This window comes from Dasypus novemcinctus, chromosome 9 (assembly GCF_030445035.2).
Source record: "Dasypus novemcinctus isolate mDasNov1 chromosome 9, mDasNov1.1.hap2, whole genome shotgun sequence".
In the NCBI taxonomy this organism is placed as follows: Eukaryota; Metazoa; Chordata; class Mammalia; order Cingulata; family Dasypodidae; genus Dasypus; species Dasypus novemcinctus.
Genome location: NC_080681.1, coordinates 60,502,630 through 60,574,718, shown reverse-complemented (window position 1 = coordinate 60,574,718; position 72,089 = coordinate 60,502,630).

Below are 72,089 nucleotides of genomic sequence, written 5' to 3'. Positions count from 1 at the left end.
TACATGGAGTTTTCCCCATATTTTAGTTTCCTAGGCTTCCAAAAGCAGATGCCATGAAATGATTCGCTTAACAGTGGAAATTTATAGTTTTGAGGTTCACAACAATGTCCAAATCAAGGCATTATCAAGGCAATACTTTCTTCCTGAAGACTGGCTTTTGGTGATTCTTGACTTCTCTGCGACGTGTCAAGGCACATGGCTGTGCCTGCTGGTCTCTTCCTTCTCTTCTGGGTTCCATCCATATCCATAGCTTTAATCTCCTTGCTTCAGTGGCTTTCTCCCTCCCTCTTTCTCTGTATTCATCCTATTTAAAATGTACCCTAGTAAGAAGATTAAGACCCATACTGGGCCACTCCTTAACTGAAGTAACCTCATCAAAAGATCCTACTTACAATAGGTTTAAACACACAGGAATGGGTTACAGAATGCCTGCCAATTGTTATCTTTTTTCAGAGGAACAAATCAATATATTATTTTTCTGTTTGATGATTTCTCAGCAGATCTTGAAGACCTTGGTTCACCAAGGTGAATAAGTATAATTTTAACAGGCTGTGAGAAGAGAGGTCCTTGGGTATCATTGAGAAAGAGTGTCTCAGAGGTGGCTAGAAGTGACCTTTCCTGGAGAGTATGGAGGTGTCCTGGAGCTGCCTGAAATGTATAGAAGAACTAATAGGAAAACAAACTGAAATCTCCTCCTCTGAATACAATGATAATATTCTGCAGCTGGAATTGTAAGCAGAGGATGAGAAAGGTATGTGAGGATTGCAAGCTGGTGGATTCATGGAATAAAAGAGGTTCATACCTTCATGGAATTAGGGACAGGGAGAGATGGGGAGGACTAGAACAGAGTTATTGCTAAGGGTTAAGGTAAGGTTGAGGATCACAAAGAGGTAAAGGTTGGGGAAAGGATTGAAGATGATGCAATGCTCAGAGCTGGTGTGGAAGAATGGGATAATAATCAGGGATGTCTGCTGCATCATGCCTTAGAAATAATGTGGTGGCTGTGTGGTTGTGATGAGTCCATATCAAAATTGCTGCCTCCAAGTGCTCTTTTTCAGGCAGTAGTTGAGTCAGGGGAAGGTGTGGATATCAGAGAGGTTTTTTTTGCCCCGGGTCAATGTTCCTCCCCCCTGAGGAAGGTAGTATACCAATTACTTCAGCAAAGTATTCCCATGTTGAAATCTGGGAAGGGGAAGCTTTTATCATTCTTTGGAGTCCTGATAAACTAAAGAAAGTTGTGGTGGAGTGAATTGTACATGTTTGGACATGTTCTTGGTCTTGGTTTGCATTCTGGTGGGTGTGGTGTGGACCCATTGTAAAGAAGATCTCTTCAAGATGTCACTTTAGTTGAGATGTGGAATCAGGTTGGTCTTTATTTCAGAGTAGTGAAGTTATTTATAATAGTGAAGATCAGGGAAAGAACAGTAACGGGGATGAGTCAGAAGCTGGAAATCAATGGACCCTGGAGGAGAAAGAAGACATCTCCGTTATGCACGTGCATTGCCATGTGATGGAAAAGCCAAGATGGCCAGCTAAAAGATACTGACCCTGGGAAGAAGCAAGCTTCCAAAACTATGAGCCAATAAAGTCCTATTGTTAAACCAATCCATTATATGGTATTTGTTTTAGCAACTAGGAAACTAAAAGAGAAGCAGAATCCAAGCTATCTAGCCAGAAAACAAAAAGTATTTATGGGCTGAATGATTAGTTTTATAGGAATTCTCAACATCTGATGCAGTCTACATACTTTGTATTAATAAATATCCTCTGTAACATTTCTATTAATTATTTTATTAATATAAGTTTATTATGCTAATAGTGCTTACCTACTACTTCAGATATTCCCAGGAATTCTTGGAAATGCTGGGGTGGATTTCCATCTTCATTTTTTTCATGAAAATATTTGCATAGAGAATTTATGAAGAGTTTCATTGTTAAAATCGCTATATAATTTTAAATCAGTTGTGAGCAAATGTGCCATATTGATATAGTTGTGAGCAAACAAGCATTGTGCTTATGCAGGAAATCATGCACAAGGAAATTTATGTTGTAATTTTAAGAGATTTGGCAGGCAAAGTTTCAAGGTATCAGTGCATTAGTAATGGGAATTCTGAAGAGGAATTAACATGATGGGTTATAAAAGGGTGGCATGGAAACCAGAGTCCTGGGCAGGACAATTCATAACCCAGAAGTGCAAGAGAATGTATGGAATTAGGGGAAGAAGCGCTGACCAGAAATCTGAACCATGCTTGTGAGCAGATTTAATACCCAACGATAAAAAACATTGAAGCCATGAACTAATAACCATTATACAGAAAGGCAGGAGGAAGAATAAGCTCAGATGCATTCTTTTAAGGGTACTGCTATGACTCTGCCATGATTTTAATGCTGAATGTGCTAGGGATGTAGCACAGACCTTTGTACCCCAAATTATTTACTCTTTTATGCAAACTTCTTGAACAGTCCATTCAACTGTATTTTCACCAAAGAAAGTAAGCCTCAGGTAGGACAGATAACATGAAGGCAAGGCAACAGACCTCTTCATCATGAAGTTATATATTGGATTACCAGGGCAAGGTAGTCTGTGGCATGGAATAGGGCTAGGGAGAATAATCACCTCCTTTGATTTTTGCTGGAACCTGTCAATGACAGATGAGCATGGATGAACCAGGAACTTCCACTTAAAATTTCATGGAGAACATAATGTGCAGCAATTCACACTTTATCTATTTTTGAAATGTTATTCCATCACATATTTATGAGGAGGAAAAATATTTTAAATGTAGTAAACAGTAAAAGTGTGACAGTCTCTTGAAGACATTTACCAGACTCATACAGCAATAGCTCTTAAAAGTTAAACACTGAAAATGCCTGGCCAGAAAGTACTTCATCACTTGGAGGAGGATTTTAAACTCTACCTCTCCACTGGCACTTTGCTTTGATTAGGGCTCCTGCCAATAGATTTGATCAATGTTCTGCTTGCCTAGTGGAATCTCCTAAATTCTCATTTGCAGCTGTCAGTTTTCAGCGACTTGCAAACTCTGAGATCATTAAAGTGGGATGCCATGTGACTCATATTTGACAGACAATCGCTTGCTAAAAATATCAGTCCTGATCAGTGCTGCTGTTCCAAAGGGATATTTTCAGCTTCTTGTTCTCTCTCCTTTTCTGTGATGACATTGTACCCGATGAGTTAAAAGCAGCAGAAGGAATAGCATTATGAAAGGCAGCAGGTTATCATGGTACACTGCCTGGCAATGGGTATTTGGGTCAGAAGCAGGAACCCATGTAGCCTTGTGAGGGTCTATACTCTGATGATTCCTATGGACCTGTCACAGCATACTCCCATGATTTTCAGACATCTGTAACTCTTCTTTCCAAATGGCCTTTAATTAGAACTGCTGTCGCTGTTGCTTGGTTTGGTAGATTTGATCTGACTTTGTACGAGGCCATTTTAATCTCTCCTGGTTCATGCTCCATTGGGATGTCAGAGATTAGGGCCTTACATAAATTCTCAAACTGACAAGTAGTGATAGTTATGGGCTGGGAAAGCTAGATATATTGTGAGAAATGGGTCTCAAAAGACATCATCGCAAGGTTAATCTATGGTCTCCTCAACTCTGTGGTATATGTCCTGGGTTTGGCAAGGTAGAAACTGGTCCTTTAAGCTGTACTCTTTTGTGAGTTTTGATTATATAGTCTACCCATTCTGGGCTTTAGAATTCTAACTGTAACTGTCATTGGGATTTACCCTTTCCAGGATCTACTGAAGAGGTTGCTTCATAGACATTCTTGATATTTTGGTTAAAAAATATCTACTTCCAAGCTGAGTACCACCAGAGTAAATAATCCCCACCTGAATAGAAATATATTGTTATTCTTTCCTATCTCATATTGTCAAAGATTCTCCTTTTATTTAAAATATAGAAGCCCAAGGTTGTGCTGTTTAAATATTTCACCCTAGTTAGAAACATGCTATATTTGCTGACTGCTGATTGAAATTGAATAGAGTGAATATGTAAATTTTAATTTTCTTCCTTCTGCATGTGAGTTCTCCAGTACTCTAGAATGAAACTGAATGATGGGCACTATTGGAAGGCTGGGGCCCAAGGGCTATACAGATTTCCAAGCTAATTGAGGCAGGGACAGAGAAGATATATAATCAGTAGTATTAGTCTCACGATATGGTTGGCTTGGAATGGAAGACTTGTTTTAAACTGACCCACTACCTAATAGGCCACAGGCAAGGCACATGGTATGTACAGCCTCTGGAGTTAAAGAATTCTATTTGTGCTTCCTCTACTCTGACCCATGTCATAGGACTGTGTTTTTAATTTGGGTTCTTTGCCCAGCACTCCCCAAGAACTGGAACATTTATTGAAATCTCATGTCATTGGATGGGAATTCTAACCTCTGTGTAGCTAATGTCTACTCTCCCCACTAAGGATCCATATTCTACTCTCAGTGACTCATTAAATAGCTGGAATGTTTCTATAAGTGAATAAGTGAATCTGGAATTCATGCCCACATTATCCTCCCACGTAATTAAGTTCCCTTGGCCTTCTTCTGTCATTTAGCTTAGTGAAGCTAAAAAGGTAAAAAGGCATATAATAGAAACATGGTTTTCTTGCTCTGGCTTTCCTATTACCTGTATCTCACTCCAGAGGGACCATCCCTTTAAATACATGTATTTAGCTGTTTCTTCTTGGACACCAAATTCTAAAACAATAAGTGTACTGTTATTTCTTGATTTTTTTCAGTTTCAGATATGATTTTAAAAATTTGAACCTATAGAAATGGGACTTCAATTCTTACTCCCACACTACCATATACCCATGCAATTTTCTTCTACCTGTCCCCTAATTTTATTTATATCACATTTAGATTGGATAAAAATTTAATATTTATATTATTTTCACTATTGACTCTGTTTGTAGATCAACCATGGGGTATACTATGATTATATTCTTTCTCTTCAGCTTGCAAATTTTTTCTTGGATTTATTGACCCATTTTTTTTTCTTTGGCTAAGTTTTCTGATTATATATCACTAATTCATCTCCAGACTCTCCAACACAGTCATGAAACTCTTCTCAATACTGTCAAAATGGTTGAATAATCTATTTTCTTATTTTTTCCTTAGAGATATCTTCCACAGAGTGCTCTCATCTTCTGTTCCAATCTTGACCATTTACCATCTGGGTTTGCACACTCTGATATTTCCTTTCACCTTCCTTCTGGGAACCCTTTTATTTATCTCCTATTTCCTGGATACTATATTTTCTTCTTTCTTGGCTTATTCCATTCATTTTTGGAGAATATATATGGGTAAGGAAGATTCTAAAATTATTACTCTGGCCCCCACACCTTAGCATTCTTGCCCCATGTCTGGGGAAACTAGTGACTTATTCCTAGCCAACAGGATATAGCAAGTGTGATGGGTTGTCACTTCCCTTATTACATTCCATATGATTATATCACTGGTCATGTTAGAAAGCTTTTTCCCTTCTGGCTTTTAAGGGAACAAGCTGTGACTTCGAGAGCTGCCTTATGGAGAGGACCATTTAGTAAAAGAATGCTACCAAGAAACTTCTGTGCTTAGAAGCAAATTCTTCCCCAACCAAGCCTTCAGATGAGAATCCAGATCTGACCATCACCTTGATTTTAGCTTTGAATATGTTATAGCTAAATCTTGCCCAGACTACTGGCCCACAGAAACTATGAAATTCTTAATATGTGTAGTTTTAGGTTACTAAATTTGTGGTAATATTGTTGCATAGCACTAGAAAACAAATACAGGTATTGGTACCTAGAAATGGGGTGCTGTTATAATAAATGTTTAAAATTGTGGGGACAACTTTGGAACTAGACCATGGATGGAGTCTGGAAGAATCTTCAAGATAATGAAGAGAAATACTAAATTTTCTTTACAGAATGTTAATAGATTTCAAGGATGCTGCCAGTGAAGCTCAGAAGTAGGGAAAGATACGTCACTGGAAACTGGATGAAGGGAGATTCCTCTTAAGTAGTGACAGAAAGCTTGGCAAAATTGTCCCCTGCAGTTATGTGGGAAGAACATGTAAGTAATAAACTTGGTTATTTAGCTAAGGAGATTTCCAAGCAATGCAATGAAGATGTGGCCTAGTTTCTTCTTGCTGTCTACAGTATAATGAGGGAGGGAGATAAAATGAGGAAAGAACTATTAAACAAAAAAAAAACATAACTCAATTTTGAAAGATTTCTGTCTATCTAGAATACAAAAGACACTAATGAGAGGACTTCTGAGTACTGTCAGAAAAGTGTGGTCTGGAGAAAAGGGTGTGACAGTACAATGTTTTGTTAAAACACCATAAAGATCAAAGGACCAGAGTAGGAATCAGTCACATGAGGAACCCATGAAAGAAATTATGAGTACATCTGATGGAATACTTGAATGAAATCATAAGGCCTTTAGTAAGATTAAGGTGTGCTAGCCCAAGATAGAGAAAGGCTAATCTCGCAAAAACTTGCAGGTGTGGCTTTTGTCTAATGGACTGAACAATGGAAGATCCACAAGGTTTTTGTGAAAGTTATTTCAGCAAACACATTGCCATTTTATATTGAAAGTTACAGAGTGCAAGGAAATCTGCCAGTTCCTCAAAATTCTACTGGTACTGTGCAGGCTTATATAACTACTCAGTGCAAACACATATTATTTTTTGTGATTCAAAGGGTGGAATCAAACTCTCAGACGATGCATGGAGCCCAGAGCCCGGGAGAAATACTATTCCCAGATCTTGGAGACTAATGGAGGACCTACTAACATTTGCCCAGCTGAATTTTAGAATTACAAAGGACCAGTTATTTCTCTGTACCTTCCATTTCTCCCTTTTTTGGATAGGAATGTCTATAACTGTTATCCTTTGCTTCTCCTACTATTGTATGCTAGTATTTAGGGACAGACAACTTGTCTTGTTAGTTTATAGATCAACAGATTAAGAGGAACTATACCCAAGGACCCTTACCCATACTTGAATTTAATTTAGATGATGAGATTTTGGAATTTGAAGTTGCTTTAATAGGATGAGAATTTCCTTGGGAGGAAATGGATGTATTTTGCATGTAGAAGGGATATGAATTACTGAAAGCCAGAAGATAGACAGAAGTAGACAGACTCTAAAGTGGAAGCATGATCACCACCTCATGGTATTCATACTTTCTCTAATCTCCTCTCTTTATCCAATAAGAAAAAAAAAAAAAAGATGGGAAGTCACTTCTGTGATTACATTAAATTAGATTGTAACACCCATCTTTCTGAGATGATCTCTCCCTAGTTGGCTTAAAAGAAAACAGCTGCATGTTATGAGCTTCCCTATATAGAAGGCCGAATGGCAATGAACCGAGAATAACCTCTGTCTGACAGCCAGGCTTAAAACTGAGGCTCTCAGTCTTTCAGCCTTCAAGGAACTGAATGTCATAACAAATATATGAGCTTCAAAGAGGGTCCTTCCCCAGTTAAGTCTCCAGATGATAACTTAGCCTTGGCTGACCTTGATTTTTAGCCTTCCAGGAAAACCAGCTAAGTTGTGGCTCCACTCCTAACCCAAAAAAACTAAGACATAGTCCAATCAAAGAATCTAAAGTGATATTATCCAAAGTGATCTAAACAAGATCTCTTAACTGAAACTAATGCACTCAAAGGATTGCATACTCAAGGGAATGGATTAGTTCTAAGAACATATTCTTTTCTGGGATTCACAAAACTTCAAACTGTAGCACTGAGAAAGGGAGCCCTAGAGGTATATATTTTACCTATGTGTAAGTGCTCTTTTTCTACCTTCAACTTTGCTTGATAATCTCACTCTGAATAAAATTGAAGATTAGAAATACATTTTTCCTCATCATTTTAAAGACTGCATTGTCTTTTAACTCAATATGCTACTATTTAGGAATCTGATGTGTTAAACATTTTAAACCCTTTTCTCTGATGTCTGGTTTTGATTTTCCTCTGAAAGCTTTTAGAATCTTTGTGTATTCCAGGTGTTCTAAAAGATCCTACTGACGGGCATTGATGTGGGTCTTTTGGGTGAGAATAATCAATTTGAAGACATGTGTCCATGAGTTCTGTTAAATTGCTTGATATTTTCACATGTTAATTTCTTCCACTTTTTTCAGTTTTCTTTTTCTAGAATTCCTCACAATTGCTCTACTGAATTGATCTTAAAATTTTCTTGTATTTTTCTCTACTATATTTCAAGGTTTATATAATTTTATTTTCTTAGACTTTTTTTTTAACTTGCCAATACATCTCAGATATTTTTTTAAAAATTCTGTTATCATACTATTAATTCCCAAGTGTTCTTTCAAGTTGTGTAGATTTTTATGGCATTGTTTCATGTCTTAAGATATGTACTTTTGTTGGTGGTGTTTTCTTTTGTTCTCTGCCTTGTCCTTATTACCTCCAAGTTTGCTTATTTTAATTATTTTTCTTGGCTTGTTTATTTGAATCTCTGTCTTTCATGTTAGAGGTTCTCTTAAAATGTCTGGCCATATTTGTCTGTCCACTCATATTTCAGTCAGAAGCACTAAAAGAAAGACAAAAACTGTACATGGCAGGGTGTAGATTCTTGTATTCTGGTGTGTTTCATTGTGGGATAAAATATTTCTCCAAAATCATTATCTTGGCTCTTTTCATATTTTCTCTTGGGCTATGTCCCAAGACAGAAACTTTTCACCTTCTATTGGAGTCATAAGCCCATCTGTTAACATTGGGAGGCCTGACTGGGGAAGAATTTCACCATTCATGTCAGTATGATTCCTCACGCTTGGCCTCAGCTATGCCTGCTGTTCCCAAGTCACAACCTCTCTGGGCCAATTTCTTCAGAAGGATATGTCTGTCTTCTGCCAAGACAGAGAAGGAACTGTTGCCTAGCTGCCCACAGTATAATTTCTACCCACATTTTGAGGCAATTTTTCATAATATGTATGGGAAATAAGAAAATAAGATGTGATAAGCAAAAGGATTGCTATAGGATAATGTATAATCATTTGAATTGTATTCATGTTCCTCTGCTTCCCAACAGGTGTGCAGTCACATGTGTGCATGCCGCGCCTGGGTGACAGGTGTGCTGAGCTACTCAACCCACTCAGCCCTTGAGGAGCTGCCAGGTCTCCAGCTATGGAGCATAGTCCATTTGCCCATGAGTAGAATATGTATATGATCATTTCCTATGCATGTTATGACATGAAAAATGTTGGGAAGCACTATATTCTACAATATTATTCAATCTACATTTCTAGTCTTGTCTGTCACAACTTCCCAGAATAAACTGTCTTTTCTAGCTGATACCTAGAATCTCCCATTACTATACTTATTGTCCTTCTCTCTTTTTGTCTTTTTCTGGTCTGCCTTCCTGTATTTCCCACTTACTTAACCTTTAAGTCAAATCTCAAATTTCAACCACTCTATGAAATTTCCTTAGATCATTTTAGCTGTATGTGATTGCTCTTCTTACAGCATTCATTTTCCATAATACTCATTTTCCCTTATCTTGGCCTGCTTTGTATTTCACTTATTCACATATGTATATTTTTCCAGCCTAACTAGATTGTAAATTTACTAGAGGAACAAATCCTGTCTTATTCATTATTTGACCCTTTTGCTGTACCATTTCACGCCCTCAATAACTTTTGAAAGAAGTAAATGAATGAATGTATTAATTAATGCAGCCAGTACACTGTCAGGGCTCTCTGATAAACCTCTGTTGCTAAATTTTATACCTCCTCACAAATCCAAGTAACTTTTCTGTGAGAACTGCTCAGTAGTGATTTTTTTTTTTTTTTTTTTTTTTTTTACTTTTATGGAATAGTATGTGCTGTCTGTCTGAAGAGTGTAGTTTTGCTCTTTAGTGAAACTTCTATCATCAGCTCTGAGTTTGGTTTCTTTTCTCACTCCTCAGAGTGTAAAAATCAACATGATTCTGTCAGTTTTATAATTTCTTTAGAAACTCTTTCTTTCCTTTAAAATAATATGAGAAAAAGAAAAATCAAGAAGGGGGCAGAACATACATCCGTGTCATACAGAATTTATTTTTTCTTCTCCTTGTTCAGTTAGATTTGCATATATAAAGCATATTGAAAATACTGACCTATTTCTATTTTCCTTTGAAGTCAGTCAAAAGAGTTGTTGTTTTCCACAGGAAGTACTTGCATTAGGTCTTTTCTCTAAACCTTGTCCATCTTAACCTATTTGTTCTCTTCATATCTTAGTTCTCAGAATGTTACATTTCTATGGCTTTGATTCTAGGGTTCTTTGCATAACTCTCTTTGTCTTCTCCTTCCCAACATTGGACCTCATCTGACTCTAGCCTTTGAACTGATCACTGGTAAGGCAGAGATGTAAGTTCTATATTCCTTCTCTTGCTACAAGTCATTTTTAAAAGGAATGCAATGTCCTTGGAAAAATAGAGCTCAGATTTAAGAGCTGAGTCTGGATTTTAATCCTTTTAATAATTACTCAGTAATCTTTGGGAAATAATGTCTCTCTCCAAGCATTTTCCTTCATCTATAAAGCAAATGGGTTAGACCAAACCCATGATTTTCAAGATATAATCTTTGAGGACCCAAGATAGCAAGGAGATAGATACCAGGCCAGTGGAACAGAAAACACCAAGCTACACATGTAGACACACACTCTCTCACACACACTAACGCACACATACACACAAAATAGTTGTTCTAGCACAGCAATGATGGGGGGATTGGCCTGCAAAAAGGTTGAAATCACATCATCACATCCCACACCTGCATCCCTACTATACACCATGCTCTCCAAAGAGTGAGTGAAGTCACCACCGACTGGAAAAGGCACTTAAGTTTGTGGCAAGATATTGGTTTAGGGTTTGGCAATAGAAGTCAGCAAAGAGCATGATACAATACTATAAACATTCATTTTTATTTGTTTTATATATTGGAAACCTTTGTAAAAGTTTATTTAAAACTAAGATTACATTGCTAAAATTTTAAAAAATAATAATAGTTTTAAACTACTGGGCTAAGCAAGGCTAAGATTCATTATAACCCTAGATGCTGTGCCTGACTCAGCAAACATGCAAGATGACTATCACAACAAGGTCTGATGTCTTTTTGTTGAAAGTGTCAAAAAAGGGCATAATGAGTACAAATTAAGGGGCCAAAATAGTAGCACTGATCCTCTGCCTTATATTTTATAAAATTCTGTGATAGGTTCTCACATATTTTTTCATCTTTGATCTTATTTGATCATGACAAGTGTTCTTCCAGGTCATTGTGGATACAACCCCTGGAAACTACAGGTATGCAATTTACAGTCAGTGGATCTGGACTTGAATCTTGGCTTTGCTACTTACCAACTGTGATATCTTGGGAAAGTTCTTTAGCCTCTCTACTGCTCCACTTTCATCTCTAAAATAGGACATATAACATCTTCTTCTGTTGGTTAGCATTAGGCTGAAATTCTTAATATAATGCCTGGTAAATGATCCATAATGTAGCTATTGCCATTGTTGCCTTTCTTCAAAGTCAGCTGGGGGAATACTCCTACAAAGCCCTTTCCCCCTCCCCCTCCCTCTCTCCTCCTCCTCCCTCCCCCCTCCTCACCCAGCCTTGCTGTTTTTACTGTCTGTGTCCATTCATTTTGTGATCTTCTGTATCTATTTCTCTTTTTTTGTCCTCTCTTCTTGTCTTTCTCCTCTAGGATTCACTGGGATTTGATCCTGGGGAACTCTAATGTGGAGAGAGGTTGCCTGTCAATTTTGCCACCTCAGTTTCTGGTCTCTGCTGCACTTCACATTGATTCTCCTCTTTGTCTCTCTTTTGTTGTGTCATCATCTTGCTGTACTACTCACTTGTGCAAGTACTGGCTAACCGCGTGAGCACTCAGCTTGCTGCGTGGGCATTGGCTTGCCACGTTGTCACTGGCTCACCACATGGGCTCTCACGTGGGCACTCAGCTCGCCTCATGGGCACCCACACAGGCACTCGATTCACTGCATGGGAACCCACATGGGCACTCGGCTCACCACTTGGGTACTTGGGCAGCGCACGGGCACTCAGCTCACCACATGGGCACTAGCTTGCCACACAGGCATACTGTCTCTTCTTTTTCACCAGGAGGTCCCAGGGATTGAACCTGGGTCCTCTCATACAGTAGGTGGAGGCCTTATCACTTGAGCCACATCTACTTCCCTACAAAGCCCTTCTTGACGGTCATCAGCACTTGGGTTTTTATTTCTCTGTGTTTCTACTTCATGACTACATGCCCTCTTAAGTAGTTTTCCTTTGTATTCTAGTTTCAAATTCAAAGCTCCTTGAGAGAAAGCCTTATGTATTTTAGTCATGTATTTCAGTGCCTAATACAGTATCTGTATCCCCCTAATGCTCAGTAAATATTTTGAATGAATGAATGAATGAGTGGAATCCTCAAATCACATTTACATTTTGTGAACTGAAACTTGATCATAGTCAATTTTTGCTCTATGTCTGCATCCACACTTGTTTCTGAGACTATTGAGGCATCATAGATATAAATAGCTTTTAGCAGCTTAATATGCTATAAACCACAGGAAGATAACTCTCTCTCTCAGGCAGAATCACATTCAAGCACCAATTTCATGGGAAAATATATTTAACTCAAGGACATAAGTTTCTTTCTATTCTTTGGATATACAAAGATATAGATGAAGTGCCAAAATATAATGGCTCTTTATATGAATGAATAATCATTCTTTCAGACCTAATTAAAGTCCTTCTCTCACCAAAGGGCTTTTTTGGCAAAGCTGACCCAAATAGATTCCTTCTTCCTTCTCTCCTTCTGTACTTACCTTCTTTACATCCTTTCTTTCACATGTATCTATTGTACACAAACCTACAGCATACCAGGCATTACTGCACATGCTATATATTCAATTATAAATTCGATTAGTCATGATCTCTGTGCTTGTGGAACTCACCTTCTAGTGACATCACCCAATCACTTTCTAGGAATAGACCAGTGTCTGCAGGTTGGTCAGATGGGACAGATAGGCAAGCAGGTAGAGTTAGATCCTAGGACCCACTAGGGGGCAGAAGTTTGCTCTAGGAAGCCAGTCTCCTATTTGTCTGAGAACGTGTGGACACACACAAAAAATGCCCACCCTTTGGTTTACATGGGACACAGAGAGCTAAGAGTCAGAACATGAATCTGGCCATAAATGGAGCCCAGGCATAACCACGTCAGGGAGAGAGATAATGAAGAAGGTAAATTATCACGAGGAAAAAGAACTGTGTTAAACAGGGCTTCCTCTGTCCCTTCCACAGCCTTTTTCCGCTAGCATTCCTGAGCAGCAAGGCCTTGAGGAAGCTTTGTGAGATTGACTGTTTTGTTAAAGCTCCTCTCCAGAGTATACAGATGCTCTGAGAAGGAGTGGCCTGTGGTCAAGACAAGTACCATATCACTCCGCTCTTAAGACCTCACCCAAAGGAGCGGGTCTCCAGAAGGAGAGAAGTTATCCTGCTTGCCAGCGAGGGACAAGATGGGTAGGAACAGCAGCAGTCACTTGTCAGCAGTAAGCGGAGAAATCATGGGAGCAGCAACCACCAGAGCAACAGGGCCACAGACCTGCAAGCAGGTATCCAGTTACTTTGTGGAGAGCTGCAACCCTTCCCTGACCCACGGATTCTAAGTAAGGATATTTAGGGAGTGAGATTCTGGAAAAGACAAGACATTCTTTAATCAAGAGAGCAAGGTCACAGACCACTGCAATTTGGGGCCATTGCTGTAGTTTCACATATTTAACCTTACTTTCAGGTGAGATTAGATGACATACTACTTTAGTTTAGGTATATACTAAACACAATTACAATAAAATATAAGTGTAATACCACCTAACACTCATCAAGGGTTTACCATGAATAATCTCATTTAATATTTATAATAAGTATATGAAGTAGATACTTTTATCTCCAATTTACAAAAAAGGAAACTGAGACCCAGGAAAATGAAATAACCTGCCATGGTTACACAGTTAGGTTGTGGCAGAACTAGATTGGGAACTCAAGTGTTCTGATGCCAGAGGCTATGCTCCCATTTGTCCCACACATTTTACCATGTCTCTGAATATTATATATATGAAACCTTGTCTCTTAATTAGATGCAAGGTCTTTAAGGGTAGGGACTGCCTTGTACATTTTATAATACTCCTTCCCCAGCCCCCCTCCTACTGATAGCACTTAATAAGGTCCTGGTGTGGCCCTCTAGTCAAGACTTCAGATTAGGTAATGGGTAATTTATACTCAGTTTTCCCAATATGTTACCTGCTGTGCTCCTCTCTCACTCTCAAGACACTTAGCTTCCTGCATCTTTTACAACCATGAGCATTATGCTGTGTATTATCTCTCCAAACTACCTATCCTGGGTAGTTTTCTACCCATTCCAATCACTCAGAATTGTTTCATGTTCTAACATTTTCCTTCTTCCCCCAGGCCAGGTTCTACTTCTTTAATGCAATGGATCTTGGTCAGGTATTGGGAGGAAAGCAATCCCATTAAGATAACTTAAATAAGCCTAAAATCATTCATTTTGTGCCAACCACTATGATGGAGAATGTGAAAGACAGTTTCTACCTCAATAACCTTGCAATCTAGGTTACATTTGTAGTAAGAACAACAAAATTAAGCAGAAGGGATTAAATGTCCAATCTGTGGTAAAACAGGGGAATTCAGAAAAGGGAAAAATCATTTGGAACTTAGGATACTGAGGCTTCAAAGAAAATGGTATTTGAAATGGTCCTTGTCAGGCGTTGAAATAGGTAAAGAAAACAGTTTATGTAGGGCAAGGCCATTCCAATAAGGGAGTTCTTTTATCCCTCCCAGGATTATTTGAATTTTTAAATTGATGTATTTTAGTTGAAAAAAAAAAAAACCCAACAACCTCTAATAGGTGAAATTGCTCTCAGTGGAAAAAGGGAACAGGAAAAGAATTATCAATTATGGGGTTCCTAGTATGTATCTGGTGCTATGATAGGCATTTTGCATATGTTAACCCATCAAAGTTTCTTGCTTTTATGTGCTTATCATTATTACTTGCATTTATAAATGATGATATTAAGGCTTAGAAGTTAACCTGCCCGATGTTCAAAATTAGTAGATGACTGAGCTGTGAGGCAGATTCAGTTCTGGCTGAGTGCAGAATTGTACTTTCCTCTGGCCAACTATTTTGAAGGGCTTACTATGGAGTGTTACTTAAAAATAAGGGGAGGGGTATCCAAATGTCCATCAACAGTAGAATGGATAAATAAAATGTGGTATATACATACAGTGGAATAAAATTCAATGTAAAATGAAATGAAGTTCTGAGAAATGTTACACATGAAACTAAGATACTTTGAGTGAATAAGCTAGAAACAAAAGGACAAATATTGTATGATCTCACATGAAAAAATTAAAGTATGAAAATTCATAGAGATGGCATTTACTATACAGGTTCCCAGGGACAGGAGTGAGGGGAATGAGGAGTTAATGTACAATTAGTACAGACTTTCTGTTTGTGTTGATGGAAAAGTTTTGGCAAAGGATGATGGTGATGGTAGCATAACATTGTGAATGTATTCAACACCACTGAATTGTATACTTGAAAATGATTAAAATGATTAATATTAGGTTGTATATATGTTACCAAAATAGAAATATACTACACACTAATGTAAATTATGGATTGTACTTAGTAATATAAGTATAATAATAATGTTTCATCAGTTATAGCAGAGGTACCACATTAATGCAAAATGTTAATAACAGGGAAAACTTTGTGGTGGGAAGTGGCATATGGGAACTCTGCACTCTCTGCATGATCTTTCTGTAAAACTACAACTACCCTAATGAAAAATATAAGTACAAGGAAGGCTACCATGAAAAAAAAATAAGGGAGGGAAGTTCTATGGTCAACTGAGATTGGAAAAATACATTAAGTCAAATTAAGCAGATCCCATTACTGCAGGTATTCTTGGAATCTTTACTAAGCTAATAAACGTTAAGAATTTCCAAGAGAGGGCATAGACTATATTATTTCCTCCAACTGGAGCACAGAACTGGATCCTGTGGCATATCTCTGGGATGAGCAGTCATCAGATTTATCTTGGAGAGTATTCTCTTTAAGCCTGTAAAACAGAGCACGGTTTCATGTGTGTTTTGTGGGGAGAGGAGAGTAGGGAGGTGGCTATTTAAAACCGAGGAAATTTCCTTGCTCTCCTTGAAACATAGCCAATCTTCTCTAGTTTTGAGTTAGGTCAACATTTGGAGCTTAATCAATACTTAGAGAATTGAATTAAAGAATGCAAGACATCTCATTTCACCATAGGTGCTACCAAGAGCAGAATAATTTGGAGAGAGAATAGCTTTGCAAGAAGCTGCTCTGGCAACGGCCTTGAGCTGCCTGCTTTGGAGGAAACAGAAGGTCATTTCGTGGGTGTACTCCTTCTCTGCACAATCCAATAGTAAATTTCAGAGTTTCTGTTTCTCTTCCTACTTAGGATCTTATCCCTGCCCCCCTAACCTTAGCCTTAAATTATGACTTAAAGCCTTAGGGTTTGTTTCTTAGTGTTTCAAAGGAAGACTAGTTTCCAGCTATTTTTCATCAAACATTTTTATGGTGGTTCAATCTAAAGGGAAAATATTGTATTTCATGCTTACACAGAAATAATTGCAACATTACGGTCTTTATTTGAGCTGCTAAACCTATAGCATATTTGTGGAAAATAAAGCTAGCAGAGTTTTGAATCTACATATTTTCTTAAATTATTATCAGGTAGAGAGAAAATAGGATTTCAAGGACAAAGAGGAAAGAAGTTTGACCTGCATGATTTCAGATTTTATCTGGTTGCCCTTTTAATTTTAAGGGAATGGTGGATTTTATATATTTTTTCACTATGACAATGAAGAATAATGATATTAATATTCACATGGCACTTACAGTTTAGCTGGAGTTATTTAATTTACATTACCTCACAAACCTTGATTGTTACTACAATACAGTAAAGAGATCAATTTTTGATTGACTTCTGTAACACAGAAGAGGAACCTGAGACTTGAAATAATAGAGGATCATTGATGGCCACGTAACTATTTAATTTATTTAAACATCTCTATTGAATAAAAAAAATATATGACAAGCACTGAACCAGGCCTTGTGAATATAAGGATGAAGGTGAATAAGATACTTCCCTGATCCTCAGAGATCTAGCAATCCAGGGAGAAAGACAAACATATAAATGGCAAACTCTAATCTGTTGTGATGGGTATAGTGACGAAGTCCACTCTCACAGTGCTTAGGGAGACTTTGCTTTTCAGTGAGATATGAACATGTGGTGAAACTGATTTAGGGAAGTGGTTCTTAAACTGCAGAATGCTCCAGAATCACCAGAGTGATACACTATACCCCCAGAGTCTCTGATTCAGTAAGTCTGGGGTGCGACCTGATAATTTGTTTTTTAACAGATAATATTGATATTGCTGGTCTGAAGACTATATTTTGAAAGCTGAAGATTTTGGGAATGGCTAATGCAGGGCCTTGGAATTGTGGGCAAAAGTTGAATTTATTACTGAAGAGGTGAAGGAAGGATGAGAATTAAGGCTCAGACAGAAGATTGCCATATTGTATTAAGAGACTAGTGTAATGGGAAATACACATGTTTTAATGGGATCAATAACATCTCTACAGTGTTGCTGCCAATGCTTAAGAGGATGAGAAGGAATATTGGAGAAATAGGAAGATTGGATGGAACCTTGCTGAAGACTGACTCAGGAGTGGAAAAATTATCAATGCTAGTCACAGTGTTGGTGGACATGTGGTCTCATTTTGGTGGGAAGGAAATGAAGACAGATTGAGATTAATAGACCCACCACAGTTACCTTCATACTGTGAACCAAAGTGAATAATTCTTAAAGCTGCATAGCTATGGAGGTGACTTAAAGGGAAGAGTCAGACTTTCAGCCTGCCACCCATTGCTTCAAACAGAGCAGCTGTGATTTTACTTCATGTTATATTTATTGAGATTCCTTGTGAGCATTCATTTTCAGAAAAAGGTCCTGTAGCTAAATGAATTTGACTACAATTGACCTAAATTAAAACAAAGATAGAAAGGATTGGGGGGATTTTTCTGAAATAGGAATTCTCTTTAGTTCTGATCATAGTTCATACACTTTACAAGAAAGAGGCTCTTGTTGGCAAGATGAAGTATCCTTGCGTAGCAGTAATTCTGGAATAGTGCTTTCATGGAGGAAATCTAAATGAGAAAGAAAGACAGTTGTTTGCTAGTGAGAAGGATGCATACAATTCCTCCCAAGAGCTTTGGGAGCATTTATATAATACATACATACATATATATATATATATATATATATATATATATATATATATATAATCTCCATTCCTTTTGGAATACTGTGTCCATGGGCCTTTGATTATTGGTAACATTAATAATTAGTAAACTCACTGGCTCACTGGGCATTTGTCTTATTGAGCATCTCATATTTTGTAAATGTTTTTTTGATGTTATGCTATTTGGTCTTCTTACATCACTCCAATTGGTGTGTTTCTGGAGAAAGTGTTTGAAGGAAAGATGAAGCAATTACATACAGAGATATTTATATATTAATACACCCTTTAAAACAATGTTATGATTTTAGTTAGTATAGTAGTTTGATATTGTTTATGAATTCCAAAATTAGGTATTAGATTATGTTTATAAACTGGTCTGCTCCTCTAGGCATATTAGATTGTATTAATTTCAGAGGTTTCAATTTCACTTGATTGAATTATGATTAGGATTTTGATTGGGTCACGTCAGCAGGACATTGAGTCCCCACCCCCTTGGTGTGGGGTTGTGATTCACAGAGAAAACTACATGGCAGAGGAGAGTTTAGAGTTTTGGATGCTGAAGCACCAGGAAGTAAACATACAGAAGAAGAACACAGAGGAATAGAGACAGCTCCACAGACAGAAGCCCCAGAAAAAGAGAGAGCCTAATAGTCTATAGTTGACCTTGTGGAGAGAACAGAGCAACTGAGTCTGGAGAGGAATGAGCCCTGGGAGAGAGATAAGGCTTGTCTCAGCCTACAACTCATATTGGAAGAATCTAGGACCATGGGGACTTAAGAGGAAGAGGCTGAACCCTTGTGGCCATATTGCTCCAACACATGGCAACTGACTTCAGTGAGGGAAATAATTTATGCTTTATGGCCTGGTAACTGTAAGCTTTTACCCAAAATCAATACCCTCTATAAAAACCAACAGATTTCTGGTATTTTGGTTTACTAATACAGAATTTGGTACTGGAGAGTAGTGAAGTGCTTTTGCAATTACCAAAATTCTGGAATGATCTTATAAGTGGGCAAGGGGTATTTTTTTGAGGAATTGTGAGATGCTTGATGGAAAAGGCCTAGATTGCTTTGAAGAGACTGTTGGTAGTAATATGGAACCTGAGGTTATTTTTGATAAGGCCTTAGAAGGAAGTAATTATGAGATGCTTGATAGAAAAGGCCTAGATTGCTAAGAAGAAATTGTTGATAGGAATATGGATGCTAAAGAGACTTTTTATGAGTTCTTAGAAGTAAACGATGAAACTATTATTGGAAAATGGAGGAAAGGTGATCTGTATTTTAAAGTTGCAGAGAACTTAAGAAGATTAACTCCTGGTGTTTTATGGAAGGCAGAATTCATAAATGGTGAGCCTGGGCATTTAGTGGAAAAGCTTTTCAAAGTAAACTCAAAATTCAGCTTGGCTTCTCCTTGCAGCTTATAGTAAAATACTAGACAAGAGAGATAAGCTGAGGACTGAACTGCTGGGCACAAAGAAACCAGAACATGATTCCAGAAATTCCAAGCCTCTGGAAATCAAGTCCCCAGATGGCAGTGCACCGTTTGAAGACTTAACATGGAACTTATAAATCAGGACTGAAGATGCAGTTTTCCATGAAAGATTGTAGAAAGTCTTACTGTCTCATGGCTTGGATGCATGCTAAACCAACAAGCTTTTTGAGAGAACTGTATGAACAATATCTCTGCCAGCTTGGACTAAAAGGGACATGGAAGGGAGAGATTGAAGGAGAAACAGCTTTAAGAGGAAAACCATGGAAGCTGAGACCTGGAAGTAAGACATCTCCTTGTGCCAAGAGAGGAACACCTACCCATGTGTACAGAGAGGATGAGTTTGCTCTGGTAGTTCAAGAAGGTGGATGCTCCTGCCCTGTTTTCAGGGAGAGTTTTTCTCCCCCAGGGTACAGAAAAGGTGAAACACATTTCCCAAGGATTAGGGAGGTTAAGGTTACCATGCCATAGGTCTGAGAGGGGTGGACCTGTACCCCATGGAAGGTATCCCATGGGAAGGTCAGGACACCAACTTGTTGCTCTGAGAGGGTTGGACATATATGCCAAAAGTTAGAGGATGTTGTCTTCACATCACTGTACTAGGAGGGTTACGACTTTATCCCAGAGATCAGGGAAGGTGTTGGTCATCACCTAAAAGTATTTGGAGGGTGAAGTCTGGAACTTGGTCACTACCCAGATGCCTGATGAGGGTGGAACCAAGAAAATGGTCATTGGGAAACCTGTGGAAAGGGTGGATTCTCATGAGGCACCATGGAGAAGAAACCATCATCTTAAGAATAATTAACAGACTTTGACATCTAAAGAAACATGCCCTGCAGGTTTACAGAACTGTAAGAGACCCATGACTCAGGTGTCCCTTCCAGTTTCTCTTTATGGTAATGCAAATATTTACCCTTTGTTAATTTGTCCATTGAAAGCAGATAAATGGTTTTGTAAGATTCAGAGGTCTAAAGCCAAACAGAACTTTGCCCCAAGACAAACTGTATTTCCTTAAACTGATTGTGATGTGATTTTGTACTTAGCATTGCTACTGAAATAAGATTTTTTGAATATTGTAATGTCTTTTTGGAATTCAGAGGAGGGAATGTAGCAATTTGATGTTTTTTTATGAATTCCAAAGATAGATATTGGATTATGTTTATAAACTGGTGTGCCTCTCTGGGCATATTAGATTGTATTAACTTCAGAGGTTTCACTTTTACTTGATTAATTATGATTAGGGCTTTGATTGGGCCATGTCAGTAGGACATTGAGGAAACTACATGACAGCAGAGAGAATTTAGGCTTTTGGATGCTGGAGTCCTGGGAAGTAAACACACAGAAGAAGAACACAGAGAAATTGAGATGGCTCCACAAACAGAGGCCGCAGGAAGACAGAGAGCCTGGTAGCCTACATCTGACCTTGTGGAGAAAAACAGAGCAGCTGAGTCTGGAAAGGAATGAGCCCCAGGAGAGAGACAAGACTTATCCAAGCCTACAGCTGATAATGGAAGAAGCTGGGACCATGGAGACTTAAAAGGAAGAGGAAGGCTGAACACTTGCCGATATTGGCAGCCATCTTCTCCAACACTTGGCAATAGACTTAGTTACTATAACCTAACTTATGCTTTGTGGTATGGTATTGTATGGTAGCTATAAGCTTCTACCCCAAATAAAGACCCTTTATAAAAGCCAACAGGTTTCTGTTATTTTGCATCAGCAATCCTTTGGCTGACTAATACAGGTGGTATTTCCAAAATAAGTTTGGACAATGACTTGTATAAAATTCTGATTAAACCATCTAGAATTGGACCTATTGAGTCAAAATTTCCAATGGGGCACCAGGACTTACATTTTCAACTAGTTCCCAGGTGATTGGTATGTAGTCGATCCATTTGTGGTTATTTTAAAACCACGGATTTAGGTGGCCAAGGCACTTACTGTGGTGCCATTTGAGGTATCCAACCAGGGCCAGTCTATATTATAAATGGTGCTCCTTGAAGCTATACACAACCTTGTGGGACATCCTTAACCTTAGTGCCCACCACTCATCAGCCACTGTCATTTATTATTCACCTTTATGAATCATGTCTCCCCAAACACATGTTCAAAATAAATGTTCACTAATGATCCTCTAGGGAACAGGCAGCAAAACTGGAAAAGAATATAGTTTACAAAACTACCCTCAGGGAAAAATGTAAATGAATCCTAGGCTGCCTGATTCTTAAGTATTTCTGGTGGATTTCAGCATTTTAATGCCTCTAAGGAAATGTAGTTGCTGCAGTACATGTAGTGGGAAGAGAGAATTTATTATATTCTCTTTTTAGATCTTCATAACAACTCTGCATTGTAGACTTTTTAGCTTTCATAGGTGGGAGCTGAGACTCAGCATAAACAACTAATCCGGTGTTATACAGCTAATGAGTTATAGACAGAATTCAAACCCAGAAGTTTCTGTTTCCAAAGCCTATATTTTCTCACCATGTGGCATAATGTCCATGCAGCTTATTATGATTCCTGCTACGCTAACATTGATGAATGTTGTGATGCATTCTGATGAAATACCAGTGTAGCCTGGATTACTTGACTAGGCTTCTGATAACAGGCAATTGTGAGCATGAACACAGTGAATATGAACATGTACTCTGGATACAAGCTGCCTTAGTTTTCCAGGCTGCTGTGACAAATACCACACAGTGAATTGGCATAAACAACAGGAATTTATTGGCTTACTGTTTTGAGGTTAAAAGTCTAAAATCTAGATAATGGCAAGGTTTGTCTTCTCCCTGAGGACTGTGGTGTTTTTGTGCTGGTTGCCAGCAATCCTTGAGGTCCTTTGCTTTTCCTGTCATATGGTGATATCCTTCTCTTTATTAGACCTCCAGGAATCTGGATTGTGGCCTACCCTGTTTCATTTGGCCATACCTTAACTAAAAATAACATCTTAGGAGCTGCTGGTCTGTGAGAGGGAGTAGGTGGTGAGGTTAGGTTGGACTATCCATGAAACTAGAGGAGTGTTAGGGGAAGGAGCAGGTGAACTCTGGGGATTTGTAGGTCTGTGGTTAAAACTACATTTTTGGGAATGTTCTTTTGGCAAATATGGCAGGAGAGAGTTATAGGTATAGGGTGTTGGATGTGGAGGTATACATGGGACAGGGTGTACCTGGGGCAGTTTTCTGTAGAATATGTAAATTGTTCATTTTGTTATAGTGTGTTATATCAGTGGATGGAGACCCACACAATAATCAAAATAATCAAGAAAATATCAAGCTCCCATCCTGATGAGTTCTTCTATGTTCTCAGTTAGAGGGACAAGAATCCCTTAAGAACATAGGCAGTGCCCAATAAAAGAAAACAGGCAAAATGTCAAGTCCTCAATATTATTTCGATTAACTATGAATCTTATTTTTCAAAAATTGAAACTTAGTGGTTACCATAGGTTCTGAGCATGAGGAGGGAAGAATAGAATAGATGGAATGTAGGGCATTTTAGAACATAAGATCATGTTCAGCATGATCTTGTAATAACAGATATAGAACACTTAAAATTTCATCAAAAGCTAAAAAAGTATGCAATCTAAAATGTAAACTATAATGTAAATGAAAATGGATTAAGATTGAGAATATGGGAAGCAGATATGACTCAAGCAATTGGGCTCCCATCTACCATATAAGAGGTCCAGGGTTCAATGCCCAGGGCTACTTGTGAAGGCAAGCTTGCCTATGTGGCTAGCTGGCCCACACAGTGTGCTGGCCTGTGCAGAGTGCTGGCCTGCACAGAGTATTGCCCCGCGCTGGAGTGCAGTGCTGGCCCATGCAGAGAGCTGGTGCAGCAATATGATGCAACAAGAAGAGACTCAGAGGAGGGACAATAAGAGATGCAGCAGATCAGGGAGCCGAGGTGATGCAAGAGAATGATCACCTCTCCCCCACTCTAGAAGGTCCAAGGATTGGTTCCCGGAGCTGCCTAATGAGAATACAAGCAGACACAAGAACACACAGCAAATGGACACAGAAAGCAGACAATGGGGGGGGGGGGGCGGGGATAAATAAATAAATTTTAAAAAAAGAGATTGAGAATATGTCTACATTGGAGTACCTAATTCAATTTACTATACAAACCTACATTTAAATATTCCCAATTAACATTTGTGTGACTTTGGGCAAGTTATTTTAGGATCATTAGATCTCAGCTTTTCATCAGTAAAATGATAGGTAATTATAATACTTATTCAATGGAGTTTTATAAAAATGATATGTAACAGAATATGTAAAGTACTCAGCACAGGTCCTGAACAGTAACAATTGCTGAATGCATCAAGGACTTGGAGCTATCATCATTCCCAGGCGGTCACACAGGCCCACCTCCTCCAAGTGAAGTGCGTTGCACGAGGTTTCTGCATTCCTCATATACTGGGTTATTCTTACTAAATAATTTTTTTGTTTCTGTGAAGCAAGAGCTTTTCCTCAAGGTATTAATGAAATCATATATTTTTCAGTGTAATTCTAGTTTCATGTAATTTAATGACTCTTGGTAAATGTGATTTGTTAACTACATAATAAAAGTTAATCTAATTTTGGTATTGTCTTCAAGAAGAGTCTTGTTATAGGAAAGGCTGAGATATTAAATAAATAGAGGACTGGGTACAAATGTTTACACTATCATTCTCTAGTGGACTTGAACAACTTTATTGACTTCCTTTGAGGCTCAAGGCTCATCTGTAAAAAGAAGATGATAATATCAATGTCAAATGGTTATTGTGAGAATTAAATGTTGAAAGGACTTAATAACATAAAATATCTGATAGTAGGAATGTAGGAGCATCATTTAGGAATATTTTCAGCTGCAAGTAACAGAAACCCAGCATGCAAGTGGCTTAAATAAATAGGATTCTATTTTTCCTAACAAAATTCCCTAGGTAGAATTGGGTTCAACTGCTCAGTAATGATTACGGAGACTCAGACTCTCTTTTTTCCCTGCCAGTCCTGGCACATTATCTTTCATTCTAATTCTGTTACTTCATGATCACAAGATATTTGCTGTAACTTCAGATTTCAAGTTCCAAGAAAGAGGAGGATAAAAAAGAATTAAAAAGCCTTCTCTACATGAGACTTGGTCTTTGTGTTCAGGAATAGAAACCTCCCCAGCAGAGTACCCTTTTACAGATCATTGGCTAGAACTGGGTCACATGCCCATATTTAGATCAGTCAATGGTCAAGGGTAATGTAATTATCATGATTCATTACCTTGTTGGAGTGGAGATCTAGCTTATATGGGATATGGACTCTTATCAGATCACTGGAAAAATTAAGGTTACGTCAGTCCGGGAGAAGGAGGTTGAGTAGAAGGAGATGCTGGGTAAGCCACGGATAGTATCTGTCACAGATATTTATACTGCCATTTAAGCAAAATATCTGCCACAGGTACTTATATTGCCGTCTAAACAATGGCTACTTTATCCCTCCCATTATTTGTTATGAATAATGTATTTATAAATTTTTAAAAATCTGGTTAGTTTATGGATCCTAATATTTTGTTCAGGAAAATAAGATCTTTGTATTGAAAATATACTACTGTAGGATCTAAGAAAGTTGCCCTTAGAAAGAGCCAGACTTTCAAGAACTATCCTTATTAATTTGGATCAGATTGTTTTTTAGCATGGATGCCAATGAAGGAATTTTAATTTAATATTAGAGGAGATTAATAGAAACCAATGCCACTTTCAAAGAATGCTGATCTTGGCTAAAATCTTAGGTAATAGAACTATCTTGTAGGGTAAAATTTCCATTGGCTCTTTTCCCAGAGTTGCATTAGTCAAGCACTGTAAATGGAGGAGGGAAGAACTGGAGATATGGCTCCATGACTATGCCTCTTATATGGCAAGACTTGACTTAGAAGGTATGGACAGTTTCATTGTAGGCCTATCCCAAACTAAGATGTGACTCCTAGTTGCATTTCCAGACTCAAATCTTGTCTCTCAATTCTACCACCTCTCACTCTGAATCACAGCTCTTTGCTTCCATTGACACTTCTAGCTAGGCTATATCTCCCTGTTACAAACTGCCCAAGTACCTGGCACTTTCTTTGTAACACATATAACACTTGCAATTAATTGATCTGTTACTTTTGGAATTTGCTTTACTGTCTCTCATAAACAGAATATAACCTCTTTGAGGTGCTGTATCTTTAGCACCTACAAATGCTTGGTAGTTGGCAAGAAATCTGTAAGTATTTATTTTTAATATGTATATATAGGATGCTCAAATAAAGAAATTTATCTGAAAATCCAGATATACTGACAGATTGGAAAGGAGGAAGTGAATTTTCACTTTATAAATTAGTTTCCCACAGGAGACCTTTAAATGTGGAGATTGTTTCAGACATTTAAAATAGGATTTGATTTACCAGAGTTTGATTCACATTACTTTTCAGGAACACATATACACCTAGTGCAAAGCCATATGCTACAAACATACCCTCTAAATTCCTCATTCCCAGGCATGATTCAAAGCCAATTATTTAAAAAAAGGAAAAAGGCAGGAGGAAGGAAAAACAAGCCAGTTCTAGAATACCATCCCAATGATCAACAGAATGAATTAATGATGAGAAAGATCAGGTATTGTCTATGGAAATTAATTCTTAATGAGGGTGGATGGTAGTATGTAGCCCTGAAACAATCATCTCTCACCTGTTGTCCTAAGAACAGGATTGGTTTGAGTCAGTTCTGGAGTATGAGTTTGGTTGATGGAGGACTGGATTGGTCATTCCCCTCTGAAACAAGCCAATTGGGCTGCCGGCTGAGTGCATTAGCATCAGTGCAGGGTTGGAAGGGGACCAGGGAGGTTATGGAATACCAAGACCTGGGTAATAGTAATAATGACAGCTAACAATCTTTGAGTGCTTACTGTGTGCCTTACATGGTGCCATGCAATTGACTTTCTATCATCTCTTTTAAACTTCAAACTCTTAGTTGCCACATTCTCACATTCCCTCCAAAGACAGGTCATTTCCTAACCTTTGGTCCTGTGGCTATGAATTCTTTTGTAAATGGGATCTTCAAAGAAGGCCAGACTGAAGCAGAATGGACCTTAATCCAGTCTGACTGGAGCTCTTATATAAGCAAAGGAAATTTGGACATGGTAATAGGAGTGAGGAGTAGACAGTAGGAGGCAGACCACCAAGTGATGGAGGACTTCCAGCAAGCCATCTCCAGAACACTATTGACTTTGGAGAAAGCATACTTGATTTGATTTGATTACTGATACTTTGATTTTGAAATCCCAACCTTCAAAACTGCAAGACAATAAATTCCTGTTGATTAAACCAACTGCCTGTGGTATTTTGTCATAGAAAACTAAGACACTTTATAATGTTTGGAAAGTCATTTGATCTTTTCACTCTGGAAGTTAAGGAAAGGCCCCTACTCTACCTATACAAAAGAATAATCATCAGGTTCAAAGGAGATGATGTGAAAGTACTATAGGAATATAAGACATTAAACCATGCCTTATATTTGTATTTGCATAAATATTATATATTTATTTATTTTTTAATGTTACATTAAAAAAAATGAGGTCCCCACATACCCCCCACCCCCCTCACCCCACTCCTTCCCCCATAACAACAACCTCCCCTATCATCATGAGACATTCATTGCATTTGTGAATACATCTCTGAGCACTGCTGCACCTCATGGTCAGTGGTCCACATCATAGCCCACACTCTCCCATATTATATGTACATTTATACTTCTATTTGTTTTATTTCAATAAGTATTAGGTTATATATATATGCTCAGGATTTAATAGTAGTTAAGAAACAGTCTATCTCACCAAGTCTTCAGGTTAAGAAAAGTCTTCTTGGATAAAGATACTCCAAATTTACCTCTTAAAGGATAAAGAGTAGTTTCCCAAAGTGGGGCAACTGAGGCCCAGAAATGCCAGATAGAGGCAATAGAATGAGCAAAACTATAAAGGAATCCAACACATGGCTTGTATTGGGAAATGAAAGCAGTTTAATATTATTTGACATAGGATATGAGTCAAGGGGTGTCAAAAACTGAGGCTTGGGAATTAGACAAGGGCCAGGTTATATAAAGCATTCCATGCCCTACTAATGTGTTAGAGCCATGTTTGTAAATGACAAAGAACAAATGAACTGTTTTAGGCAGAAGAATGACATAGTCATAATGATATTAGAAAGATCTACCTGGAGGCTGTATGTAGGTTAGATTTGCAGGGGGTCAGATCAGAGAAGTGAAGCTTAGTTGAGAGGCTAATGCAGTAATTCTAGCCTGATTACAAAGTTTCAACTAGGGTAAAAGCAGTCAGGATGGAGCAAAGGGAATGGATTTCCTAAATATATATGTATAGGGAGACACATTGTCAAGATCTGATTAGTGTTTGAATATGGCAATAAAAAAAGAAAAACAAAAAATACAAAGTTCATGATGAATCCAAGACCAGCAAATGTATTTTGGATGGATGGATGGGTGGACGGACGGATGGATGGATGGATGGATGGATGGATAATTTGGTTAAGTAAACGCTGAAAGAGTTTGGTTTGGTTCTCGGTCTCTTGAAGCACTAGAGGTTTAATTTGAATTTTACTCCTTTTAGCCTAATTACTCAGCCACACACACACACACACACAACAGTCCTGTGAATCCTGCCATGTGCCAAACACTTTGCTATATGTCCTGAGGGAAGAGGACTACAAAAATGACTAATTCTGCCCAATTCCTTTATGAGGTTTGCATTTGGAGGGGTAAAAGTCTTGTTGCTAATAATCTAAGGCAGCCTGGGGGCAAATTATGGGTGCAGAAGATCTGTGTTTCAAATCTTCAACTGTGAAAGAGAGGAGATAGGGTGGCTTGGGTGGTCTCATGGTGCATGTACAACTTCAGCTGGCCTTAAGGTAGAAAGTCAGTGTAGTCTGGTGGAAGAAGCAGGGAAGCAAATGCTAGGAGAGAGGTGGAAGGAGATAAGGTACTGAGGGATAGGCAGAACCAGGTTTGAGGATTGTGACTAGAATAGGATATTTGGAGATGCCTTCCCTCCTGTTTAGCCCTATGTGGGATGAGCTGGCTGATTTAGCTTTTGAATGACATTTTTAATCTCTCATAGCAGATCTCTGCAAAGGATCTTTGGCGACCTTCTAAATATTTTGGCAGTCTAGGCAGTCCCTCACCCAATGATTCCTTGAACATCAATATATAAAATAATGTGTAAAATAGATGAAAGGAGAACTCAACTTCTTGAAATGGAGGTGAGAGACTGGCTCCTCTTCATTCGACCATTGCAGAGATGATTACTAAGACAGCTTTGAGGAAACTCAGAACTAATATTCCTTGGGTTTCACAGTGTGAAACCAGTGTTTAGTCCAGCCCCTTCATTTTACAAATGAATAAACTAGGACCTAGAGAGGGAATATGACTTGCTCAAAGCCAGACGTACTAATATCTTAGTGGAATTAAGCTGTAAATAAAACTCATATCTCCCAGGAAAAGGCTGAGCTGGAACAATTTCTCCTTCTTTGTTGGAGAGAGGAAACTTGCTAAATCATACATTGTCCAGGTTTGGGTCTTTTGTTGGGCATTTGCTCATTGCTGTTGGGCAAAGGAAATTCAAAGAACCTGTGAAAGTCCTGTCTTGAAACAGACAATGAGCAAAACACAACTAGCAGACAATGAGTAGAGAACATGCAAAAAACAACAAGCAAAAACAATAAGCAGACAAATGAGGGAGCCATCTCAGGGTGGGGGGAAGCCCTGCCTCATTTCTGATGGGCATGGTCAGAAGCCACCTAGTAGGCTTGATGTTTGGCAGTGGGCACAGACATGACGTGCCTTGTACTGCTTAGAGAAGCACTCATTTCTTCTGCCCTGTGTTCTCAGGAAAATATCCTCACTTTTGACAGATGTTCTAATTCAACAATTAGCAGTGACTGTGACATGCAAAAATTACCAGTTGCTAAAACTCCACTTAGCCAAATAGGAGACATAGTATTTTTATACTCGGCAGCTTTGGGCTGTGTAGCTTGAAGCACAGAGTTTCCCTACAGTTCTCAGGCTTCTGTGTTTCACCACTAACTGCAATTTATTTTTAAATGTTCTAAAAATGTGCCCATAGCAGCAGCTTTTGGGTGGTGGGAGGAGAAAGGAGAAGCATGCGATGCTGATGAAATGGCACACACTAAAAGAGCTTCCTTCCCTGCCCTTGGTACCATTATATCACGGGAAAGACTGGTAGCCCTTCATTTGAAGGGCGCTTTGTTAAGAGAAACTCCAAATGGGACATTTCTCTACCACAAATGAGAACTCACTTCCTGGCCACTCTGATTTCCTGGATAAAAATCAAGACAGGAGACTTAGTGGGCTTCACTGCTCCCAACTCTCCTTTATGCATTTTTTGCTGACTTCATTACTAACAATGCACTTCCTCCTTTGGTCCACAGCATACCAGGTCTTTCCCATACCTCTTCCGTTTCTCCTCAAAATACCTTCCCTCCAAAATATTCATTTCCAATATTTCAGAATAATCACAAGTACTCAGGGTTGTAGAATCATTAATAGCTGTGATTGTCAAACATCTTCAACTGCACTTGTTTTAATATTATACCTGTATGCATGTATTTACATACATACATGTATATATAAAAATGAACAGGCACTCACAATATAAATGCACTTGTAAAATGAATGCCCTGAATACAATTAGAGAAATATTTGTAATGAACTCTAGTGGATTCAAATAGTTTTTGATTTTGATAATTTTGATCAACTTTTCAAATCTGATTTGGATGTCAATTTTTGCATTTAATGTGGTTAATAAAGAGCTCATACTCAGAGTAGAAGTCTTAGTTCTACCATTTCCTTGTAGTTAGATACTATAAATCATTTATATCATATTTAATATGCAGTTCCTCAGAAGAGATCTTTATAATTCACAAGTGCATTCTGCGAGGGTTATTTTGCTTACTATGAGATAACATAATCTGTACACATACTTTGTATAAATGATAATATATGGCAATATCACTATAGCAACCCCCATTAGCAATCACCACCTCCACCTTGTGAAAGTCCCACTCTTCCAACTGTTACTTTCTTTATTACAAACTCCGTTGAAAGTTAATTTCAATCTGGATAATAAATATTAGTAAATTTTTCTTTTTAGTTATTTTTATAATAAAAAAGTAGAGGTTTTCCTCTTCATTTCCCATTCTCCAGGGGCTTTTCTTGAACATTCCACTTTGGAGGCTGTAGTTGGTCCTTGGTGGGTGTTCCTCTTAGTCCTCTCTAGAAGATGCCACCTGTGCATCAGGATCCTTTGGATGGTCTGTGTTGATTGTGAGGCCTTGGTGAGAGTCTGCATAACAGGGACAGGGACTCAGAAGTCAGAGTCTAGGAATGGAGGGCTGCACACAATCCAATTCCAGTTCTTCAAATCCACATCTGTAGGTGACGTGCAGCCCAGGAACGTATGGTCAGCTTGGCTATGAACAATCCAGACAAGATGTTGTCTGACCTGACTTCCTAAGAGCTAAATTCTAAACATCAGTGGGGCTCTCTTTCTGCCTTGGTCCCCAATCCCCTCATAACAGTTTTCTCTCCCTCTCTAATTATGTGAGTCATCACTTTGTGAAAATTAGGTTCCATGCTGTTTTCTTCTGCTTACCATTCAGATCATCCATAGTACTTCCAAGCAGGGCATATCTTGCTCCCCACATCCACCTCCTTACAATTCCTATGTGTTCTATGCTGTAATATCTCTCACATTTGTCTTCTCTGTCCTGACTTTTTGCACCCTAATTCAGGCCTCATAATCTCCTGCCCGAACTAGTATAACAGCCTTCCATCTCTTTACCTCCTGTCTCTTCTCACTCAACTCTCTTCTCCACAATGCCACTTCAAATATGCCTCTTCTTTGTTCAGAAGTTTCCATTGCTTGTAATATTAATTCAGCAATAATCAGTTCACCTAATCTGTCTTTTCTAACCTTTCATATTTCTCAAATTCTTTATGTTCTGGACAAATGAATATTTCTGCTATTCCTTTAACAAATCTCACATTTTCACAATTTTTTGCTTTGTTACCAGTTTCTTCTGCCTGAAGTATAATTCCTCCACTTTCATGCTTTCATCCATTCATTCAATCACTACTTTTTGAACACCTATTAATATTTTCAAAATCTCTAGCCTATAAAATATCTATCTGTATTTCCAGGCTTACATCAAATCTAACCTCCTCCATAAAGTCTTTCATATCTTCCCAAAGAAATGTCTTTCTATATCTTTTAAATTTCCTTAGTATTTCATTTGTACTTTTTGTACAATGTTTATTTGTTTGTTTTGTTCTATCCTTTGGCTTAACTATTTAGTAAATACCTACTCTGGACCAGGCACTCTGATAGGGCTGTTATAGGTCATATATGATCGTATTTAATATTTCTAATAGCCTTGTTAGGTCAATAATCTTATCCCCATTTTACAAATGAGGAAATTGAAGCTCAGAGAATATGTGATTTGCCCAAGGCCAAAGAGCTAATAGATTTTAGAGTCAGTTATCAAACCTGCTCTTTTTCCTGATTATCCCTGATTATAACCATCTTTGTGCTTGTTTTATACACTAGTTCATCACAAACTTCTTGAGGACATAGGCTATGTCTTATTTATCTCAATGTTGGCTACTCTCTAATAAATATATGTGGAACTGAACCAATAGAGCTCAATTAAATTGAACTGTAGCTGGGGAAACTTGGGAAAGGGAAGTTGAAGGAATTGGTGGTCTCGACGTACCTTAATATTGGCCAACCCCTAGTATGAGCCTTTTCACACACGTCGTAAAAGGACCTGGACAACACAGTCAGCCTCAGTCCACATAGGTCTTAATTTTCTAGCTTTCTAGAAGTTACTACTGCCTAACTCCTGCCTGCCACACAATCTGTTGTAGCTTTAAATATTCACCATGTTAATGCTGATTACTGAATAAAGTGGCAATTAAGTTTTCATGGCATAATTTCTATGTTTTGCTGGAACAGTGCTAATAGTACATTGTGTCTGTCCCTCCTAAGAACCCAACTGTGTTTGTTTTTCTTTTTTTTTTCTTGGGGGAGGGGAAGCTGCAACAGACCAGTGCCGTGAGACTGTGGGGTGGCTGGAGAAGTTCTGGTGACAGTCAAAGAAACTGATCATTGCTTCAAGGGCCACAGAAGACCTGGTCTATAGGAGAGGTGAAAGATGTGCACCTTCCTTTAGCTCTGTCTCCCCATGAACTAAATTTCCCTTAGACTCAGAGGAAACCTTCTTCTATGGCCTTTGCCACTTTATTATTCTTGGTATTTTGAAGGGCAAAAGGAGCCACAATTTATAGGCTGGCTCTCTCTTCACCAATGGGTGAGACCATATGCCTCCTATAAAATTGTTCCTGTGCCTTGGGAATTTCTCTTACATCTTGTCTACCTCATTTCTCTTACTGTCCTATCTGCCATGCTCCCATAGCAGTTCCTTGGCCTCTAAAACTCATTTTTTCATCTCTGCTTCACCCCTTTCGATTGAAAATGTTCTTCAGTCTGAATCTTTATTTTCTCAGCATATTATTTTTCAGGATGCTGATTTCAGCTCCTCTTTGCTCTGGCTTTAGTCTCTGCAGCCAAGGGCCAGCCCCAGCTCCTGGTTCCCAGTTTAGGTCAGGGTCCTGAATACACCTTTGTAGTGAGCTTTGCTGTGAGATGTGCTGGGAGCCTAGCGACAGGTAGCCTGAAACAGGGCTAGTCAGAGGGAGAGACAGAGAGACACCTGTCACCACCTCCAGTGGAGGAGTCTCACCACATGGAGGGAAGCAAAGAACATAACAGTGTCTACCACCAGGAACAGCAGTCCTAGGGTCCCACCATGGTTTGCAGGTGTCAGCATCGTAAATAAAAGCACAGCTCATGCAGGCACTGGATGGAGCAATGGTTACTCACATAGAGGACAAAGCAAGGTCAGCTTCACTAGTGAGCAGTGGTTCCTCAGGGCCAGCAAGTCTGCATCCACTGGCCTGTGCAGGGAGCTGGTATGCATGCTTTTTTCTTATGCTACAAAATGAAGGATGCTGCTCTCTCTCTGTGGGGAATAGAAATAGCAGCTGGGGTGGTCCACGTGTCATCAAAGGTAAATACTTTACCCAAAGAGTCTCCTGTGAATGTTTACATATGCTCAGGCCAAAAGGGGTAGGAATGTGCTGGCAGGCAGGCCATTATCTGCTAGGGGATGTGTTTTACCTCAAGATACTTCTGAGGAGGGAGTCAGGCCATGTTTATAGTCCTGTCCTAGCAGCCAGGCTTCTTTGTGGGTCCCAGGGAAAGGCAGCAGCCTGCTCTCAGACCATTGCCTACCACAAGGCTAAAAATGGAAATGGGAAGGGCTTAGAATGGAGGCACTGGCCCAGCTGCAAAGCTGATGACTGACTGAGAAGGCCATCAAAGCCAAACTATACTTCCACAGGAGCCTGGGGGAGGAGGCCAGCATCAAGGCCCAAGATGGTTTTATCTGGCAGGCAATGTGTGGCTATTGGAGTCCTAGTTAGTGGCAACATTGAAAGTCAGACAGGTGGCAGCTCTGTTGGTATAAGTGGTTTGTATAGTTTAGAGAAATCTATCCTAGCCAAAAGCTGCTGGCACTCATGAGTTAGGCATAATGAAAAAGGAACCTGGACTTTGGAGGTAAAATGACATGGGACCTAAACTCTATCCCATCCCTAACTAACTCTGAAACTTTGGGCAACTTAATCTCTGTGAGCTGTAGTTTCCTCATCTAGAAGCAGAGTAAATAATAATTATCTCCTAAGTTTAAACATGGTAATATGTGTAGCAATCACCTCACACAGGGCCTGATACTCAATAAAGACAGTTATTCCTATAGATGGTAGAGTTTAAACCATAAGAAAGGTGAGAGGATGCTGCCAAGTGATAAAGAGCAGCTAGTGTTCAGGGTTTTAGCAGTAGAAATGAAGAGCAGCTCTGGAAGCAAAGTCAGGAGACCAGGACTATATATGGGACACAGAGAGCTGGAGTCAGGGGAAGACAGAGTAGGCTCCCTGCACACTTGACACTCAAACAATACACATTTCAGACCTCACTAGCTGGTAATTCAGTAGTTACTAGTGTTTCTGCTGATTGCCAAGTTTGGTCCAGGAATTGGACATGACCTTGAAACCTATGGTTGAATAGGCAAGAGAGTTACAAAGCAGACCAGCCTCTCTGGCGGATGATGAGAGCAGCTTCCTGAGATGTAATGGGAAAGGCACTGTCAGCAATCTCACTTGCCTCCAACCTCTGCCAGGAGCACTGGAGCCACCTGGAGCCCAGGAGCCAGGAACACAGGTTGCAACAGGACTCTATGTGCCTCCTGTGCTAGAAGAACTGAGTAGGGCAGGAGATCTCTCGTGTTCAGAAAACAGCTTGGAACAGAGAAGCATTACCAGAAGCCCATCCTAGCTGAGGTGGAGAGCAGAGTAAAAGTCAGGACCCAAGATGTCTTCTTTCAAAGCATGGGTGGTCCCTTCTTTGTTGCTTTTGATGTTTCTTGGCTATTTTCTCAATGCCTGGCCCTCCATGCTACTGGCACAGCTATATAGTAAGTGTGCACATGTGTGTGTGTACATGTGCATGTGAGTGCCCATGCACACATATGAAAATAAAAGTGAGTATTAGAAAATAAATGGAATAGTAATTAATTAGCCTAAATATTTTAAGGACTCTCTGATGTCAATCTCTATTCTCGTATTAATCATAATTTTGATAAGCATCCTTACCACAGACTATAAACTTCACAAGCTTAGGGAGATTAAGTGCTCAGAAAATATTAATTGAATGAATATTGTGTACTTCCAGCCCCTTGTGAGGGTATTTTATGTGTATTATTTCTAATCTTTTGTAATCTATTTGTAATCTAATCACAACCCTATGAACTGCTGTCATGTATAATGCTATACAAGACAAAACTGAAATCCAGAGAAAGGCCATACAAAATTTGAAAGCAGCAGAGTTGGGGGATAAACTGTTCTCCAGCTCATGTATCCTATGATGAGTCTAGATTCTAAATTTAAAAACATGGTTATTCACTGCTGTAGCTCTAAATTAGGAGAGAGAACACTCAGGAATTTTTGTGAGCAAATTGGGAGAATGAAGTGTGATGGAGGGAGAGAATAAGAACCTAACATGTCCAGAATGCTATAATAATATTAACATTCTCTTCACTAGTTTAATGTTGTCAGGTGTTTTCGTTTGCTAAATGCTGCCAGAGCAATATACCAGAAATGGGTTGGCTTTTACAATGGGAATTTACTAGGTTAAATGCTTACAGTTCTGAGGCTGTGCAAATGTCCAATCGAGGCTTCATCAAGTGATGCTTTTCTCCCTGAGGATCAGCTGCTAGTGGTCCCGGATTCCTCTCGTATGGTAGGTCACACTAGCAGCAGCTGTCTCTCTGTGTCTCCCTTCTCTTCTGGGCCTTGTTGCTTTCAACTTTGGGCTGGTCTGTCTGTGGCTTTTCTCTCCTCGGTTCATCAATTTCTGGAAGCTTTTCTCTGTCTCTGTGGTCTTCTTTCTGTGTCTGTGGTTTCTATTCTTCCATTTATAAAAGACTCTAATAAGAAGATTAAGGCCTACCCTGGGTCACACAATCTAATCAAGGACCCTTAACTGAGGTAACTTAATCAAAAGTTCCTACCTGCAATAGGCTTCCATACAGGAATTGATTAATTTTAAGGACCTGCTCTTCTGGAATCCACCTAGCTTCAAACTGCCACAACCGGTATAGCAAATAAAAATAGTGGACATGCAAGTAAATATGAATTTCAGATTAACAAATTCTTTTCTTGGTACATCTCATATATTGAATGAGAACTATTTTCCAAAAATATATGCATTTGTTATTTATCTGAAATTCATATTGATGTAGGTGTCCTGTATTTTATCTGGCAACTGTGAGTAAGTTTGATCTATAGGATAGTACCCAGAGACATTGGTTAAGATGGTCAGGAATTGAGTTCTGGCTGAAAAAAGTCATACATAAGTGAAACAAGTTTGTGTGACTTTGAATCCTTACAGTGGTTCAACAAACATATTTTTTGGCAATTGTACCTGTGAAAGAGAAAGAAATGCCTGGGTCTCTGTTACTCCTATTTCAGTTCTTGGTATATAGTAGAAGATTGGAAGGATGTGCATGAATTCACTGTGTTATTAGGCTATGGGAGGCAAGCGACCCAAGAAGAATCTGGTCTGGGTATAGGTGAGGCTTCTTGGGAAAGCATTTCCTCCAGCTGGGCATGACCCAGTCTCATTTCCTTGCTCTTCCTCCACAATCAATCTAAGCTCTACACTGCTACTGGAAAATCCCTCAAAATGCAAGTCTACATATCCCTGCCCCACCAATCCTTTAATGGTCCCTCATAACCTTTTAAATTAAATCTCAAATGCTTCTACATGAGATAAAAGTCCCTGTCTGATCATGACTCTGTGTACTGCTTCAGTCTCATCTCTGTATTATGACTACGAAGACTCACCTGGCAAGCCTCAGTGTTGCTCTCCTTGATGTCATGCCTTCCCTCAATCTGGTGCCCCACCTTGATATGGCTTCACCTTTTCCTCACTTGCCTAACTCCTACTCTCTTATATACAGCTACAAGATATGAAGTACCTCCTCCATGTACAATTCTCTGCTAGATATTTTATCTTCCAATAATCAATTCAAGAGTCATGTCTTCTAGAAGCATATCTCTCCATATCCTCAAGCTAGTGTACTCTTCGTATTAGCGTTCCTTTATCAGGACACATGTATACTAGGTGTGATCATTGCCAGTTTGCTTTTCTGTTTCTACAACAAAGTGAGCTTTTTGAACTGAGAGGTAGCATATTATTTTTCTCTGCATTTTAAGGATCTAACCCTGGGCCAGGCAGGAAGGATGCACTCAGATATTTGTTGCATAAATGAATGAACAATTTAAGGAAATTAGAAATTCCCTATAATCATAACATTACTACAAATAATGATAGCTATCATTTTCTGAGTCGATCACTGTGTTAAGTGTTCTTTATATATGGCTTTATTTAATACTCTCCATGACCACATGAAATAGAAATTTTTATGATTTCCATTTCACAGATGAGGAAATAGAGGTTATAGATGTTAGGTAACTTGTCCAAGCTGGTGGTAGAGCTGGCATTCATATCCAGGAGTGTCTGACTGCAGAGCCCCTGATCTTAACCACCAGGCTGGCCTGTCTCTCAAAAGTCCCTAAGACTGTCATCATCTTCCCTAAACTAGGTCTCTTACTCACTCCCTAGTGGGTTAAAAGCACTTATCATGTCTGACTGCTTCAGGAAAACCCAGCTGGGCCAAAGAAAGCATCTATATTGGGAGCTTCGGGGCTTGGGCTTATGCAAATATCCAGACTGCGAGGAAGGCCTGTGGTTTTCCTTTGTGCCCTATTTGTAATAAATAAGCCACAGCAGCATGCTTAGGCTGTTAACAGAGATAGATGGAGCCAACCAAGCCATCGCTCCACACTTGGCAAAATGGAATTGCTGCTCTGCTCACTGTGCTTCTCTTTAGGAAAAGGATGGTTACACATGGGAGGAGAAATAGGCTGTAGGAAATGCCTCTACAGGGGATTTAGCAGGAAAGTCATTACCACAGGGGCTGGCTAGGGCTATTCCTGATCTACCTGAATATCCCTGCACTGTCTGGATCTCAGTGTCCTCCTCTGTAAAATGGGTAGGTTGTCACCCCAGATCAGGCCCTTCCACAATGTATCCTGATATGCCCTGTTTCGGCAGTATGTTAGAAGGCATTATATAGTGAAAAGTACTTCTTATTTAAAATAATAGGAAAAGTCTGTTTAGATGAGGTTTTCATTTGTTTGTTTTTTTACTGCAGAATTTATCAGGGTCTTTATTTGCTAATGTAAAATACTAACCTGCCATAGGGGATATTCCAAACTTGATTGATCACCAAGCCACGTTTTCAAAGAGCCTGGGGAGGTCCGAGAGTTTCCCAGGACAGACCTCAGGGGAATGCTGCACTAGATGGTATCGGGGGTCATTCGTCCGAAGGAGAACTGGGCTGCCACTACAGTTTGTTAAGGAGCACCTGGGATGGGGTGGCAGAGCTGTTTATCTTCTGCTGAGAGGAAGGACACACACAAATGTACTTTCTTGGTTAAAAGCTCTTTGCACATCTGTGTCCCCCAAATTTCCCCATTTACTTGATAGTGCCTAAAATCTTCTTAAAGACAAATCGAGCTCTACATTGTACTTTGAATAACAGAACTTATGCCTATACTTAACATTTATACTGTGCCACACATTGTCACACATTTTACATAAAATTTATATAAACAATTTTATTAATTTTCAAAGGACACCCACAATAATGGACATGGCTATTGTGTAGCAGATGGCAGTCACAGTCCTGCCTGAGATATATGTGTTATTACTCCCAATTAACAGATATTAAAGCTAAGTTCCAGAGAGCATAAGTATCACACAAACTTGTGATCATTGGAGCCAGGATACAAAACTTAGTCTCTTTCTATTAAAGTGCCAAGAATAATTTCATTTCTTTCCCTGTTTTCTGTCAGGCCGACCCAGATAAGTACTCAGTGTATGAATGTATTCAATTTATGATTTAGAATTTCAGCTTTTAGTACTATTTTGGCCAGGGAAGGAACAAGGAGAGTTAATGACATTTATGAATGTTTCTATCAATTATTCATTTATGTACAATAAACATCCCAAAATTTAATGGCTTAAAATATAAGCCATTTTATGCGCACATGGTACTTCTGTTGATCTCACCTAGATCACTCATGTGGCAGCAGTCACACCTAGCAGCTCACCTAAGGCTGGAAGGTTTAACATGACCTTGTGGCTGCTGCCAGCTCACATCAGGCCCCTTTGTATCCAACAGGCAGGCGTAGGATTCTTCACGGTGCTGGCAGAATGCTCAGGGCTCTGGAGGCTTAGGCTCAAGAAAGCCCCCATCATCACATGCCCCACAATCTATTACTCAAAGTCAGTCACAAAGCCAGTTCAGTTTCAGGGTGCAGGGAAATAGACTTCCCTTCTCCATGACAAGAGTAGTAACGTCACACTGCCGAGGCACAAGTGGATGTGGTTTTTCATGGTCATCTGTGCAAACCCTCTACCACTATTTTAGCAGACAACTCAGAACCCCTGCTTAGGTAATGCCCCCTTTTCTGAGAGTCTATCTTGCTGATAATGGCCATGGGGCTTCGCAACCTTGCTCCTCTGGCAAGAGCTTGTTAGGCAAAACATAGTTCCTTACCCCAGAAAGCCTCAATCCATTGCTACCTTGAGTCATTCAGATACTTTTTCTAAGTATTTTAAATTGTGAAACCAAGATGTAAGTTCACTAGCCAGTAGTGCTGGAATCAAAAGCCATTTTGTTTTTTTGTTTTTGTTTTGTTTTGTTTCAATTTTTCTTTTCTTTTTTTTCTCCAAATTCTACTAAATTTATTCATTTTTTTAAAAAGATATTACATTCAAAAAATATGAGGTCCCCATTCACCCCCACTGCCCCCACCCCACCACTCCCCCTCAGTAACACTCTCCCCCATCATCATGTCACAGCCATTGCGTCTGGTGAGTACATCTCTGGGCATCGCTGCACCCCATGTCCCGTGTTCCACACCATAGCCCACACTTTCCCACGCTCCATCCAGTGGGCCTTGGGAGGACATACAACATCCGGCAATTGTCCCTGGAGCACCACCCAGGACAACTCCAAGTCCCGAGAATGCCTCCACATCTCTTCTCTTCCTCCCATTCCCCGCACCCAGCAGCCACCATGGCCACTTTTTCCACACCAATGCCACATTTTCTCGATTATTAACCACAATAGTTCATGAATAGGATATCATTAAGTCCACTCTGATCCTTACTGTATTCCTCCTTACTGTGGACCTTGGCTTGGTTGTGTCCATTCCACATCTATGTCAAGGGGTTTAGATTCCACATGGATATTGGATGCAATCCTCCTGCTTTCAGTTGTATGCACTCTAAGCTCCATGGTGTGATGTTTGACATTCTTCAACTCCATGTTAGCTGAGTGGGGTAAGTCCAATAAATCAGAGTGTAGGAGCTGAAGTCTGTTGAGGCTCAGGGCCTGGCTATCGTATTGTCAGTCCAGAGATTCAAATCCCCTAGATATATCTTAGGCCCCAGCTCCAACTACAATTCCAGTAAAGTAGCATGAAAGGCTTGTGAAAAGAGATCCCATCTGAGTCTAGCTCCATCACGCAGAAACACCAGCTCCAAAGAAGGGCCAACTGGCATGGCAGTGAACCCCATCTGCCATGACCATAGAACCCATGGGTCTCTTTAGCCCCCAAAGGACCAATATCTGGGGTTGTATCTACTTTACCTGTCTCTGAGACTCTGCTCAGGTGTGCATAAGGGCAATCCTTCCGACAACCTCCAGACTCTTTTTTAGAAACTCATAGCCATATGAACTCATTTGTCTTTTCCATTTCCCCCTTACTTTAGGTCAAACAGCATTTTTAACTCCTATTATTATATGTAGACAGGGATATTCTGCTGGTCCGCATTGAACCTTAATTTAAGGTCATTTTCTAGTTATGTCATCAGCTGGTACTTAGTAGTGATCTCTCGGTGCCAGGGAGGCTCATCCCCAGGTGTCATGTCCCATGCTGGGGGGAAGGCATTGCATTTACATGCTGAGTTTGGCTTCGAGACTGGCCACATTTGAGTAACACAGAGGCGGTCAGGAGGGAACTCTCAGGCACAGTGCTGCTCTAGGCCTTGTTCTTATTTCAGGCATATAGGTTCACAAGCATAGTCATTAGTATCAGGGGCTCACTGTTGGACCCTCATTCCTTCCTGGTCCTTACTGTTACACCTGGGGGACTGCCGCTGCTCCCCTAGGGACCACAACAGAGCCCCCCCGGCCAGTAACCCAGTACCCTCCCAGCTGTTGTTTTTAATTGTTTCCACTATGAATATATCCAAACATTTCCATGCACCCTGGACACATGCCCTGTATAACTCCCTGTCAACCATATATTGCCTGTCAATAACATCCCATACCAGTATTCCTCCGCTGCCATTGTTGAACCACTCTGTGATCCAAAACTTCCTGAAAAGTGAAGCCCAATATAATGTAAAATGGAATATAGCAATGAGTTTAAAGGTTAGATATAGAATACATATTGATTTGGAAAAATTCTACATCCTATCTTTTTCTTTTCTTTTTTCCTATTAATTGAGCTTCTCTTCACAAGAGCCCTAGATCACAGAAATTCATATATCAATATACAGTACTCACACACATCCACCATAAAACCTTTTCCCTTCCACAGCGATAATCTTTTAACTTATTCATATCATATTTACTGAAACTGATGTACAGACTCTGAGACAATAGCTTTCAAACATGTTGACATCTGTGCTTACATTGTGGTCCATACTTTAGGCTATACAGTTTTCTAAATTTTTTAGTTATCCTATGTTTTACATTATGGTTTACATTATTAGTCTGTCGTCCCCTATATGTTTTTGGTGTAATATTACATGGTTTATATCCATCCTTGTGTATTCTCGCAAAAGTCCTCTCTTGCCCCCACATTTACCTTGGTTCCATCCATTCAACACCCATTTCCCCCTCCCCTTGGGGCCCACAGTGACAGCCAATCTCCATTTCCCGAGGAGCCACCTCCAGAGATACTTGCAACAGTGTTGAGGGCCTGACTTGCTCAACTGCCCTAATGCCCTGGGAGCCACCCTTTCTCTCAAGAGATACATTTCCCTCTATTTGATGGCATTAGTCCTCCCCAGGATGTGGGTCCACCCCCACTCTCACTACATGGGTCTCTACCCAATGGTACAACCCACCCTAGCAAAATGAGCATTCTGACATTCCCCAGGAGTCCGTCCCGAGTCAGACCATCCCCTCTGAGCATCCTAAACAGGTAACCCTCCTAATTATATTTTGATATGTTTTCTCAGCATTTTACTCTCAACCAACACCTGACAATCTCCTATGTTCGTATGTTGCCCCTCCCCCCCCAAATTTTTGGGCACTATTACCCAACCGCACATCCTCAGCCCCCCTCAAACCCACAAAGCCCCACCCAAAGGCAACCCCATGCCCCCATTTTATCTCTTCTTTGTGCTCATACTTACCGTCAGCTCATCATAGATTCCACCCCTGCAGACGTCAGCTTACATCCTTCCTCCACCCCCCGATTTCCTGTAAGCCTATCTTCCAGTCTCTAGCTCTCTGAGGCAGCTTGCTTATTTCATATCATTGAGGTCATGTAGTATTTGTCCTTCAATGCCTGGGTTGTCAAAAGCCATTTTGTGCAGTCATCTTTATGCCATGTGCAAGGAGAAGCAGAGATACAAGATTCATTAATTCACTCAAAAAATATGGCACACCCATTGCATCCTTGACCCTGTGAATAGGCACAGGGCCTACCTAACTGGAAGGAAAGAATGGAAACATATATATCCACAGGGATGAAGGAACAAAACTCCACAAGACCCCAAAGAGGTAGAGACTCCATTTCCAGATCTCAGTGAGGCTGGGTTATACATACTGCCTTTTTTTTTGCTTTGTCTCTGGAACTGGACAATAAAAAAAAATCCTTATTTTCCTTAGGCTGGTAGAAATGGGTTTCTGTTACTTGCATCTAAATGAACCTGGATATTTTGTTCTGTTGAGAGAAAATTCCAATTTCTTGTGCACTGGCAGAAAGAATATAATATTGGAACAAGTTGTCTGGGACTTTTAGGAATTAATACCTGAATGATATGGTGATTTGGATTTGGTGACCACAGAACCTCACGGTGTCTGACAGATTCTTTATTTATATATGTCAAGACACTTTCCAAAATTAGCATATCTATGACTTGCTCACTGAGCATGAAATGACTTAAGAGGAAATGAAAGCCTAGTTCTCTGATTACTTATTCAACTTTCCATTGATTATTTTTTGAATGCCTAGTCTGTGCCTGGCACCATCTAGATACTTAGGATGCATCAACAAATAGGTTCTTGCCCATACAGAGCCTATAGTTTAGCACATTGTTCCCAAGCTATAAGAATGAGAAAAATAAAGCAGTCATTTAAAATTATTTGGTCTGTTTAGGAATAGGTATTTTCAAATTGAGAAATCCAATTGATAATAATAATATACCTCATCTTTTAAAAAAACATTGTAGAATTCACAGTACAATACAAAATTAACACAACAAAGATATTTAAAATAATCAGAGGCTATTGATATTGTTACTGTGAAATAATTCACTGACTTAGTCTCCTGAAAAAGTAGGTTTATATTTCTGGGCTGGTAAAGTGCTTGGCTACCCTCTGCATTGGGATACAAAAGGTGCTATGGTGGGGGGGTAATGTAGACTATAGCAGGGTTTGGGGCATTATAGCTTATCTGTTGTGTGAGTGCTAAGAGTCTAATTCATTCTCATTAGTCCCAGGTAGCAGTCTTTGTTTTTCCTCCAGCAATTATCATTGCTAATACAGGTTTCAATCAGTTCCTTCTTTTTTCTTACCCATAACCTTGTGAAAAAAATATATATTTAGTTTTTTAAAGTACTTTTAAAAATAATGAGTCTTAAATATTTCCTGAATTGTTCTTGTGTGGAAGACATGTTGAATTTTTTTTTCAAATGTGGTTCTTTGTATAATAGGCTGCTTCTTCTCACATGACGATTTGCTAGTCTAATCTGGGAGTTCGAACACTAATATATTTCTAAATATTTCACATGCTTGACTAGTAGAATCATATAAGAATATTTACTGAGTCAGTGGATGTAACAAACTCTTAACTATCTAGGGTGTTGCAGACACCTCTGCAACAAGGAGGTGTAGGGTATATAGATTTCAAATATATGGCTTCTGATACTCCTGCTGAATTTGCAGTATAGGCAATAATCCTTTTGGTGGCTATTTTGAATGGGTTGGTCAGGAATTGATGATGTGTCTGTGCTTGCTACCATATCTTTTCACCCAGCCCACACAAGCATGTCTGTACAGTTGGCCCAGTAGATCCGAAGACATACAGAGAAAGACACTATGCACTAAACATTCCAAAAGAAGAGAGGTGATAAAGCATGGGAACTAAGGATGTAGTCCTTGAATATCAACAGATGAGTTCAAATCCAAGCTCTATCACTTAATGGTCATGTGACCTGAAACAGATTGCTTGACACCTGCAAACCTTGAGTTTTCTCATCTGTTATGTTGTCACTCTAATAACATCTAGATAATAAGTTTACTGTAAGAAATAAGTGAAATAATTAAAAGAAAGTGGCAGTGACTGCAGACTGTTATTGCTAATGCAAAAGAATAAAACAATAATGGGGATAAAGATACATAAGTGAGTAGAAAATAGAATTGTGGAATCTCAGAGCAGAGAAACATCTTGCCAATCAACTCTTCCAAGTTCTTTACTTTATAGACTTGGATTTGGAGGCCCAGAGGGATTAAATGCTCACCTAGACTTACCCCTAAAGCCACCAAGCAAGCTGGCAGAACAAGGATTTATACACAGGTCACCAATCAGAGGTAAGAAACCTTTCAACTGCTCTGTTCTTTTTTCCCCTCTCGTAACAAGAAAATTTCTGTGATCATTATAGTCAGATTACTTGAATGACTTTAGCAGTAACTTCAATCCAAGGAGTTACCTGAAACTCCATCTTTTAAATGTAGCTTTTGCAAGAAGGGGAAACTATTGTATCATTAGGATAAAAGGCAGCACAGTGCTTGAAGAACAGACACTATCCTAACTCTATTAATTCTGTTTGTATGCTTTCAAAAGGAAATTCTCTTGGGTAGATAAGAAGTTGGCACACTGAAAGTAATACATAAATTTTCATGCTCAATTGTCAGGGCTTGAGCAGGTTTGTCTTCAATGCCTCCCACACCACCCAGAGCTTTTCTCAAGCTTTCCAGCCTGTGCATCGCTCATGAGTCTGAGCAACAGAGCAGGGCACTGCTTATCACTCAAGGTACAAATTCATCATCTGAGGGTGCTGGTCTGAGTAGAAATTTACCCTTGCTTTCTATCCTCGTGTATATTCCCCTCTTCTATGTGCCTCATGGGATTTGAGGAAGTGGGGCGGGGAGTGGGATCGGCATTGCCCCATGTAGGCTTTAAGCTGGACCAGGATGATAGGCTCTGTGTGCAGAGTATCTGCAACCTACAAACAGCTTCTTTTAAGTGCTTCTCTAACTTCCCCAGGTGATGCTATCCTGCGCACCTGGAGAGAGACAGAGGTATGAAAAAGCCATCTTTGTTTTGAGTGAAAAATGCTACAGTGATCAGCTTCTTAATTGCATGTCCTCCCATGGCCTCTGATGGGGAAATGCTTGTTTAATCTCTTCTAGATTGCTAGGCTAGGCTTTTTCAGAGAGAAGGCAAATAAAGAAAAGAATGTTTTTATTATAAGGTAGAAGCTAATTGCATATAATTAAGTTCTATAAAGACACCACACATCATTTATTAGAATTTATCTCTCAATTGAGTCTTTAATGTTTTATATATGCCTGTTGAATTAAACAACAGAAGGCTGTTTTAATAAGTATAGTTCAAAGAGTTGGGAAATGATTTTACATTCTAGGTCCCACATTTCAAGTCCACATTCTTGGAAGAGGAAGAGAACCAACATGGATCATTTGCATCTGGTGTTCTGGGAAAACACATACTCAATTTGTCTTAATTCTTACCATGGGACTTATTAATGACTTTAAGTTGCAGAGGTTGAATGATGCTACTTCATATTAATCATAATATTCTAGCTGAATTGAAATATGAAAGGGCAGAAAATATTTTAAGTCAAACCATTATCCTACTTGCATTGGCTAACATCCACTCCTCAAACAGAAAATCTGTGAATGGCCATACATTGCTTTTTTGTTTATTTTTTCTTTTTTTGTTCCTCAGTTCCCCTGACCACTTAGAATACCTAAGCTAAGACATCTCTGTTTGGGACCAGTTATAGTCTTTTTTGAATCAAATTGCAGCCTGGAAAAGGCATAAATTCTCACTAATGTGTAAAATTAAGGTAACTTGGCATCTTTAAATCTTAAGGCTGGAAATGCTAGTTTGTGTTGTAGATCATGAAGTATTTAAGGAGATGAAACATTCCCACCCCTCTGGATAGGCATCCACAACCTCTTCTCCAATCCATTTTGTTTTATGTGTTGCCATGGTGCAGATAAAGCATTGCAATATTGGAGCTTGTAGAAAAATTTTGTGAAATATCCTGTCTCTTGGATAGGCTTAAACTAGCCAGGGATCTCATCTAATTCCTGTGACCTGATGGGTACAATGTCTACGACAACAATAAAATCTAAATTCACCTCAGTGATCTCTGCTGTGTTTTACAGTTCTGAAAGTCCCCAAAGTGTCCTGGTTATTCTCTGTCTGTCTGTCTGCCTGTCTCCCTCTTTCTCTCTGTTTGTTACCTAGCTCTTCCTCTTCCCTCCTTTCACAACATACAGTATTGTGCCACAGAGGGTAGTTCCTATTAATGCTATCTTGCAACACATGTGTTATTTTCCTTCTCTTACATATATTGCACCTGAAGCTCAAAGAGGTTGAGTGTCTTAATCAAGGTCATAGTGCTGGAAAGTTTGGCAGAGTCAGGTTTCCAGCTAAGTTCTTTCTGACATTAGAGTTCCTGCACTTTCCAATGCACCCCACTCCCTCAGGGTCTAAAATAATCTGATCACTATGATGCCCCCAAAGGCAGTACCAATAGCTGACTTGTTACTAATTTGTAGATACCAGAATCTCCTTATTGGCAGGAAAATCAATAATCAATTGTAAAAAGAGAGTAAATACCTGAGGTGGTTGACGGGATCCTATAGGGGTCACAAAAATACCACAGAACAAAAGATTCGATTGCACAAACATACATGTGTATGTATCTACTATATGTGGTATATGGAGCCACCAGCTAATAAATGAGTTTTAGTAGTATAGTGCCTTGGTTACACTCTGTAATTTAATTGAGTCCCTAAGGAATGATTCAAGAAGCCAAGTTTGTTTAGTTTTTTGAAGATGGTAATTCAGAAAGCTCAGACATATAGCTATGCAGTAAAAATCTTGGGAAATCATATTTTGCTCCCACTTATTCAAGAACATTGGGTAGGAATAATAATATCTCTTTTCTTGGCATATGGGGATTGCTGTCATGATCTTGAAGGAGAAAAAGGAAAGAATAGCATCAGCATCTGTTTATCTCCCCTTAAGGGACCCAGGTTTCTGTCATACCTGTTCATACATGACCTCATTCAGTGCTTGCATTCTACAGATCAGCAAACTAAGGAGACAGAACATTTGTTCTTAGGTGAATAACTGGCAAATTTCTAAAAGTAACTCATCAAGTTTTCCTTCTGATTTCTATCTTTCCAGACTAGCCTAGCCTCCACTGATCTTTCTTTTTGCAATTCCTGTAGGAACTACTTTTGAGAATAGCAAATGTAGTTAATCTCATATTGCCTTAAATATGTCTTTCTTTTTTTTTTTATTATAGTATGTCTTGCCTCCCTGTCTAAACTTTTCCATTCTTACAGATTTCCTTAAGAAGTAGACCTACAGCTTATCCCATTTTAATTCCCTACTACAACTAAAGACAGTCACAAACATGTTCATTAAATGTTTTTGAACATAGATAAGTCACAGTTTCAAGAATATCAAAGAAAGACTGGACTTTGTCATTAGATAACCATGTGTCTTTGGGTAAGTCTCTAATTTTTTTCTGGGTCTTCATTGCTTACTTGTAAGAGCAGACTGTTGAATTAATTCAACTCTGGCAAAATGTCTAAAATTTATAAGATTCACCTAGAGGATGCTTGTTAAAAATTCATATTTCTGTTGCTACAGCCTTTCTTTGTGATTTACTAGGACAAGAATAGGTCCCAAGAATCTGGATTATTAGGCATTTTCCTGAGTGACCTTATGAAAGTTATTTGGAGACCATACTCCATTCAGTATGCACTGCTAGAAGGTAGTTGTTCCCAACGTGGACAAGACTGAAATCACCTGCGAAGTTTTAAACATTACAGCTTTCCAATCCTCAGCCCAGGATACTTGTTCAGAGTTTTTGGAGTGGCTAGAAGATGGAACCAGGAAATCTATTTTTTTAAAGTCCAAGAGATGATTTTGATGTAACCAATGTGATAAATATCATTTGGGAAATGTTTTCAACGAATTCCCAGCCATATTTTACTAGAATCATACTCTTGAGTTCTACATCTGCAATTTTGACACCTTTCCCCAGCCATCTTTCCTCTCTCAAAGGAGTGAGGATATGCCTAAAGCCCGATTGCCATTTTGAAACAAATCTACCCTAGCCCTAGGAGACAAGCACATTTCAAGTAATTGTGAGCTAAACTATTGATTTCAGCAATAAATCTCTTTTAAAATTATGAAGAGACATGGTTTAGTAAAACTGTTGGAGATTCCATAAAATTCATCCTACATGACTAAGCTGTTTCAGCTTTTTGTATCCAGTTTAACCCACATGGAAAATGTTAAATCACCATATTAACAACACAATCCAGCAGGGTAAATACCATGACAGTTGCCATGGAAATATGCCAAAGCCAGGTGGGCTGGCAGTACATGTAGGGGGTGGCAGAGGGGGGGAACTGTATTATAGGTTAGAAGAGAACTGCAATGCCCCATTTTGTATTTAAATTATTCATACATTCAACTGATTTTAAAGGGATGCAGCTGGGCTTTGTAAAGTGCAGTCTCCCAGCCCTGTACCTTGTCAAACAGTTGAGGGGATTATTTAATTGCTGTAAATGCAAACTTCCTTGTTTAGCGGAGACATGATTTTTCTTCTTTCAGCCAGAAACCCCAAATTTTCAAATATTTTTTATTTGGGTGTGATAATAAAAATAATGACCAAAAATGTAAAATCCAAATGCAGTCCATGTCTTGCAAGGTCTTAGATGAATGAATCTCTCTCTACCTCTCTGAACTCACTTTACACTGCCATCTCCCCTGTTCACGCGGCTTGATCACACTGAACTGCATGTTCTTAAAACATGTCAAGTCCAATTTTGCACATAAGGGGTTTCTGAATTCATTTCTCTTTGACCATGATAAGCCCTTCCCTGGATCTTCAAAGGCTAGATCTTTCTTTGACAATCATGACTCATTTCAATTTTTATCTCCTCAGAGACTCCATGATTACCCTAACTTTTGCACTGTTCAATTACTCAATAAGTGGAAACTGCAGAGGAGTCAATCAGGACCATTTCATCCCTTAAACAGTGATTTGTTCACGTTCTAAGTCAAGTAATCTGTAGCATTGTCTTAGCCATAGAGATTTATTCATGGATAGTCCAACTGGTGCAGATCATAGGACTTTTATTCAATAATTATCAGAAGTGATTGTTGGGAAAGCTTGCTTTGGTGCTTGCTCCTGGTAGCCACTTTGTGACCATAAGAATCAGGCCAAAGATGAAGCACACATGCAGAGAAGGGCAGGCAGAGAGAATCACAGAGTCAAAGTCAGGTCCCTGAATAACCTTGCTTTAATCTTGCTCTATCAACAGATTTTTAAGTTACCAATAAAGCCATTTTGCTATTAATATCAATTTTATTTGGGTTTCCTATTCATTACAGTGGAAAACATCCTAACCAATTTTATATTCAATACCACATCATTATATTCTTTTGACTTCCTCATAGAACTTATTGTCAGAAATCATCCTATACAATTATTATTTACTTTTAGTTTTCTGTCTACTAGAATATAGGACTTCTGAAGCAGATGCCATGTTTCATTTCCCTTTGGATACTTAACATCTAGAAGAGCCTGGCACATAACTGATTTTCAAAAATACTCAAGTAATGAATAATATTATATTAAGCGTATACTATGTGCCAGACATTATGGTAAGGGCTTTATGTGTATTCTAAGTTCTTTTCCCCATACCACTAGAAGGTGACTTTCATGAGAATGAAGACTTGTTTGGTTCATTGCTATATTCTCTGGACCTAAAACAGTATCTGACACAGAGGAGACACTCAGTAAATACTTGTTTTGAACAACCAAATCTTATTTGATCCTTATTACAGTGCCACAACACAGGTACTATTCAAACTCCCATTTCACAAATGAAGACGGAAGATTAACAAAGTGTGAGAGCTTTTCTGTATCAACTTAGCTAGGCTATAGTACTCAGTTCTTAATAAAACACTGATCTAGGTGTTGCTGTGAATGTATATTGTACATGTGGGTAACATCCAAAAGTAGTGGACTTGAAGTAAAGGAGATTACCCTTGATCATGTGGGTGGGCATTATCCTATCAGTTGGAGGCCTAAAGAGCAAAACTGAGGTTTCCCAATGAAGAAGAAATTCTGCCTCAAGAAGGAAGCATCAACTCCTACCTGAGTTTCCAGCCTACTAGTCTGTCTTAAAGATTTGGACTCCAGTAACAGGATTAAGACCCATCCAGACTGAGGTGTGTCACACCTTAACTGAAGTATTCTCATACAAAGGTCCTACTTCCAATGGCTTCACACCAACAGGAATTCAATTTAAGAAAATGTTTTTCCGGGGTAAACACAGCTTCAAACTACCACAAGGGGTAAGAAAGAAAGAAAGAAGGAAGGAAAGATAAGAATGCAAGGAAGAAAGAGAGGAAACATGAAAGGGAAAGAGGGAAGGGATAGGGAAAGAGGTAGGAGGAAAGGGAGGAGGTAAAGACTACTGACGCTATGAAAGCTGAAATCCAAGTCCACACTGAAGTCAACTCAGACCTACCTTCTCTTCAAATGATGAGGATGTCTGTTTCTGGCCACTTGCCAAGGATATGCCTTAGCTCTCTGACACCTGTAGGTTGCTGGCTTCAAGTGCCAAAGTGCACACAGGCTTGCTTTTGATCTGGGCTAGTCAGGTGTACCCACTGTAAGTCACATACCTCTACCCTGTCTCGCTCAACAATGCTAGCGTTTTCATATGGAGTGCAGGACCTATGCCCCACAGGGTTACAAAACGTTTGCAATTGTCTGGAGTGTCCCTTCTACAGATCTTATTTTGGAATCTCATTTTGCAACATACAGCTGATAAAAAAAATTGCAGATCTGGATCCTTGCCAAATATCATCTCCCAGTGCCTGAAGTGAGGAAAGCCCATTCTAAAGAGTCCATAACCATCTGCAAAATACCGAAGTCACTTGAGGCTAAACAACATTTCTTTGTAAGGGAGATATCCTTCCATGTAGGATGTTACCTGCTTGAATCAGGAAAGTTTTTCTAAGCCCTAATTCTCTCACCTTGTGAAAAATGCTGCTTAATTTTTTTTCTTCGGTGAAAAAAAAATATGGTGGGAGAGCACAGACATCAGCATTAGACACATCCAGCCTTCATTCATGACGTTAGTTGGTAACCTTGGATAAAAATTACTTAACTTCCATAAATCCCCCTCATCCCCATCTCTGTATTAGGGATAATAAATGTAAACTCATGGGGATTTTGTGATAATTAAAAGTTCAATCATGGCACATATTACATACCAATAAATGTTAGTATTTATTAATAATGAGAAAAATATATAAAATCACCAAATGCAAGAACTTGATTGAAAGGATTTGACTATATTTTCCTCCCTCCCCAAGCCCAGTATCCTTGGCCTTAATGAGTTTAACAACCCCAAATGTCATAGGTTGGTTTTTCTAGGAGGCCAATTCTGAGATGGACTTTAATGTACAGAATATTTATTAAGGGTGAAGGTAGGGAATCCTTTGGCACAACAATTATGCAAGTAAGTGAAAGAAGGAAGCAGAGAAAGGAGTTGAACTGCAATGGAGGCTGAGAAACCTCAGCTAACACTGCAGGAAGTTCTGGGCTGATGTGTGTTTTAGTTTGCAAAACACTGCTAAAATCAATATACCAGAAATGGTTTGGTGTTTACAAGTTGGGTTTATTGACTTGCAAGCATACACTTCCAAGGCTGAGAAAAGTATCCAAATTAAGGCATCATCAGGCAATGTTCTCTACCTGAGGACGGCCTATGGGCAATCCTGGATTGCTCTGTCACATGGTAAGGATCGTGGCAGCATTTGCCCAACTCTCCCTTCTCTTCCAGGCTCCATTCCTTTCAGCTTCTGTCTGCTACATCTATGGCTTTCTCATTTAGCTTCTGTGGGCTCTTTCCTGAGCTACTCTGTCTTTTCTCTCTGTTCTTCTGTATGGGGTCTCTCTCTGTATTCATCTCATAGGGATGACAGTAAGAAAATTAAGACCCACCCTGGGTCATGCCCTACTGAAGTAATCTAATCAAAGGTCCCACCTACAATAGGTTTACACCCACAGAAATGGATTTGATTTAAGAACAGGATTTTCTGGTCCCATAAAAGCCTCAAACTACCAAAAGTGACCTGTCAGAGTTGTACTGCATTGTTCCAAAATGACTGGGGCTTTATATCTTGAAAGTCATTGGATGTACCACCCATGGGAGGATGTGAACTTGACCTCTCTGAGGCTGAGACAATTCCTGGAGGGACTGGTAACTGGAGTCGGTCTGCTAGCAGCAGTCCCCACAGCTGCAGCAACAAGTATTTCTTGAAGAGAAATTCCAGTGCCCCATTACTGTCTCCATCATGCCAAGACCCACTATACTGATAAATCTGATAAATAATGACAGCCACCTCTTTGTTTCTAATGTGCCAGATACTGAACCACAAATAAGTTGCTTTTGAAATAAGACAATCTAGCTGCAGAGCTCACACTCTTAAACATTGTGCTATACTCTATCTCTTAGTGACCTAGGTCTCCAAGAGATATGCTAATTTTTATTAGTCAGCTAAAGGGGTGCTGATGCTAAGTACCAGAAATCTGTTGGATTTTATAAAGGATATTTATTTGGGGTAGAAGCTTACTCTCACAAGGTCATAAAGCATAAGTTACTTCCCTCACCAAAGTCTGTTGCCACATGTTGGAGCACGATGGCTGCCAGTCTCTGAAAGGATTCATCCTTCCTCTTCCTCCTAAGGCTCTGTGGTCCAAGCTCCTTCCAAACTCAGTGTAGGCTGGCATAAGGCTCATCTCTCTCCCTGGGATTCATTTCTTTCTGGACTTTCTCAGCTATTCAGGGCTCTGGTCTCTTCAGCTGCAAACTGTCAGGTGAATGGCTTAGCTCTTTTCCCAGGGCATCAGTGTCCAAAACTAAACTCTCTGTGTTCTCCTTCTCCATGTATTTAATTCCCTGTCTGTAATTGAGCACCCATTTATATAGCCCACAGCTGTAGGCAGGGACTCAAACTGAATTGCTCTAATGACACTGTCAAATAAAATCCCCAATCTTCATTTAATAATGTAAAAGTGAAACCCCTGAATCTAATACACCCAGAGGAAGAGACCAATTTACAGACACAATCCAGTGTCTATCTTTGGAATTCATAAACAATACCAAACTGCCACATGTCAGATCGTGGCAGATTCAGCTGTATGTGAGAAGAGTGGTTCTCAAAATGTGGTCCCCAGATCAACAACATCAGCATCAATGGGAATTTGTTATAAATTCACATCATCTAGTCCCACAGGATCCAGATTTAGAAACTTTAGAAGTGGCGTATAGGAATCTGTTTTAACAAGCTCTCTAGCGGATTCTGATGAACCCTCAAGTTTGAGAATCATTGCAATAGCATCTAGGGTCAATAGAATAGGGATCTGCCATCTTCTAAAAGCTTTTCCTTCCTATCTGCCTTTCAGCTTCTTGAAGGTCCATCCCTCTCCCTCTCTGATGGAACACTGCCCCCTCCTGGCCATTGTCTCCTAGTTGCTAGTACCTTCCCCTACTCTCACCTGCCAGGTTTGGCCCTTGGAAAGGAGGGTTCCATATTGCATGGTGTTGCTATTGTCCCTTCTCAGTCTCAAGGGTGGTTCTAGATTGATTTTATTATTTACAATTCAATTTTGCCTCAAGACTAGGCTTGGAAACTCAAACCAATTATGACGGTTTATTTGGCAGGTCAAAGAGCCCTGAGTTCAAATCCAGTCCTGTGATTTACTAACATTGGGTCCTCCACCAAGTTAAAATTCATCTTTAAGTTTTGATGTTTTCATCTGCAAACTGGAGGTTGATCTGCATATTTAATTAGCTGACTAATTTAGATAATAGCTTAGTTTCTGACACAGAACATATGCTCCATAGGAGACTCACTTAAAACCTATATGGAAACCCCTTAATCCTCTCCCCTTTTAGCCGTCTTTGAAAGATGAGTAGGACTTAAAAATCAACAGCACATAGATATATGGTACTTTCATCCTAGGTAGAGCATCCTATCAATACATTCATCTTACTCTCCATTTGTTGAAATATTTACCATTATTCTCAGTAGAGAGCCAGAAACATACTTGGTGTTCAAGTGGATTGGTTATACATATACACATAAAACAAAGGTTTAACAAACTTTGTCATAATAATGCTGAGTCTAATTTATAACCTTATGCAATAAAATAGACCCCTCTATTTTAAAGGTGACAAGCTACCATTCAGAGTGGTTACCATCTTGCCAAATGTTGATAAGGGAAAGTATCAGAATTTTTGTTCAGATACCCAGTATAGCCTTGCTCCCATTATTCGGCACAACTCAAAGAATTTTGACTAGCAATTGAATTATTATTTTTTTAACTGAGAAAGTTGTTTAGGTGTTGGTAATAAGTAACTACAGTACCCAAACAATTATATTCACCATCTCTAATCAGAGCATTACTGAAGCTCTTTCTTTGGATTGCAGTTGAGAACCCTGCAGAGAAAAATTCATGTAATCAGCAGGATCTGGAAAGGCTAAAATATGGAAGATGAAAGGTTACTAAAATGCCAAGAGATTATTATTTGAACCTAAACTAAGGAGAGTGTGAATGGAGAAAAGAATGAATGAATATCTCCTGAAGTGAGGCCCATTAATATCCTGGGAAGAGCTAACTGTGGAATAGGGCACAGCTAGGAATTAAGAGCTTTCTAGAGGGTGAACCTGAGAATCCAGCTGATCTCTACAGAATCCTTAATCCATTGTTGTCCTGGCTGAGCTACACCTGGGTGGGAGTCAACTCACATAGAAATGACCTCTTCAGTGTTTCTAAACCTTGGTTGCCTGTCAGAGTAATGTGGATAGTTTTAAAAATCCTGATGCCCGGGCTGCTCTTAGACCCATTAAATCAGAACCACTGAGGGTGGCGCCCAGGCATCAGTATTTTTTAAAGCTCCCCATAAAATGATAGTGTGTAGCTAAATTTGAGAACTACTTCTCTGGAAGCTAAATTGCTATCCTCTCTTTTCCCTTTTGTTCCCTTGCATTTCTGCCTACATCCCTCCCTCTTTTCTACCTCCCTCTCATCCTTCTCTCTATTTTTTTCTAAAAAAGATGATTTACTTGCTAAACAATAACTCACATACTGTAGTGATAAATGAAATGTTATTTCTGTCCTTGTATTAATTTTCTGCAATTGTGTAACAAATGAACACAAAGTTAGAGACTTAAAACAACACCCATTTATTGGCTGACAGTTTTGTAGGTCAGAGGTCCATCACAACATGGATGGTTCTCTCTTCAGGTTATCAAAAGGCTGAAATTGAGTTGTTGGCCAGCTGATTTCTCATTGGGAGGATCTGAGGGAAATCCACTTCCAAGCTCATTCAGCTTGTTGGCAGAATTCAGTTGCTTATGATTGTAGAACTGAGATCCTGCTTTCCTTGATGCTGTTGGCTGGGGCCTGCTTTTACCTCCTATAGTCCACCAATTCCTTGACACATGGCTGCCTCCATCTCATTTACAAGCTGGCAATAAGGCACTGAATCTTTCTTATGCTTCAAATCTATGACTTTTTCTGAAACCAGTTAGAACAGAAGCCCTGCTTCAAAGGTCTCATGTGATTAGATAAGGCATTTTGGGATAATATCTTTATCTTAAAATCAACTGATTTGGGGACTTCTTCAAAAATCTCTTCACAGCAACACCTAGATTAGTATCTGATTGAATAACTGGGAGAACGTTTGTATACTTATGGGACAAAAATTTTGGAGATTATCTTAGAATTCTGCCTACCACAGTCAAATGTAGGGAAAAAGACATAGAATTCCACATAAAACAATGGAGTATGGTAAATTTAACAATATGTGAACATACTAAGGAATATAGGTGGTACAAAGGAATAACTAAAAGAGTGATTAGCTCCAGGACTTAGTGCAAGGGTAAGAGTAGGCTCCCTGGAGGAGGTGAACATCCGAGCTCATTAATTCATTGAAGAAATATTTTTGGGCATTTACTGCATGCCAGACATGAAGCTGAGTTTTGAGAGACAAAGAGTTATTTTCCAGGTACACAGGAGTATGGGTGACCTTTCCAGATAGAAGAGATATTATACAAAAAAGCATGTATTCAGCGAGTGACAAAGAATAAGAAATGCATAAGGAATGGGATGTATTCCTAGGTACTAGAATAAAGTTTGAGGAGACAGTAGCAGGAGATGAGGTTAGAGTGAGGAGAGAGCCTGGTTTACAAAGGTCCTGTAATGCAGATTTTACTTTAACTTTTGGTGATAGGGAACCATGGAGAGTATTATCCCCAATTGTATTGGAGTATATTTGAAGTACAATGTACTTAGTTTTCTATGGCTGCTGTAACAAACTAGTACCAACTTGTTGATGGCTTAAAACATTACACATTTATTTGCTTATATTTCTGGAGGTCAAAGTCTGAAATCAGTTTCTTTGGAGAAAAATAAGTTGTTGGCAAGGGCAGCTGCAGGGGAGAATCTGTTCTCTTCCTTTTTCTAGTTTCTGAAGTTGCATTCCTTTTATTTCTTGGCCCACAGTTCCTTCTTCTATCTTTAAGGTCAGCAACATAGCATCTTCAAATCTCTCTGCTCTGTCTTCACATTTCCTTCTCCTCTGCCTTCCTCTTATTAGGGTACTTGTGATTGCAATTACATCACACTCAGATAATCCAGGAAAATCTCCATATCCCTAATTTAAGCAGATTTGTAAAGTATCTTTAGCCATATATAATAACATTTACAGGTTCCAGGGCTTAGAACCTGGACATATTTGGGGTCCATTATTCAGCTTATCTAATACAATAAATATTGCATATGTCATGCACACACTTTGATGAGTTTTGACGTATTTATGTACCCACAAAACCATCACCACAGTCAAGAAAATTTTCCATCACGCCAAAAGTTTTTTCATGCCCTTTTGTATACATACCTCTCTCCTCTCTGCCCCAGGCAATGACTCATCTGCTTTATGTCAGCATAGGTTAAATTTCAGTTTTCTAGAATGATGGAATCACACAGTATGCATCATTTGTGCCTTGCTTCCTTCACTTAGCGTAACAATTTTGAGATTCGTTCATGTTGTATCAATAGGTCATTACTTTGTATTGATTAGTAGTATTCCATGGTATTGTGTACATATACCGCAGTTATTTATCCTTTCACCAATTGATGGACACTTGGGCTGTTTCAAATAAAGCTGTCATTCATGCATAAGTCTTTGTAGACAGATGTTTCCATTTCTCTTGAGGAAATACTTAGGAATTAATTGTCTCGGTCATACTTTTTATTCTTTAATGTTTTTAAATTTTTTTTCTTTTGAATAAACTACTTTCCAGAGTGCTAATACCATTTTCAACAGTATATGAAATTTCTAGGTGCTCACTAACACTTGGTAGGTTCAGCTTTCTTAATTTTTTCAAATCTAAATCATAGGTAGTGGTATCTCATTGTGTTTTTAATTTACATTTGTCTGATGTTTAGTGATGTCGAGCCTCTTTTCATATACTTATTGGCCATTTGTATACCTTCTTTTGTGCAGTCTTTTGGAAATATTTTGCTCATTTTTAAATTAAGTTGTTTGTCATATTACTGAGTTTTAAGTGTTCCTTATATATTGTGAATACAAGTCCTTTGTCTGATACATGTATTATGTGTATTTTCCCCAGTCTGGCTTTCACTTTCATTTTCTTTAAGAAGTCTTTTTAAAGAGCAACATATTTCATTTTAATGAAGTTCAGTTTAACTTTTTTTCTTTTAACTTTTGTGCTGTGTTTTATCTAAGAAACCTTTGCCTTCCCCCAAGCTCCCCCAAATTTTCTTCTATGTTTCTTCTATAAGTTTTATAGTTTTAGGTTTTGCATTTCAGTCTATAATCGATTTGGAGTTAATTTCTGTGTATGGTGGAAGAGCCAAAGTTTAATTTTTTTCATATAGCTAACCAGTTGATCCAGTATCATTAGTTGAAAAAAAATTTTTTTTCATTGAATTGCTTTGGTAACTTTGTTGAAGTCAATTGACCACATAGAGATGGGCCACAGAGGGATTTTAAGGCAGAGAAAGATGACGATTCATGCATTTAGAAAATATTTGAATTAATCAGCCAAAGGGGTACTGATGCAAAGTACCAGAAATCTCTTGACTTTTATAAAGGGTATTTATTTGGGGTCGAAGCTTACAGTTACCAAGCCATCAAGCATAAGTTACTTCCCTCACCAAAATCTGTTGCCAAATGTTGAAGTAAGATGGCTGCTGATATCTTCAAGGGTTCAGGTTTCCTCTTCCTCTTAAGTTTCCATGGTCCCAGCTTCTTCCAATTTCAGTTGCAGGCTGGAACAAGTCTTGTCTCTCTCACCTGGCTCATTTCTCTCCAGTCTTAGCTGCTTTGCTTTCTCCACAAGGCCAACTGTAAACTGTCAGGCAAACAACTCATCTCTCTTCCCCAGGCCTAGCCCATGTCTAATGGAGCCTTCTCTCTTTCTTCATGTATCTGCTTCTCTATGTATTTACTTCCCGGAACTCCAGCATTAAAACTCCAACTAACTCCTCTGCCTTGGTAGAGTGGAAACTCAACATCTTACTGATGTCCCTGATCAAAGCCTTAATCATAATTTATTCAAGTAAGAGTGAAACTTCTGAATCCAATACAATCTAATGTACCCAGAGGAACAAACCAATTTAAAAACAATCCAATATCAATTTTTGGAATTCATAAACAATATCAAATTGCTACAATACTGATTCCTTCTTTCATTAATTCATTCTATAAATAATTCTGAAATCCTACAATGCCAAACACTGTGTAGGGATTAAGTCTTACTTGCATTTCTGTCTTCAAAGCTAGTAAAGAGCTTGGCACACAATAGTCCCTTAGATGTGTCGTTTAATTAAAGAGAAAGATAAATAAGATAGAGCATCTGCCTTCAGGATTTTTAGATTCTAAACTAGAAGACAGATCCTTGGTAAGAATGGCTGAAACTATAAGCAAGGAAATGATTGAAAGCTAATTCAGCCCTCTAGCAACAACAACAGCAAAAGAAAATAATGCTTTGAACTAGCAAAGTGGTAGTGAAAAGTAAATAGTGGATTCAAGAATAGAGAACGATAACTTTAGAGAAGTAGTTTAAGATGATTCTTAGGTTTGAGGCTTAGAGGATAACAAAGGTAGAAAAGGTTTGACGTGGACAGAAACAAAGTACCATGTATCTGCCTGAGTTCTTTTGGGTACAAGTGAGTACAACCTAATTCCTGCCTTCAAATAGATTTTAGTCCAGGGAAGAATGTAGACTAGTGCAGGACAAAGCATGATGTATACCAAAAGAAAGGGGTCCACAAAGGACGATCTGAAAGCAAAGAGGAAAGCATGTGGAAAAGTGGAATTTAAGTGAGAACTCAGAAGAAGATGATTTTTATCATTTGCAATGATCAAATATTTCAGGCAGAGGGAACAGTACGAATGAAAGCAAGTGGGTATGGTCATTCTTGACATGTTTGCTAGTCAGTGAGTTGTGCACTATGGATAAAGCAGAAGCAATGTGGGTAGGTGGAAGGGTGGCTTTGTGGGATTTGAGCGTGGAAAGCAAGGCTGGAGCCAGATATGTGTGATTCCAAGTACATGTCATACAACATCTATTATTTCTCAGGCCCTGTATTGGGTCAATCCAACATATTAGCCAGACATAGCCCCTGCCTCCAAGAAACTCATTTTCTGGTGGCTAAAATAACTCAGTAAATAATTATAAAGAGGCTGAAACATACAGCAAGAACATATATATAATGCTATGAAATATAAAGCAAAGGAATAACCACCTCTGCCTCTGGAAATCAAGACATCTTCATTCAGGAGAGTGTCTTAAAGGGCCAGTTGAGGTTACTGGATGGTAAATGGAGGAAGAGGTGGTCCTTACAGAAGACATTTCAACCAGAGGTAGACATATGGAAGTGAGTGTGCTCAGGTTCCATTGGCTATCTCTTATTTCTTTCTTCCTTGCTCCTAACCAGAGAAAGTACAATCTGAAACATGGATTCCTACTTAATGTGAAATGGAGACACTGCTCAGGCTTCCAGCATAAACTGGATCAATTTAATCTACCAATACCTGAGTCTTTATTAAGGTGTCAGGTGCTGACCAAGGTTTAATGATGAAGTGATACTTTCTCATTTTGTTATTGATCCTTGTGTAACTCTGACTCAAAAATCTTGTGGGAGGGTGTAGTGATTCCAAGGAAAGATTCAGGTTTTCCTGCATTCCCACAAAAACCTTACCACTCCTAATAATGGAGTGCCCAACTTAGTTCTCCTCTGCACAAAGTTTTGAATGGAAATGCTAAATTTCCAGAGGTTTCTACAGTGATATTTATTGTTTCTTGGCTTTCTCTCCTTATCTCCTGTCTCAGCTCTGCAGTGCTTTGCATTCTGATGGGAAGAAACCTTAGGGGAACAATACAGGGATTTGGAATTTTAAGTGATTCAGCACTGGGGACATGGTGTACTGGAAATGAAATCTCCATTTCCACCTGCCTGAAACTTGGGGACCAGCAGCAACATCTCCCCAAGTCATAAATATGATGAATAGCTTTGTGCTCACCTGGCAGCTATCTTGGAGTAATTCAGGCTGAGAAGATGTTCTCTGGAAAGTAGAATTTGAACTCAGAAAACACTTCAGCATATTGGAATCTTTATTTATGTAATTTTTTTTTGTTTGTTTCAGTGGGTTGTATCACTTTCATTTGAATCCAAAGAATTGTTCTGATTATATAGACAAGGATTTTTGTTGCAGTTTGGATTTCCTTGGAAGCAGACACTGAGTGGATTACAGTGCAGGACATTTATTAGTGAGTACTCAAGTTTATCACCTCTGGAAGGTAAGAGAAAGAAGCAGGCCTGAATAGAGGGAGAAGTTGGACGTGAGGTGGGCTCCTTGGCAACCCCAGTTGATCCTACATGGATCTCTCAAGCTGGGGAAGGTCTTTCAGAGTTGTCTCAAGTTAAGACCTTTTTAACCATCTCAACCAGTCATTGGATGCAGGTTACCTATGGAGAACTGCATTATTCTCACTTTGATGATCTGTATGTATTTTAAGGATGTGGGAATAGATTTCTAGGCAGATGTCATTATTACACAAGACTATATAAAGCTTTTTTCTCAAATATTTGCTATGGATGATGGCTTTTATGACTCGTTTCTAAAGGACAAAGTCAAGATGATTGTGCTTCTGAAGTCAGCCAAAGGATAAGACACTCAAGTCTCCTACTTTTGGGTGAGAACACATGATACCAGTAACAAAAATATATAAATTGTGTAATTCAACTTTCTAATTTACCTACTGGTCTTTATTTTCTTGAAATCTAGGCTAGGCTGGCTGAGTTAGATAAGTTGACCATTTCACTTCCTTATCTCTCATGCTTCTACCCTTTTTACATGCTATTCTTCCCCAGAAAACTAAATCCCTTAAGGTTTGTAATAGATAAACATATGAGGGTGCAGAAATGGGAATATTCTCCAGAAAACCCTGATCTCACAGGTTTGTTTATGTCTCCCTATTATGATCTTCTATGCATCCTGCCCTACGTTATTTGGAGCATTCTCCTCCTGTGTAATTACCTGTCTGGTGCTTGTTTACCTGTTAAGTCCCATTAAATAGGAACCAAGCTTGTCTTGTTCACCACTGTATCATCATCCTCTACCACAGTTCATGGTACATAGTCATTGTTCAAATATTATTCATTGTGTAAATGAATGGATGACTGGATGCATGCTTGAAAATTAACAAGGCAAATGCCATGTACTATCTATGAAAGGTATTCCACAGTATCCTTGTCTACATACTGTAATTCCATTGTAGACCACTATAGCTTATTTTAAGAGCCAGTCGGTCAAATTGTTTGTTGAACTTTTCCTCAGATCATCACTTTGGGAAAATCTATCTCCAGTTCTGTCTTCCTGATAAACATCAGCATCAATTTGTAACTGTAAGACAGTGGTTTTATTTTATTTTATTCTATTTAAAGATTTATTTTATTGATTGATTTCTTTCTCCCTACCCCCTTGTTGTTTGCACTTGCTGTGTCTGTTCATTTTCTTGTTTCTTTAGGAATTGAACCAGGGACCTCCCATGTGGTAGGCAGAAACCCAATCACTTGAGCCATGTCTGCTTCCTGGATAGTGGTTTTAATATGTCCTTTTGTGGTTCCTGAAAACATATTAGGACAGGGGTTCTTAACCAGGGGTTTGTGAGCTTGAATTGAATTTCAAAAAACCATTATTCTTTTGGGGATTTATTTGTGCAGGTATGATGATATATTTATTGAATAATACACAATCTAGTGTGGCTGCATTTTCTTCTGATGGGCAAAGGGGTCTGTGGAATGAAAAAATTTAAGAACCCCTGCCTTAGGAGATTCTCACAGGGAGATGCACACATCTATCCATACATCGTTACTGAAGAAGAGTCATTTACTATGAAATCTCCTCCTCTTTGAGCAAAAGGAAATTGTTAAGAGCATCTGAATTCCCTCTTTATTTAAAACCATTGACACCTACCATTCTAGCATCCAACATTTCTTTTCCATTTCAAAATTAAGGACCGAATGTCCTCATTTATGTATTAAGGTCATATAAATTGCCTTTGAAGAAACCATTTCATGTTTGTCTTGGCCAGGTGGGAGAGACTGCTAAGTAATGTAAAACTTTTATGCTCCTGAATTAATGTTGGCACTTGAGTTTGCAAGACCTTTACAGTTTATTGGAATAGCCATCTAGAACTTAAAGGAAGCTTTTGCAAATGTGTGGCATGGCTGCTTGTACTACCATTCTGGTCTCCACACAGGGTATCACTATTATTAACAATACTTATTCTTATTAGACATAAAACTTATTCAGAATCCTTCTCAGCATAGTATTTTTGGTAGCCACTATCAGTTATCATGTTGATATGTAAAAATAAAATCTATTTTCTATCTTGTTCTAGGAGAAACATGACTTAATTGGACTAATCCCTAATTTAGGAACATATTAGAAAAATGAGTGTTAGACTAAGGGGAGAGTGTAAAGACATGGATGGATAGATCTAACATATTTCATCATTCCAGTTATCAGGACTTTCATTTGATATTCACAACAATACTGTGGAATTGGAGAAGCAGATATTTTCTTCCCATTTTATGGATAAAGAACAAGATTAAGAGAAGAAAAGGGACTTAGGATCAAAAGCTAATAAATAGAAAGGATTGGTCTTCTTATTCCAAATTATTTGTTTTTTCTATAGAACCAGTGTTTTTTTTAGTTTGGTTTAGTTAGGGTGCTTTTTTAGTAATATCTTTCTAATCACCTTAAAGATTGATATATATACAGAGAGTATGTATTGATACAAAAATTCCTAAGGTTAAAAAAATATAGTGTGGCCAGTTTCTCTTTCCCTGATAAGACACCAATTAAAGACTTTAAACATGATTCTAATATGAACTTTATTCAAGACAACTGAAAAGGTCTTCTGACTCAGAAAACTGGTTGTTTTCCAGAGTTATTGTCAAAATATTGGCTGTTTATTATCTTTCTGGCAAATAAACTGCTCAAAAGACATCTTTGCTACTTGTGTTAAGCTCCATCACTAAGCAGGAAAATAGAAACCGTTATGTTGATGTTGCTTCCTTAGCATAGGCACAGTAACTCTGGGAAAGAAGTGAACTTTGAGGTTCATACTTTTGGAAGGCTATATTTCTGCTTTTTCCACAGATAATACTTTCCTACTCCCCAAGATGGTCAAGGTCTTCAATACCAGTCAATCTGGATTTGTAAAATTTGTTTTTGAGGCTGATTGAACAGCCTCAAATTTTCCACCGTAAAAAAATAATAATTATATGTGAAACCAGAGGCTGAGAACTTTAAGTCATGCTATGTGGATTTCTAAAATAAACTTGCGTGCATATGTTAAAGTTTGGAAATGAATGCCCTCAAAACAATCCATGAAGTTTACTAAATTTAAAGGCCCTTCTGAGTGTTATGCACTAGATTAAAGAAATTAGTCTAGAAAAAAAAAATGAAATAATTTCAGTCCAAAATAAAATTTCTTTAATTAAAGAAAACTGTGTAACCAACATTCAAACCGACTATGAAAGGTAATTAATTAAAGACAAAGGCATTACTTTAGGTACATTGAACAATTAAACAAATCCAAACCAATGGAGGTGAACAGCAGGTAGTATATATAATATGAAATATATACAAATATCTTAATTTTAATTGTATGCTTATCAAGGCTTTCATTATCTTTAGCTTTGCAGTCAGTATCTGCTCTAAGTAGCCACTCTCTCTGCTCTATGAAATTGATAGCTTTAATCTGCAGACTCAGTCCCACACAGACTGAGCCAATCCTCATGGAGGCCAGCATAATATCTGCATTCTGATTAACCAGACATCAGGGTCTGGCTGGCCAAAGCCAGCTATTAGCTGTGCTTTGGTCAAGACTGAGGAACATTTAAGAGATTTGCTGTTTCTTGTCACTACCTATCTTTGATGTGATAAAACACATAAGGAAAGAAATACCTAAGACACTGCTTAGTGCATAACTCATTTACTGTGATGGATGTTATTGAAAGCAAATCGACAGAACATCACAAAATAGTCAAATTCAATACATTATACCCCAAGAAAAACCCACTATTATTAATTTGACGTTTTTGTTCTTAATACTTTCATAGAATATGAAATCTTTGAAATATGAAATCCGGTTTTATTTTCATATGTTACACAGAGATTTTTTTATTTTCTAGTATTTTTATCACATGTCTTACCATCATTATTGAGCCATCATATTTCTAAAGTTAAAACAAATTGAAACTCACTAAATATGACTACATAATTTGTGTGGTAAAATGCCATGGATTCTGAATTTACTCATTTTGCTTTACAGTGTGATCATGTATCAGATAGAATTAGACATTATTGCAGAATGGAACATGCATGCAGTTTAAAGTCAGAGGCACCTGTTGAGATGAAAAAAATGGTTTGGACTGTCAAATCTTATTCACAGTAGTCAGTTATCTTAAAAGAACTGAACTTTACCAGTAATTTAAAAGGTAAAAGCAAAACATGGGCAATGCATTCTTTTCCCTTTGTAGAGGTTTGGGATCATCGCATAGCTCCATAATCCTTTCTGATAATACAAAGATATATTCTGACTCAAATTTAATATGTGCCATTATAAGCAGTGTATACAGAGCATTGCTTGTTATAGGAGCCATTTTTGTTGCAGAACAGCTCCTCTTTAGACTTTACTAATTGCAAAGCTTATGTGACTTTGTCTAGTTGGTCCTTCACCATGTATCTATGAATTGCTATGGTATATAAAAAAAGCAACTTAGATAGACCAGATACATTCTGCTAAGAGCATTTCACGTGCAAGGACTTTCTATTATCTTTCTGCTGGTAAACACCATTATGTGTTTACCAGGAAACCTAGTTCCTGACAAGTTTGTAAGAGATTTGACCAGGTCATCTATTTCTTTCTCAGGTATCCCTGGTAAATGGAGAAACTAGGTCACAGGCTTACTAGTAACTCTTTCTTTTCCACCTGGACTTAAATCCTTACTTCATTACTTGCTGACTCAGTGTGATAATTCTGGAAGACCTTGTTCAATTTCCTTTATACAGGTCTCAAAGCCCCTAGCATTCATCACACAGAATATTATTTTTCTTTCTTTCCTAGGAAACGAATGAGAATAACAAAATGTAACTGTTAAGAATTGTTCTCTGAGATCTCACACCAAGATCTGTGTGCACCTTCACCAAAAAGATGTATTTCACACCATTGCAACAAATGGTTTCTGTGAAAATTCCTTATTAAAAAATAAAAGGACCAACCCACAGTTTTAATGATATTGCTAATGAACACCAAGACCATCTTAAATAAAGTAATAGAGTTACATGTCAATACAATCACTACCAATTATTCCTAACCCAGCAGAATTTATTTTTAAAAGTCAGAATAGGCTTCAACCTAGAATGTAGAAAGCTAGAAAGAGCTTTATTCCCATGCTAGCAACAAGGAAAAGCAATATGAGCAACAAAAGAATAACTTTTCTTGAACCCTTCAGGGAGCTGAAATTGTAAGGCAAACAATAGCCTGAATTACATGGATGGACAGGCTCTCCAAGGAGAGCTGGAACACTGGACCTGGATTACCAGTGGAAGATGTGGTAACTATGCAAGTTGATAGGAAGAAATCAGCTTAAAATTTTAATGGATTGCTAAAAGTCAAGTGTTTAGTACCACTGGAGAACCAAATTAAAAGGGAGCTTTCATTTACTCACAGGCTCTTTCCCATGGATCTCCATTAGGTTCATAATAAAGTTTGGGAACAATTCAGGAAACAAGGAAGAGCCTCCCTCAGTGACCTAGATGTCAGGAGAGGATCTGTCACCACTGCAGAAAAAGCTTGAAGTCCTATCCCCAAATCTGACTCTGCTCTCAAATGGGGAAAACTTTAAACTACTAGAGGACAGGGCAGCAAACCTTGTCACCATCAAGAGTCAGGTAAAGATCCATCAGTGCTTAAGGAAATGGACTCCTCTTTACATGGAAGGCACATGGGGGTATTGGCTGGTCTCTCCCTTTTTTTCCAGGTTCCATTGATTTTGGGTTTCTTGCTGTGGCTTTCTCTCTGTCTAAATTTCATTCCCTTACAAAGGACTCCAGTAAGACCAGTAAGAACCACTCTGGACCACACCTTCACTGAAAAACCTAATTAAAAGATTCTACTTACAGAATAGAATAAATTAGCTCTAAGAATATGATTTTCTTGGGTGCATACAGTTTTAAATACTACAACCATCAAAAGAAAAATTTCACCATTGTATTGTTAAGTTATGCCATTAGTAAAAGTAAAATGCATGGCCACACTAGCAGAAGTGAGAAAAGGAGTGAAATGGAAGTAGATTATTTTAAGTATATTATTGTAAATTTCTTATACTTACTATACTTTAAGTGATAAAATATTATTTGAAGGTAAACTGAGATAAATTAAAGATGTATGTTATAAATCCAAGGGAAACCGCTAAAAAATTAGTATAGTTAATAAGTCAATAGTGAAGATGAAATGGAATCATAGAAAATAATAAAACACAAAAACAGGCAGTGGAAGTAGGAGAAAAAAATGAAATAACAGGAGGAACAAAAAGAAAACAAACAAAAAATGGTAGGTTTAAATCCTACCCCAAAAATATTTACAAAAATGTAAAAGATCTTATCATCCCAATTAAAAGTTAGCAGCTATTAGATGAAATAAAAAGCAGACCCCACTATATGTTATCTCAAAAAAAAATCCGCTATAAATATACAGGTATTGTTTCTGTACCTCCCTCAAGCAGAGCCAAAGATGGGATTAGACATACAAGAGAGTTATTGCGTGGATTGCCTCTGAGGGAAAAGGGGAAGGAGTAAGAGGAGATGGGGAAAGACATCAAACTGTGGTGAACATTTGAACTCTGTGAAATAAAGAATGAAAGAGGTTTGGAGGGCTGTCACAGACTATGGCACAATTCCAAGAAAATTTCAGCCCAGCCAATGGGGAGTCTTCAAGTCAAAGGCCCCTGTCAGAAGTGTCCTGTGTTTCACAGGAATGGGCCTGCCTTAGTACTCCTGCTATATTCAATTATTGGATGAGAGCAGCCTACAGACAGTGTGGCCTCAGCATAAGCTCTCAATAGCAGAGGGACATCCATCAATGATGCTTCCCTGAGCAGGAGATTTGAATGGTATGCTGTGACAGTTTGAGATTATGCTTGGAGTACCAAAAGGAGAAAGATTATGTTTGTAAACTAATCTAGTCCTCTGGGTGTTATACCCTTTGGTTACATTAGATTCAGGTGAGATGTCCTTGATTAAATTTCCTGTTAAGATTAGGACTTTGATTCTTCAACCACATCATAGGACATGACTCAGGTTGAGTCCGTACCCCCTTGGTGGACTAATATAAATGGACACTCACTCAAGATGACACACAGGAAGAGAGCGAGCTCTGCCATGTTTATCCTGGGTCTCTGGAGAGAGATGAGCCTTTTGCCTGACAGCTGACAGCTGACCTTGGGAAGAGAGCTGAGACTGATATAGGAAGCCTTGGGAGATGAATCCTAACCAGGAGAAAGGACTGGAAGCCTGGAGGGAAAGGAGAGACCAGGCAGAGATCAGCAACCATCTTGCTTCAACATGTGGCTACTGGCTTTGGTGAGAAAGCAACTTTGAGTTAGACTCTTACGGCCTTGTGACTGTAAGCTTTTACCCCAAATAAATACTCTTTATAAAAGCCAACAGCTTTCTGGTACTTTGCTTTCGCACCTCTCTGGCAGACTAATACATATCTTTTCATAGATGCCAAGTACACCTACTATGCTGCACAAATCAACTTCTCCACACAGGTTTGGGGAACAGCCATTCCCTAGTTACTATGGAAATATCTTTCTGAGGAGAAATGGAAGAGGAAGATTAGTGGGGTGAACTGCAGGTACTGTTTTGGAGAAATCCTAATAAAGTTCGTAGTTTAGTTAATGTATTGAACTAATACTGATTGCTTAGTTTTGATAAATGTACAACAGTTATGTAAAATGTTAACCTTGAGGAAGATGATGAAATGCAGAGATGCTCTGTCCTATCTTTACAACTTCCCTGTAAATCTAAAATGAATTCAAATCAAAAGGTTTTTAAAAATATCCTGCACCCACAACCCAGTCTTCTCCTACTGATCATAAATTTTCCTGCCTGCAATTCCTTGGACACACAGAATCTAAAGTGCCCTGCTGGTAGCCATAACTTGTAGTTTTATAAGACTCTTGTTGAATTTTGTTGCTTTAATATTTTGTCAGAATGATTAAGGTAAAAAAGAGTGAGAACAATAGAAAGAAAGATAGAAATTCCAAATTATAAATACCACATGTGAAAGAGGGTGCATCACTATAACTCCTGCAAACCTCAAAATGATAAAAGGAAAATATTTTGAACTATTGTATGTTGGTATATTTTGTAATGTAGATGTAATGTAATGGACAAATTCCTTAAACTACCAAAGCTCATTAAAGAAGAATTAGATCTTTTTACATTTCATGTTGTATATGCTGATGTACAGATATTGAAACACAGCTATCAAACATGGTTCCATTTTGGTTTACATTAAGGTTTACATTTTAGACTGTACAATTTTCTAAATTTTTAGTTACCTTATGTTTTACATTATGGTTTACATTTTAGCCTATAGACTTTTTTACGTTGTTGGTGTAATTTAACATGTTCTATATCCATCATTGCACAATCTTGTGGAACACTTCCATTGCCCCCCACTTACCCTGCTTCCATCTATTCTATTCCTCTCTTCCCCTCCCCTTAGGGCCCACAGTAAGAATCAATATTCACTGCTTGAAGGACCAGATTTACAGATATTTGCAACAATGCTGAGGGCTTGACATACTAGACTGTCTTTCCCCACTGGGGGCCACCAATTCTCTCCAGAGATACAATTCCCTCTGTTTGAAAGCATCAGGCCTCCCAGGATGTGGGTTCACCTTAACACCAATTGTATGGGACCTCATCCAATGATACAACACACTATGACAAAATGAGCACTCATCCACTCCCTAGAAGCCTTCCTCTGTGCCAGATGCCCTCCCCCTTAAGCACCTTAAACAGGTAATCCGACCTTATTATATTTTCTAAAGAGTTTTCTAAACATTATAGTTTCACCCTCATACCTCACAATCTCCCATGTTCAAATGTTCCCCCTAGTCCTTCCCCAAATTCCTTGGGCCATCTGGCCCATCCTCTCAACCCTAGCCCCCCTCAAGCCTGCAAAACCCCACCCAAAGTTATCCCTATACCCCCATCTTATCCCTTCTCTGTACAAATACTTACCTCCATCTTATAGATTTCACTCATCTAGGCATCAGCTCACAACCTTCCTCTCCCCCCTCCTAACTTCTTTAAGCCTATCATCCAGTCTCTAGCTCTCTGAGACAGCTTGGTTTGCTTATTTCATATCAGAGAGGTCATGTAGTATTTGTCCTTCAATGCCCAGTTTGCTTCACTCAACGTAAGCTCCTCAAGATTCATCCGTGTTATCCCATGTGCTTGTACTGTATTCCTTCTTATAGCTGAGTAGTATTCCATTGTATGTATATACCACATTTTATTTGTTCATTCATCTGTTGATGGGCATTTGGGTTGATTCCATTTTGGCAATAGTGAATAATGCTACTATGAACATTGGTGTTCATATATCGATTTGTGTCCTTGCTTTCAGTTCTTCTGGGTATATACCCAGCAATAGAATTGCTGGGTCATATGGCAAAGAGAGTCTATATTTATATTTTTATTATCATATTGTTATTGCATTGAGGAAGTTCCTTTTAATTCCTAGTTTAGTTTGCTGGAGGTTTTAATATGTTAAAACCTTATGTTTTAACATGTTAAATACTGAACATGTATGTTAAGTATTTGTCAAATGTTTTTTTTCCTTCATCTGAGATGATCATATGGCTATTTTATACATATAGATCTTATTCTCATTGATATAACCCCATTCCCCCAATTGTCACATTCAGATATGGTTATTAGGTTCACAATATGTGTTCCAAAATATAATATCTATTATTGTTTATTTGTCATCAACATTTTTATTTGTTTATTTATTTGTCACTCATATTTTATCTACCTCTTGGTTCTGAAAAGAATGCAACAAAGGGATCTATTAGTCTAATATACATTTTTTTGTGTGTGATCGGGTCTCCTTTGCCACATTCTGGTGTTAATTTTTATCTGAGTGAGCTTGAAACAAACATTTTAGAAATAAATACCAAGCTTAACTCTAGGCATTTCCTTTGGGCCTAAAGTAACTCATTTAG